A 53,083-nucleotide genomic window follows, 5' to 3' on the forward strand; every position below is an offset into this window, starting at 1 on the left:
AATAGAAAAATAGAGAAAAAATAGTCGGTGAAACAATAAGTTGGTTCTTTGAAAAAACAAAATTAACATTTAGCTAGACAGACTAAGAAAAAGAAAAGACAACGTACCAAAATGAAAGTGGGGACATTACTACCAGTTCTGCAGAAGTAAAGAGGATTGTAGGAGAGTACCATGAGCATTGTATGCAAACAAGTTGGATAACCTCAATGAAGTGGACAAATGCAGCCAGTTGGAACATGAAGCCGTTTTTTGACATGTTTTATTCCAATTTCTACAAATATAACCAGTTAAACCAAGGATTAAAGATTAAGAAAAAGGCTAGTCACCAGCTCATAAGAGAATAAATGCAACTGAATCAGCTTGCTTGGTCTTTGGTCTCAGCTAATTAAATGTCTTTTTTGATTGAGCAGTATACTATTATTTTTGGACTAAAATCCAGGGAATCATGGCTCGGTCTGCTGTTTGTGTTCAAGCAATTGTGGCAGATGATCCTGAGAAGCCTGTTTCCCAAGGCATTCCCTACAGTTTCAAAAGTTCAAGACATTACTATATTCATTGGGGGCTCATTGAGTATTTCCTTCCAGAAGATTCCAACTCTCATCTGTAGTTTGAAACAGAGGCTTTCAGTAGGTGTGAGGGAGAAGCAGAAACTACCTGTTGATGACAATTACTGAGAGTCATTAATTCCTATTACAACCCACAAAGTCAGAAAGGAAGAGGACGGAGTTATTTCTTGACAATAGGATCAATTTAAGCATTTAATCAATGACTATCCCGGGAACGGACATTGGAGGAACTTCCAGATCGTTTTAGCTTATCGCATAAAATACGTTTGATCGCCACCATTGACAGCTGTTTTAGACCTGGAAACTACTTCTTAAAAAGTCAGTTTGGACTTGACTTTGAACAGCAACATGAGTAGCCTTCTATTGAAAGGTACACAATTGCTGAAACATTCTTATCAATATTTTATTTGAATATACAGAACCAAGGGATGTTGACATTTGATTTGCCAGGTTCTCTGGTTGCTGTCATGATAAACAGGGCAGTTCCAATAGTGCTGAGTGAAACTGAAATTAAACCTGGACAATACCAAACAAATCAAGTTACTCATCAGCAGCCTTTGTCTCCTGCAAGGAGAGAATAAATCTTTGATGTAGCCCACTGGCCACCTGGGAAATCCCGGGGAGAGACTGTTGTAAGGACACTGTTTGGATCTCTTTTTACCTTGAATTTGGGACAGGCAAGATCAGAGCAGTGAGAGGAAAGTGGTGCAAGACAACTCTTGAGGGCCTGAAGCCAAGAAATGGTTCTTTTTATTCTCGACAGAGATGAAACAGCAAATAGCTACAAAAACTAAAAGTTTTATTTTTGAAAAGCTAAGGACAATTCAAGAACATAGGAACAAATATCTTCCCTCTTTTGTAAAGAGCAGGCCATTTACTCAAAGATTAACTTGTCATGTGACAGGTACAAAAAGTCAGCGGGGGTTTTCTAACATCTAATGTATTGTATTGCTGTGAGAGATTCTTAAGCCTTTAACATCTTATATATACTGAGCCATCAACACTGAGCCAACTTGGTTAATTTTAACACTATTTTGCTTTTTTCAGGCTTTCCTGTAGGAATTGGAGATCAAGACACTATGATCACTTTCCTTAGATCTTTTGGCTTACTGAACGCCTCAGGTGGGTCCCCTCACCTTCTGTCACCTTCAACCCAGGCTTGAGGACAGTTAGTCTCTCCCTTTATTTGATTTTTATCTTTTGTTTTTTATTGAGTTCATAATAGTTTACATCATTGTGAAATTTCAGCTGCACGTTATTTATTGTCTGTCACCACATGAGTGCTCCCTCTCACCAGCTGTGCCCACTCCTCACCCCCCTTCCCTGGTAACCACTGAATTGTTTTCTTTGTCCATGTGTTTGTTTATATTCCACATGTGAGTGAAATCATCTCATGTTTGTCTTTCTCAGTCTGGCTTATTTCGCTTAGCACAATACCCTCCACGTCCATCCACGTTGTTGCAAATAGGATGATTTTGTCTTTTCTATGGCTGAGCGGTATTCCATTGTATATACACCACATCTTCTTTATCCAGTCATCAGTCGATGGGCACTTGGGTTGTTTCCATGTCTATTGTGAATAGTGCTGCAATGGACATAGGGGTGCATATGTCACTTTGGATTGTTGACTTCAAGTTATTTGGGTAGATACCCAGTAGTGGGATAGCTGGGTCATAGGATATTTCTATTTTTAGTTTTTTGAGGAATCTCCATACTGTTTTCCATAGTGGCTGCACCAGTTTGCATTCCCACCAGCAGTGTATGAGGGTTCCCTTCTCTCCAACATTTGTTATTTTTAGTCTTACTGATTATAGCCTTCTTAACAGGTGTAAGGTGCTATCTTAGTGTAGTTTTGATTTGCATTTCCCTGATGATCAGTGATGTTGAACATCTTTTCATGTGTTTATTGGCCGTCTGTATATCTTCTTTGGAAAAATGTCTGTTCATCTCTGCCCATTTTTTGATTGGACTGTTTGTTTTTTTTGTTATTCAGTTGTGTGAGTTCCTTATATATTATGGAGATTGACCCCTTGTCAGTTACATGATTTGTAAATATTTTCTCCCAGTTGGTGGATTGTCTTTCTGTTTTGATCCTAGTTTCTTGTCCTTTGCAGAAGCTCTTTAGTCTGATGAAGTTCCGCTTGTTTATTTTTCCTTTTGTTTCCCTTGTCTGAGAAGACATGGTATTCAAAAAGATCCTTTTGAGTTCGATGTCAAAGAGTGTACTACCTATATTATCTTCCAGGAGTTTTATGGTTTCAGGACTTATCTTTAAGTCTTTGATCCATTTTGAGTTTATTTTTGTGTATAGCATGAGATAATGATCTACTTTCATTCTCTTGCATGTGGCCGTCCAGTTTTCCCAGCACCATTTATTAAAGAGACTATCTTTTTTCCATTGTATGTTCTTGGCACCTTTGTTGAAGATTAGCTGTCCATAGATGTGTGGTTTTATTTTTCGGCTTTGAGTTCTGTTCCATTGATCTGTGTGTCTTTTTTTGTACCAGTACCGTGCCGTTTTGATTACTATGGCTTTGTAGTACATTTTTTTTTAAGATTTTATTTTTTATTTTTTTTCCCCCAAAGCCCCCTGGTACATAGTTGTATATTCTTTGTTGTGGGTCCTTCTAGTTGTGGCATGTGGGACGCTGCCTCAGCTTGGTTTGATGAGCAGTGCCATGTCCGCACCCAGGATTCGAACCAACAAAACACTGGGCCACCTGCAGCGGAGCGCGCAAACTTTAACCACGCGGCCACAGGGCCAGCCCCTATAGTACATTTTGAAGTCAGGGATTGTGATGCCTCCAGCTCTGTTCTTTTTCTCACGATTGCTTTAGCAATTCAGGGTCTTTTGTTGCCCCGTATGAATTTTAGGATTCTATATCCATGAAGAATGTCATTGGGATTCTGATTGGGATTGCATTGAATCTGTAGATTGCTTTGGGTAGTATGGATATTTTAACTATGTTTGTTCTTGCAATCCATGTGCATGGAATCTCTTTCCATGTCTTTACATGGTTATCTGTTCCTTTCAATAATGTCCTCTACTTTTCATTGTATATGTCCTTCACCTCCTTGGTTAAACTTACTCCCAGATGCTTTATTCTTTTTGTTGTGATTGTAAATGGAGTTGTATTCTTGAGTTTTCTTTCTGTAAGTTTGTTATTAGAGTATAGAAAAGTAACTGATTTTTGTAAGTTGATTTTGTACCCTGAAAATTTACTGTAGTTGTTAATTATTTCTAATAGTTTTCCAATGGATTCTTTAGGGTTTTCTATATATGAGATCATGTCTGCAAACAACAAGAGTTTCAATTCTTCACTCCCTACTTAGATTCCTTTTATTCCTTTCTCTTGCCTAATTGCTCTGGCCAAAACCTCTAGTACTATGTTGAATAAGAGTGGTGAGAGTGGGCACCCTTGACTTGTTCCTGTTCTCAGAGGGATGGGGTTCAATTTTTCCCCATTGAATATGATGTTGGCTGTGGGTTTGTCATATATGGCCTTTATTTTGTTGACGTAACTTCCTTCTATCCCCATTTTGTTAAGAATTTTTATCATAAATGGCTGTTGGATCAAATGCTTTCTCTGCATCTATTGACATGATCATATGGTTTTTATTCCACATTTTGCTAATGTGGTGGATCACATTGATTGATTTGGGGATGTTGAACCATCCCTGTGTCCCTGGTATAAATCCCACTTGATTGTGATGTATGATCTTTTTGATGTATTGCTGTATTCAGGTTGCCAGTATTTTGTTGAGGATTTTTGCATGTATGTTCATCAGTGATATTGGCCTGTAGTTTTCCTTTTGTGTGTTGTCCTTGTCAGGCTTTGGTATCAGAGTGATGTTGGCCTTGTAGAATGTGTTAGGAAGTGTTCCATCTTCCCTAATTTTTTGGAATAGCTTGAGAAGGATAGGTATTAAATCCTCTCTGAAAGTTTGGTAGAATTCTCCAGGGAAGCCATCTGGTCCTGGGCTTTTATTTGGGGGGATGCTTTTGATTGTTGTTTCCATCTCTTTACTTGTGATTGGTCTATTCAGATTATCTATTTCTTCTTGATTCAGCTTTGGGAGGTTGTAAGAGTCTAAGAATCTATCCATTTCTTCTAGATTGTCTATTTTGTTGTTATATAGATTTTCATAGTATTCTCTTATAATCGTTGTATTTCTGTGGTATCTGTTGTTAGTTCTCTTCTTTCATTTCTAATTTTATTTATCTGAGCTTTCTCTCTTTTTTCTGTGTATGTCTGGCTAGGGGTTTGCCAGTTTTATTTATCTTCTCGAAGAACTGGCTCTTTTTTTCATTGATCCTTTCTACTGCCTTTTTTGTTTCAATTGCATTTATTTCTGCTCTGATTTTTATTATTTCTCTCCTTCTGCTGACCTTGGGCTTTGTTTGTTCTCCTTTTTCTAATTCAGTTAGGTGTAGTTTGAGATTGCTTATTTGAGATTTTTCTTGTTTGTTAAGGTGAGCCTGTATTGCGATGGATTTCCATCTTAGGACCACTTTTGCTGTATCCCATATGAGTTGGTATGGTGTGTTTTCATTTCCATTTGTCTCCAGATATTTTTTTATTTCTCCTTTACTTTCTTCAATGATCCATTGCTTGTTCAATATCATGTTGTTTAGTCTCCACATCTTTGTCCCTTTCTCAGCTTTTTTCTTGTAATTAATTTCTAGCTTCATGGCACTGTGTTCAGAAAAGATGCTTGTTATTATTTCAATTTTCTTAAATTTATTGAGGCTTGCCTAGTTTCCCAACATATGGTCTGTCCTTGAGAATGTTCCGTGTGCACTTGAGAAGAATGTGTATTCTGCCATTTTTGGATGGAGTGTTCTATATATATCTGTTAAGTCCAGCTGGTCTAGCTTTTCATTTAACTCCACTGTTTCCTTGTTGATTTTCTGTCTGGATGATCTATCCATTGCTGTGAGTGGAGTATTGAGGTCCCCTACTATTATTGTGTTATCATTAATATCTCCTTTAGGTTTGTTAATAGTTGCTTTATGAACTTTGGTGCTCCTGTGTTGGGTGCATAGATATTTATAAGTGTTATTTCTTCTTGATGGAATGTCCCTTTGATCGGTACACACTGTCCCCTTTGTCTCTCTTTACCTGTCTTATCTTGAAGTCTACTTTGTCTGATATAAGTATCGTGACACCTACTTTCTTTAGTTTGCCGTTAGCTTGGAGTATCATCTTCCATCCCTTCACTCTGAGCCTGTGTTTGTCATTGGAACAGAGATGTGTTTCCTGGAGGCAGCATAGTGCTCGGTCTTGTTCTTTAATCCATCTCGCCACTTTGTCTCTTTTTATTAGAGAACTCAATCGATTTACATTTAGGGTGATTATTGATATATGAGGGCTTAATGCTGCCATTTTGTCACTCGTTTTCTGGTTCTCCTGCATTTCCTTTGTTTGTTATGCCTTGTCTTTTGGTCTACCAGTTGGGTTATGTAGTTTTTTATGTTGTGTTTCTTAGTTTTCTCCTTATTCATTATTTGTGTCTCTGCTCTGCTTTTTTGTTTAGTGGTTACCATGAGGTTTGTATTCAAAATCTCGTAGATAAGATAGTCCATTTTCTGATGGCCTCTTATTTCCTTTGACTAAACCGATTCAGTCCACTTCCTCTTCCACTCCTATGTTATTTTTGTCACATCTTATTCCACCTTGTCTTGTGAGTTTGTGGTTAAAATGACAAGATTATCTTTGTTTTTGGTGTTTTACTTCCCTTTATCTTTAATGTTATACTTGAGTATTTACTAACCTCTTCTGATGTATAGCTACAATTTTCTGATTTTTTTCTACCTATGTATCTCCTTAATCTATGCTTTGTAACCCCTTTCTTCCTTTTTTTTTCAAGTATGATGGCCTTCTTGAGGATTTTTTGTGTGTGGGGGTGGGGGGGAGTCGTGTGGCTACAAACTCCCTTAGCTTTTGTTTATGTGGGAAGGTTTTTATTTCTCCATCAAATCTGAAGGATATTTCTGCTGGATAGAGTATTCTTAGCTGAAAGTGTTTGTCCTTCAAAGATTTGCATATATTATTCGAGTCTCTCCTAGCCTGTAAGTTTCCTGTTGAGAAATCTACTGAAAGCCTGATAGGGGTTTCTTTGTAAGTTATTTTCTTCTGCCTTGCTGCCCTTAGTACTTTTTCTTTGTCATTCACTTTTGCCAGTTTCACTACTATATGCGTTGCAGTAGGTCTTTTTACACTGACATATTTAGGAGATCTGATAGACTATTTCACTTGGATTTCCATCTCCTTCCCCAGGTTTGGGAAGTTCTCTGCTATTATCTCTTTGAACAAGCTTTCTGCTCCATTCTCCTTCTCTTCTCCCTCTTGAATACCTATAATTATTATATTTCATTTCCTAATTGGGTCAGATATTTCTCAGAGACTTTCTTCATTTCTTTTTAGTCTTAGTTCTCTCTCCTCCTCTGTCTGGAGCATTTCAACTTGTCTATCCTCGATTATGCTGATATGCTCTTCTACGATGTCTGCTCTAGCATTCAGGAAATCCATGTTTTGTTCTATCTCATTGATTGTGTCTTTCACCTCCAATATTTCTGATTGGTTCTTCTTTATAGTTTCAATCTCTCTTGTGAAGTAGCTCCTGAACTCATTGCATTGTTTCTGTACATTCTCTTTTAACTTGTTGAGTTTTCTGATGGTAGCAATTTGGAATTCTGTCATTAGATTATATATTTCTGTGTCTTCAGGATTGATTTCTGGGTACTTGTCATTTTCCTTCTGGTATGGATATTTAATATATATATTTTTTAAGATTTTATTTTTCCTTCTTCTCCCAAAGCCTCCCTGTACATAGTTGTATATTTTAGTTTTGGGTCCTTCTAGTTGTGGCATTTGGGACACTGCCTCAGCATGGCTTGATGAGTGGTGCTGGGTCCATGCTCAGGATCCAAACTGGTGAAATGCTGGGCCACTGAAGCAGAGTGCATAAAGTTAACCACTGGGCCATGGGGCTGCACCTATAATTGTTGATACTGCTAAAGGGCACGGCTTTGTTCTTCTGCATTGTGGTATTATTGATTGTCATTACCACCTATTGCCACTGGGTAGGGGTCAAGCGCTGCATATTCTGAGCCCTCTGCGTTCCACAGGGATCCCAGGTACTGGAGCCTGCTGCTGGGCGGGTAGGGGGACAGACATATTCTTCTTCTGCGTGCTCTCAGGGGCTTCTTGCTCTGCCCTATCTGCTTTCTTGAGGTGTTGGCTAGATGAAGTCATTCCCCCAATAGCTAGTCACCTCAGTAAGGGACTTTCCCCTAGGCTGCGAGGAACCTCAGGGATCTATGATTTTCCCATGAAGGGACATCCCCCTCCCCCTTTCCTTCCCTCTCAGAGGCCACACGCAATCCCTGAATCTCAGGCTTTAGGGGTGGGAGTGAAGCTTTCTCTTACCTCTTTCCACCTCCTCCAAGGGAGGGCTCCAGCACCTCCACTTTCTGATGTATGGCTGCATGGGTCTCTCAGACATCTTTTGTGTTGTGTGGATGTCCTATGTTGGAATATGAATGTCCTTTTTGTTGTATCCTGGAAGGGAGAGTTCACCAGGCAAGCACACTCCACCATGATGCTGATGTCAGTCTCCATGCTCTTGGATTAGAAGAATTAACATAGTTAAAATGTCCATACTTCCTAAAGCAATCTACAGATTCAATGCAATCCCTATCAAAGATCCAACAACATTTTTCACAGAAATGGAACAAAGAATACTAAAATTTATACGGAACACAAAAGACCCTGAATAGCCAAAGGAATCCTGAGAAAAAAGAACAAAGCTGGAGGTATCACACTCCCTGATTTTAAAATATACTACAAAGCTAAGGTAACCAAAATAGCATGGTACACAAAACAGGCACACAGATCAATGGAACAGAATTGAAAGCCAAGAAATAAAATCACACATCTATGGACAAATAATTTTCAACAAAGGAGCCAAGAACATACAATAGAGGAAGGAAAGTCTCCAATAAATGGTGTTGGGAAAACTGGACAGCCACATGCAAAAGAATGCAAGTAGACCGTTATCTTACACCATACACAAAAATTAACTCAAAATGGATTAAATACCTGAATGTAAGACCTGAAACCATGAAACTTCTAGAAGAAAACATCAGCAGTACACTCTTTGACATCAGTCTGAGCAGCATATTTTCAAGTACCGTGTCTGATTGGGCAAGGGAAACAAAAGAAAAAATAAACAATGGGACTACATAAAAATAAAAAGCTCTGCACAGCATTGGAGACCATCAACAGCACAAAAAGACAACCTAACAATTGGGAGAAGATATTTGCAAACCATATATCTGATAAGGGGTTAACATCTAAAATATACAAAGAACTCATACGTCTTAACAAAAAAACCCTAACAACCCAATTAAAAAATGATCTGAACAGACATTTCTCCAAAGAAGGTATACAGATAGCCAACAGCCATATGAAAAGATATTCAACATCACTAACTATCAGGGAAATACAAATCAAAACTACAATGAAATATCACCTCACTCCCATCAGAATGGCCATAATTAACAAGGTAGGAAACAATAAGTGTTGGAGAGGATGCGGAAGAGAAGGGACCCTCATACACTGCTGGTGGGAGTGCAAACTGGTGCAGCCACTATGGAAAACAGTATGGAGATTCCTCAAAAAATTATAATAGATCTACCATATCATCCAGCTATTCCACTGCTGGGTATTTGTCCAAAGAATATGAAAACAAGAATACATAAAGATACATGCACCCCTATGTTCATTTCAGTGTTATTCACAATAGCCAAGACTTGGAAGCAACCTAGGTGCCCATCAAGGGAGGAATGGATAAAGAAGACGTGGTAAATATACACAATGGAATGCTGCTTAGCATAAAAAACGATGAAATCTGACCATTTGTGACAACATGGATGGACCTTGAGGGTATTATGCTGAGTGAAATAAGTCAGAGGATGAAAGTCAAATACCATATGATCTCACTCATAAATAGAAGATAAGAACAACAGTAAACAAACACACGGAGACAGATACTGGATTAGTGGTCACCAGAGGGGAAGAGGGGAGAGAGGAGGGCAAAAGAAATGATTAGGCACATGTGTGTGGTAATTGATTGTAATTAGTCTTTGCGTCGTGAACATGATGTAATCTACACAGAAATCGAAATATATAATGATGTACACCTCAAATTTGTAAAATGTTATAAACCAATGTTACTGAAGTTAAAAAATAAAATAAATGTCCTCATCACAAGAAAAAATATTTGTAACTATTTATGGTGATGGATGTTAACTAGAGTTACTGTAGCGATCATTTTGAAATATATACAATATCAAATCATTATGTTGTACACCTGAAACTAACATAATGTTATATGCCAATTATACATCAATTAAAAAAAACACAAAGAAAAAATGAAACAGAAATCCTTGAGATGAAGAACACAATGAATAAGTTAAAATCAGTCTAGAAACTTTAAACAACAGAGCTGACATTATGGAGAACAGAATTAGTAATTTATAGGACAGAAATACAGAAATACTTTAGGTGGAGGAGGAGAAAGCCCTAAGACTTTTTAAAAAATGAAGAAACTCTGAGAAATATTGGACTCTATTAGGAGATGCAACATGAGGATTATAGGTATTCCAGAGAGAGAAGACAGGGAGAAAGGTGCAGAGAACTTGTACAAAGAAACAATAGCTGAGAACTTCCCAAACCTGGAGAAGGAGATGGACTCACAAGTATACAAACCCAATAGAACTCCTTATTACATCAATGCAAAAGTACCTTCTCCAAGGCATATAATAGTAAAACTGGCAAAAGTCAATGACAAGGGAAAAATATTAAGGGTTGCGAGGCAGAAGAGAGTAATCTACAAAGGAACCCCTATCAGGATTTCAGCGGATTTCTCAGCAGAAACCTTATAGGAGAGGAATTATTGGAATGATACATTCAAAACACTGAAAGACTAAAACTTTCAGCCAAGAATACTCTGTCCAATGAAACTATCCTTCAGATTTGATGGAGAAATAAAAGCTTTCCCAGATAAAGAAAAGCTGAGGGAGTTCATTGCCACTAGATCTCCTTATAAGAAATTATCAAAGATGCCCTCATACCTGAAACAAAAAGGTGAAGGTTTACAAAGCCTCGAGCAAGGAGATAAATAGACAGACAAAATCAGAAAATTGCAGTTCTCTATCAGAAGAGGTTAGCAAACACTTAATTATAACCTAAAAGATAAAGGGAAGGAAAGCATCATAAACAACAACGAACACTTCTTTTTTTTAAGGATTGGCACCTGAGCTGTTGCCAATCTTCTTTTTTTTCTGCTTTTTCTCCCCGAATCCCCCAAGTATATAGTTGTATATTTTAGTTGTGGGTCCTTCTAGTTGTGGCATGTGGGACACCACCTCAACGTGGCCTGATGCCATGTCCACACTTAGGATCCAAACCAGTGAAACTCTGGGCCGCTGAAGCAGAGTGCACAAACTTAACCACTCGGCCATGGGGCTGGCCGCCAAACACTTCATTTTAATCACAAACTTACAACACAAGACAGAATAATTTGTGACAACAATAACTTAGAAGGGGAAGATGAAAAAGATGGAACCTGCTTAGGCTAATGGAGACAAGAGGCTATCAGAAAATGGACTATCTCATCTATGAGATCATTTATACAAACCTCATGGTGCCCACCAAACAAAAAATCGTAACAGAGACATAAATCATAAATAAAGGGAAATCTGGGAAAACCATCATAGAAAACCACCAAACTGAAATAGCAGTCAGAAATACAAGGGAAGAGAAACAAGGGAAATATAGAACAACCAGAAAACAAGAGATAAAATAGCAATATTAAGCCCTCATATATCAATAATCACTCTAAGTATAAATGGATTGAATTCTCCAGTCAAAAGACACAGAGTGGCTGGATGGATTAAAAAACAAGACCCAACAATATGCTGCCTCCAGGAAACACATCTCAGCTCTAAAGACAAAAATAGGCTCACAGTGAAGGGATGGAAGATGATACTCCAAACAAATGGCAAGCAAAAGACAGCAGGTGCTGCCATGCTTATATCAGACAAAGCAGACTTCCAGACAAAAAAGACAATGAGAGACAAAGAGGGGCAGTATATAATGATAAAAAGGGACATTCCACCAAGAGGACATAACAGTTATGAATATATATGCACCTAAAACAGGAGCACCAAAGTGTATAAAGCAACTATTAACAGACCTAAAGCGAGAAATTGACAGCCACACAGTAATAGTAGGGGACCTCAACACCCCACTTAACTGACAGATCATCCAGACAGAAAGTCAACAAGGAAATAGTGGATTTAAATGAAACACTTGAGCAGATGGACTTAATAGATATGGAACATTCGACCCAAAAACAGCATGTGGCTGGGAGTTTAGTTTTGGTTCTTGGTGGGAGGCCTCAGAATTTCCCCACAAAGGCTTCTTGTTTCCTCACCATGACTCCCCAGAGAGAACAATCCAGGAAACCAAGGCAGCAACTGCAATGTGGTTTATGACCTGACTTCACATACTTTCACTACCACCACATCCTATCAGTCACACATGCCAGCTCTATTCAGTGCAACAGAGGGAAGCACACAAGCTTACAGATCTCAGGAAGCCAGGGTCACTGGGGCCATGTTCGAGGCTGGCTGCCACATCACCTGTTCTCTTTACTCTCTACTTCTGGAAGTCAACGTGAAAGATGTTGGACCTTCTCCTTCTGTCCTCCACATCTCTTGAACTATGTCATGTGTGCCTTTTTCCATCCTCTATTCTATATCCTAGGTATTGTTAGACCTTTCTTCCAGTGCACATTCCTTTCTGCCATGTCTAATACAATGTTCTACATGTCCAGTAAGGATTTGATATCACTGAGTGCACTTGTTTGTTTCTAGAAGTCATATTTAGTTCTTTCTCATCTGTTTTTTTTCCCCTCGGGAAGACTTTCCCTGAGCTAACATCTGTTGCCAATCTTCCTCTTTGTGTGCGTGTGTGTATGTGTGTGTGTGTGTGTGTGTGCATGTGAACCACCATGCCAGCATGGCCACTGACAGATGAGTGGTGTGGTTCCATGCCCAGGAACCAAACTTGGGCTGCTGAAGTGGAGCGTACCTAACTTAGCCACTAGGCCATGGGGGCTGGCCACAGTACTTTCTCATCTTTATGGTATTTTTTTATATAGAATTTAATAAATGAGAAATATGATACAATATTTTCTTTTTAAGTGTCCATCTTTACATTTATGTAGTCATCCTGTAGTTGGAAGTCCCAGTGGCCTCAGAGCACTGTTTGTCTGAAAACTCTCACTCAGGACACCTGTGTCTGTCTCTGTTCAGCTGCTAGTCTTATGGGATTTCCTTCATGGGTAACTTGTTGCCTTTCTCTTGCAGCTTTTAGGATTCTCTCGTTATCTTTAATCCTTGACACTTTTAATTATAATATGTCTTGGTGTGGGCCTCTTTGGGTTCATCTTGTTTGGTGCTCTCTGTGCTTCCTGCACCTGGATGTCTGTTTGCTTCCTTAGGTTAGGAAAGTTTTCATCTATTATTTCTTTGAATAGATTCTCTGCTCCTTTGTCTCTCTCTTCTCTTTCTAGGACACCTATAATACAGATGTTAGTGTGCTTGATCTTGTCCCAGAGATCCCTTAGACTGTCCTCGTTCTTTTTAATTCTTTTTTTTTTTTCTGTTCAGCTTGGGTGATTTCCTCTAGACTTTTGTCCAGCTCACTGATCCATTCTTCTGTATCATCTCCTCTGCTACTGATTCCCTTTAGTGAATTTTTCATTTCCAGTACTGTACTCTTCATTTCTGATTGGTTCTTTTTTCATATTTTCCAATTCTTTGTTGAAGTTCTCACTGAATTCACCCATTCTTCTCCCAAGATCAGTGAGCATCTGTATAACTACTAGTTTGTACACTTTATCAGGTAGATTATTTATCTCTGTTTCATTTAGTTCTTTTTCTATTTGTCCTGTTCCCTTATTTGGGACATATTCCTTTGAGTCCTTCGTTCTCTTTTGCCTCTTCTCTCTGTTTATATCTATGTATTATGTAGATCAGCTATATCTTCCAATCTTGGAGAAGTGGCCTTATGTAAGGGATGCCTTATAAGGCCCAGCGGTGTGCTTCCCTTTCATCCCCAGTTCCAAATGTTCCAGGAGTATCCCCTGTGCATGTTGTGTGTGTCCTTCTATTGTGGCAAGGTTGCTCTTGCTGCAGGTGCATGGGGAGGCTAGGCTGTCCCCCAGTCCAGCTGGTTGTAATGCTCAGCTGCATGTGGCTGCTACGGTCCCTTCAGTCACATTATTGGGTGTGGGGAGCCCCAGCACAGTTGGCTACAAGGTCCAATAATATATTCCTGCTGCAGTTTTTCTGTTAAGTGAGTAGGCCCCCAGTGTGGCTGGTTGCTAGGCTCAGGTCCTTACAATTGCTGTAGACCCCTGGCCTGCAAGGCTATTGTCAGTTTTCTCAGTAGTGCAGTTGGGTAGGGCTGGCCCCAGGCAAGGCAGTACACAATTGTTTCAGGTGTTGGAAGCTTGGGCCAATCCCCTACGTGGCTGTTTGAGAAGCACAAGTCTGCTGCAGCTGACAAGCGCCCCCGCCACAGACCCACACACCCCATCAATGCAGTCCTGCCCCATATGCATGCCCCAACCCACTGAAACAGACCCACTCATGCTGCTGCAGTGGTCCCATACACCCCGCCTGTGTGGGCCCACAAGTTGCCCAAGGGCTAGCTTTTGGGTGGGGCCAGTCCCTAAGGTGAGCTGCCCCCAGTGGTTGAGCTTGATTAAATCAGTGCTCTAGTGGGTGGGGCAGACCTCTTCACTAACAGGCCAGGGGAAGACCTACAATGGTGTTTGCCAGCCTGTGTGTCAGTTCACCTGCTCTAGGTCACAATAATGGCTGCCACCAATGTCTCAGTCCCTGAGAAGGTGGTCCCAGCTGCCTCCTGCCTCACCAAGATGTGCCCAGAGCCTATCAAGTGAGTCTCTTTTCACCAAAGGATTGTACACCTTTCTTTCTGGTGATTTTAGGTTACTTTCCTAAATGGGTAAATTTGCGGGGGGGGGGGGGGGACCTTTAAGAACAGACTTTCCTTTCTCTTATGTTCAATAGCTTTTCTGGGTGTAGTCCCCATTGTTGCTAATACTCAGGAAAGCCAGATATTATGACACTCATCCTTGTTGTGCTGCATTCAAAAGCTGCTTATTGTGGCAAAGGTCTCCCACTCAGATGCCCCACTCCTCTGGGGAAAACTTCACACCTTAAGATGGCTCCTGGCCATGAAGAGCTGTGGCTAGAATGTGGCTTTTTCCTTTCCAGAAAGGAATTTCTGCCTCTTCCACCTCAGTCAGCACTGTCCTTTGTTGTAGAGGTTCTTTCTATCCAGTTTTCAGTTCTCGCTCAGGAGTAATTGTTCCAAGGATAGTTGTAAGTTTGTTGTCTCCGTGGGAGGAGGTGAGTTCAGAGTCCACCTACGCCATCATCTTCCCAGAAATCCCATAGAAGTTCATTTCTATGTCACCAATTTCTTGTCTTTTTTTTTTTTAAGATTTTATTTTTCATTTTTCTCTCCAAAGCCCCCTGGTATATAATTGTATATTTTTATTTGTGGGTCCTTTTAGTTGTGGCACGTGGGATGCCACCTCAGCATGGCCTGATGAGCAGTGCTGTGTACACGCCCAGGATCTCAACCAGCGAACCCCGGGCCGCTGAAGCAGAGCGTGCAAACTTAACCACTCGGCCACGGGGCCAGCCCCTCTATGTCACCAATTTCTGATCTTACCTCTATGTTTCTTTCTATTTTTCAGTTTAACATACTGTTCTTCTGACTTCTCAAGAGTGATGTTTTTCTAATGCACATATCTCACACTTAACAAGTTAATTCATTCCTGAAAACTCTGATGCTAAATAACAAGCCATTAAAATTTTTAAATATTTCTATCAATTTAATGGAAGAAAATGCTCTATTCTATCCCAATCCAAGATAGTCAAACAATTTTCACATGTAGAAAAACACATTGGTTGAACAATGAAAAACGATTTAAAAAAGTAAGGAACAGCTTCAATAATTTCAAAGTAAATAAATACCACTTGTACATAAAATTTAATGTAATGAAGAATTACTTTGCCCACAAAGGTGGTACAGAAGACTTGATGACAGGTGGTGGCTGATGAAGGCAGGTGCAAGGGAGTTATTCTTCAGAAGACACGTTCTTTCCACACCATTTTCTTTACCAATGTTTCAACCACTGGGAGAGGCTTATCTTTATCTTTCACTGAAGCTATACTTAAAAATAAAGTTATTACTGGGGCTGGCTCCGTGGCCGAATGGTTAAGTTCGCATGCTCCACTGTGGCGGCCCAGGGTTCAGATCCTGGGCGCAGACATGGCACTGCTTGTCAGGCCACGTTGAGGCGGCATCCCACATCCCACAACTAGAAGGACTTGCAACTAAGATATACAACTGTGTGTTGGGGGGGGGGGGGGGAGGTTGGGGAGATAAAGCAGAAAAAAAAAAAAAAGATTGGCAATAGTTGTTAGCCTAGGTGCCAATCTTTAAAAAATAAATAAATAACAAAGTTATTGCACACACACAAAATCGATAAGGCAAAACACAGGAATGCTGTCAAAGACACGGAAAAAAACCTCACCACCCAGCAGATGGGAGAGTGTGGAAGAGGCGCCCACTGTGTCCCCTCACCTGGCAGGTCTATGAGAAGCAGTACATTTGGGGTCTTCCAGACAGGGGCACAGTTCACATTGGCTCCCCACGACTTTCTTTGACTAGAAATTGCTATGATGACCAAATTGATGGGCATGTCTGTGCCCAAATCAAAGCGTCAAAATGTCGCTTTTATGGCAAATTTATCTAGTGTGCTTGGTAGTCACATGAAAAAGGGGGTGCTCACTGAAAGCGGCTTATCTTTTCCAGATGGTTTGGTGGAAAGTCTTCAACCGAAGCCGTGTTCCATCAGAGGAACCTGTGTAGCCCATGCCCGTCCCCTCACACCTTCCCCGACACCAGGTGCTGCCAGCCCTTCATTTCTGTGGGACTGATGGGTGAAGAGCTGTAGCTTAGGGGGGTGGGGCAGGCTGTAAAGATGCTCTACATACTTTTCCTGTTCTGTCTGTTAACACTGGGGCTCCCACTGGGCTGTGTGGTTCCGATCTCAGGTTCAGTATGCAGCCTTGAACAGGACAAGTAGGAAATGAGTGTGAGAAGGGTAGCTCTTCATAGGATGCAGATGAGGGTAAGGGGAGACCACCAGGCTCAGCTTAGCACAGTGCCTGGAACCTAATCAGTGCTCCATTCTAGTGGGTGATAGTGACAACAAGGGGATCTCAGAGGGGCAGCTCCTCACTCTGTGCCCTGGGACCCTGAGCTCCCCCTGCCCCTATCTGCACTCTGTTTCCTCCTGGATCATTGAACACAGAATCTTGGTCTCAACACAAGCTCCATCAGTCATTCAGTCAGGCGACAAGCAGGGGAAGGCAGAGTTGAGGCAGCCTCAGGGCGCAGAGGGAGTGAGATCAGGCTGGGAGGGAGAGCTGGGTGCCTTCCTGCTCTGCACTGGCTGGGACACTGTGGTGGGCTGAACCATGGCCCCCAAAGATACCAAGTCCTCATCCACGGAACCATGCCCATGTCCTTATATGTCAACATCTTTGAAGATTTTAATAAATTAAGGCTCTTGAGATGGGCAGATTATCCTGGATTATCCTGAATTATCTGGGTGGGCCCTAAATGATATCCTATGTGTCCTTACTCAAGGGAGGCAGAGGGAGATTTGACACACACAGAGGAGGAGGCCATGTGAGGACTGAGGCCACCTCGAGTGAAAGGACCGGGGCAGCCACCAGAAGCTGCAAGAGGCCAAAAAGGAGCCTCCCCTGGAGCCTTTGGAGGGAGCACAGCCCTGCCGACACCTCAATTTCAGACTTATAGCCTTCAGGATGGGGAGAGAATAAATTTCTGTTTTTAGAACCACCCAGTTTGTTACAGCAGGAACATGAAGCTAATACAGATACACACTCTTCCTGGTCCCAGGAACGTTCCCTGCCCCTCACCCCCCGCACATGCACACACGCGTGCACACACACACACACACACACCCTGAGGTCCCAACAAAGCCCCTGCCTCAGTCACTGCCCCGTCCATCAGCCTTGATGATTCACAGGCGTTCCTGTCCATTCCAGTGATACGGGTCTCTTAATTTCAGACTTTGCAAGTCTCTCTCCCATCCTCTTATCTCTTTCTAACTTGTCCGTGGTGTCCATTGGCAAGAAGTGCTAGTTTTGATGGAATCAGATTTGTCATTGTTTTTTGCCTTATGGATTATGCTTTGGGATCTTTGTGTAAGAAATTCTTCCTTGCTCAGATGTTACAAAGATTCTCCTACACTTGCTTCTAACTTCAAATTGTTGCCTTTTACATTCGGGTCTTGATTCTCTCTGGAGCCCACCTCTGTGTGCAGCGTTAAGTCAAGGCCATGTTTACTTTCTCCATGTAGTGATCCAGCGCCCAACACCATTTCCCACACAGTTGGCTCTTCACCTCTTGGTGGTAGTGCCCCTGAGTACGAGGTGAGGGTCTCCTACCCCCCAGCCCCACCTCCAGCTCCCTGCCCTCTTGTGCAGTTAGAAGAAACTGTTCTCTGACCATGAATTCGTAGGGTCTTCCCATCAGATATTCTCCATTTTTATGGTGACTTCACTGTTTGGTGACATGGTCCTTCTGTTGTAGCGTAGGTTTACTGAGCTTCTCCAAAGATCTACATGGCATTTTGATAGAGATGACTTTGGATTTGCAGCTTATTTGGGTGATATTGTCATAAAATTATCAAACCACCCAAGAGCAGGATAGCGCTCCAGTCACGCAGTCACCTCAGCGGGGTGAGCCCCATGAGGAATGTGAGTCCGTGGTGGGGGTGGGTGGGGCGCGCTGCCTCTGGGTGAGGACATGCATCTTCTGGATGCTTTTGGCTACAGCTCACCAACTCGGTGGTCCTGGGATTGGTTAATTCCTGGGACCAGGGGAGCCCAGGCTCCAGGTCTCTCCTCCACGATTCTTGCGGCATTGCCCTCATAGTGGAAAGATGCTGAACAACTCCTCCATCGTCCTGCACGGAGAAGCATGGGTCCCTCCTGGGGACCCTTTCAAGTAGCCCCCAGATGTCCCCACCAGCCCCTTGTGACACCCTCATGTCTCTTTCTCTGGCCTGGGTCCTGTCACATCCTGGCCACCCATCTGGAGCTGGGAGAGGCACCAGGAGGGGGCAAGGGGCAGGCTGCTTGGCCTGGCTTCCTGTCCTCCTTGAGATCTTAGGACACTGTGAGGTCACAGTGTGGGCAGCCCCAGGTCACAGGCAGCTCTACATGATCTCCCTGGCTGGCAGGAGGGAGAGATCAGCAGGCTAGTTCCAGGATGGTGGACATGAGACTGCCCTCACGGCAATGTGACCCTGGGGCTGTGGGTGGGGATGACAAGGATTCCTCCTGACCAGCTGCTGCCAGGCAGGGAAACCCTGTCCCAGAGCAGCCCAGATCCCTGCAGAGGCTTGGCCCAGACGCAGGGCTTCAAGTGGCCACACTCCAGAGCCTCTCCAAGATTTTGGAGAGTTTGCCAAATGTTTAGGGACAGTGAAGGGGCTCCTTCTTGGTCACTGCCTGGGGTTCCCACATCCCCCATCCTTTGGCCCAGCCCCAATCCACCCTGTTATCTTGGGATGACAGGGGGCCTGAGAGCACCCTGGACGTGAGGTCTGAGTTCTCTGAAGCCCAGACTGGGGCCAACCTTTGACGGGGGCTAGGGTTGGGGGCCGCCTCTGGGACTCTCAGTCAAGGGGGGGTGGGGAGAAGGCTGCCCCTGAGATGCTGAGTCCGTGGGGGAGGGGGCTGCATCAGGCAATCTTGGTTTTGGCGCCCTCTGGTGGACGCTGGGGCACCCTACAGACCACTCTTCAGGCACAGGAGACAACTGAACACTCAGGAGACTGAGGGGTGGGGCAGTCCTGGGTTTGTCCCAATATCAATGCTGAAAAGCAGGGTGACCCTGAAGTCACTCTGCCCGCTGATCCTCAGTCTTCTCATCTGTCAAAATGGTGACAGATCCATTTCAAAAGGTTGTCAGGGAGGAGACAGAGCAGATGAGACTATGCAAGTGACACAGCAATGACAGTTCCCTCCTCTGTCTCCCAGACAGACAGACAGAGGGGCTGAGTCCCACAAGCAGAGGGTCACGCCATCCTGGCCACTCCCCTCCATCCTCTGCCAGCAGCTGCCAGGGCAACCGTCCCACAACGGGGTCACCCTTGATGGAAGCCCTTCAGTTCCAGCTGCCACAGGACCAGAGTCCAAGTCTCTGGCCTGGACAAGGGCTCATGAGAACTCGTCTGACCACACCATTCCCTGCCCCTCTACCCAGCCTCAGCCACGCCGACCCACCTCTGGCTCCCACCTCCTGGCCTTCACCCCAGCTGATTTCTCCCGTCATTCCCTCCTTACCCTTCCTTCGTCCTCTGGCAAATTCCTACCCTCCTTCCCACCTGACGGGAATGGGGTGTCTGTCCCTCCTTTGAGAAGACTTCCTGGACCCCACTCCTCCAACCCTTGACAAGAGTGCCAAGACAATTCAATGGGGGAGAGAATAGTTGTTCAGCGCACGGTGCTGAGATAACTGGAGAGCCATGTGCAAAAGAATGAAGTTGAGCCCTACCCCATGTCATATCCAAAATTACCCCTGACGGTGTCAAGTAGAGCAGCTAAACCTATAAAACTCTTAGAAGAAAACAGGAGCACATCTTCATAATTTTGGAGTTGGCAATCATATCTTAGATATGACACTAAAAGTGCGAGCAACAAAAGAAAAAGATAAGTTTAAAATTTTTGTGCTTCAAAGGACGCTATCGAGAAAGTGAAAAGACAATCTACCAAACGGGATAAAATTTTTGCAAATCACGTATCTTATAGGGACTTGAATCTAGAATATATGAAGAACTCTTACAACTCAGCAATAAAAAGACAAACAACCAAATTAAAAATGGGCAAAGAGGGGCTGGCCCCGTGGCCCAGTGGTTAAGTTCGCGCACTCCACTGCAGGCGGCCCAGTGTTTCGTTGGTTTGAATCCTGGGCGCGGACATGGCACCGCTCATCAGGCCATGCTGAGGCAGCGTCCCACATGCCACAACTAGAAGGACCCACAACGAAGAATATACAACTATGTACCAGGCAGCTTTGGGGAGAAAAAGGAAAAAAATAAAATCTTTAAAAAAAAAAAAATGGGCAAAGGATCTGAGTAGACAATTCTCAAAGAAGAAACACAAATGGCCCCTCAGGGAACAGGAAAAGATGCTCAACATCATTAGCCATCAGAGAAGTGCAAACCAAAATCACGATGAGATGCCATTTCATACCCACTATGATGGCTATCATGCAAAAGTTAGATAATGAAAAGTGTTGATGAGGATGTAGAGAAATTGAAACCCTCATATATTACTGGTGAGAATGTAAAATGGTGCAACCATTTTGGAAAAATAGTCTAGTTCTCAGAGAGTTAAACATGGAGTTCCATTTGATCCAGCAATTCCATGCCTAAGTAGAACACAGGAGGACTGAAAACACAGGGCCACACGCAAATTTGCACACAAAAGTTCACAGCAGCATTATTCATAATAGCCCCAAAGTGGAAACAACTCAAATGTCTGTCAGTGGATGAATGGATAAACAAAGCATGGACTATCCATATAGTGGAATACTGTTCAGCTCTAAAAAGGAATAAAATACTGATACATGTCACGATATCGACGAACCATGAAACATGATGCTAAGTGAAAGAAGCAAATCACAAAAGACCACATATTACACAATTCAGTTAGAAAAAATGCCCAGAAGAGGCACATCTATACAAACAGAAAGTAGAGTAGCAGTTGCTTAGGGCTGGGGGGAGGGCGGGGAAGAGGGATTGGGGTTAATAGCTGACGGGTACGGGGTCTCTTTCTAGGGTAATGAAAATGTTCTAGAATTTATTGTGGTGTGGCTGCACGAGTCTGCGAATATACCAAAAGCCATCAAATGGTGCATTAAAGTTAAGTGAGTGACTTGCGTGCTATGTAACCTGTATCTCAATAAAGTTGTTACATGCACAAGAAAGGCACACGATGCAGCCAGGATGGGGAGGAACTTCCTTTGGGCTCTAGCTTTCTTCTTAGCCCCTCTCGTCCTCACTCTCCCTCCAGGGTGTCTTCCTTCCCACCACGTTCCAAGCCAGGAGTGTCTTAATCTGTCCTTGGCCATCCCTGTTGCCCTCCCGTTCTTCTGGGTTGATCACTGACTGTGCCGGCCTTTCATCGCCCGGTGTCTGTGATAGCTGCAGTCAGTTCTCAGAGTTCTTTCTGATTGAAGAATCCAGAATTGAGAAGGATCGGCTTCCTTCTAGATATCAGGCTGCCATTTGTGAAGTGGCCATCCAGTGGCCAGGGGCGCCCAGATCCTTAGCTTTAGCTGGGTACCGGGGCCACATAACTCCCACAGCCCCAAGAACAAGCAGATTCCTGAAACTAGAGCTCACATCCACGTCTGCTAGGGCAGCAACGGTGCCAGCAGGCCCTGTGGAGACAAAGACAAACACGGCGGGCCCTCTGCCATCGAGACACTTGCTGAGGAGTAGACAAGCCAGCCCTTGGCTGAAGGAAGACTGTGCTGAGTGTCTCAGAGAAAAGGAAGTGGGCAGTGCAGATGGGGATCTAGGAGCCAGGCCTTGAAGGAGGAGAATTTCAATAGGGAAGGGCATTCCAGGTAGGTGGAACAGAACATGCAATGATGTACAGACAACATGTGTGAACCATATGAATTAATCATTTTTATGGGGAAAAAACTGATCAAATATCAGCAATTTCATATAAGTCAATCTAAGCAGGCACACAGGGAGATGAGCCCAGTGCAGCTAGACCAGTGGTTCTCAAAGTGTGTTCCATGGAATCCTAGGGTCCTGAGATCTTGCAGGGGATCTGTGAGGTCAAAGCTCTTAATACTAAAGCATTACTTGCCCTTTTCACTGGGCTGACATTTATACTGACATGACACTGGTGCAAAGCCATGATGGACAGAGCTGCTGGAACCTCAGCTCAAATCAAGGCAGTGGCACCAAGCTCTACCCGTGGTCATTGTCACTTTACTACCATGAGCGCACGGAAAACCCAGCATACTGAGAAAGCACTAAAAATAGTTAATTCTATTAAATCTCCACCCTTAAGTAAGTACACATCTCTTTAATATTCTGTGTGATGAAATGCAAAGAGGGAAGGAGAGCAGCTGCCCTGAGGAAGAGCGCCCGTGCGGCCAGGTGTCTGAGTTCCCAGCTGAATCAGCCGCCTGTTTGAGGGAGTACCACTTTTACCTAAAAGAACGACTAATGGACAGACTACGCCTATTCAGGCTGCAGTTGTGGACAAGCATCTCCCTGAAAATGAGTGATGTGAGCTGGCCACTTGAAGGTAAACAGCTGACAGCATTTGTTGCCGATGAAAAACTTGAGCTCTCAGCAAAAATGAGGATTTTGGAAAACGTGTGTCTGCCACTGTCAGCCTGAGGTAAAGACATTCCTGATGAGATTGATGGCGATGTTAACAAAGGTGCTTTTTGGATGACATGTAATCAAATATGTCAACATCTAGAAGATATGCATCACCCCATGACCCAGTATTTGCCAGGTGACAAACACCCCATATAAAAAATCTCCCCCGGGTCAAAGAGCCACTCAAAGTATGAGCTGGACCGGTGGGTTTCACTGCAACAGAGGATGCACATTTCATAAAATTCGTCAAGACGGTTTCAGAATCCATATGCTAAGTAATCTTTAATAAACTCCCACCTGTCCAGTTTTGGGGTGGTTTCAAAGGAGAATATCCACAATTACCTTAAAAAGGCATTAAAATACCCTCCCTTTTCCAGCAGTGTGTCTCTGAGAGGCTGGACGTTCCTTACACACTGCAGCCAACACTGCTCGAATGCAGAGGCCGAGATGAGAACCTACCTGTCTACCGTCTCCTAGTCAGCCAGACAAAGAGCTGGCAAAACTGTAAACCGGTGACACTCATTTCACTGAGTTTGTTGTTACTGTTTCAAAAAATTCTCATTTTTCGTTTAAAAATCATTATTAATGTTAACACATTATGAGTTTATCATTATTTTAAAAGAAATATTTCTAAATGAATATTATTTTTATATAAATACTAATTTGTTTTCAAATCTATTCATATATAAATAATATAGATTATCATTTACTTTGTTTATGATTTAATTAACACCAATATTTTTCCTTTAATTGCGATCTTTTTTTTTTAATTGCAGTAACGTTGGATTATAACATTATATAACTTTCAGGTATACACTGTAATATATTTTGCATTCTGTGTAGATTACATCATGTCCACCAGCCAAAATTAATTATAATCCATCACCACACCTGTGTACCTAGTCACCCCTTTTGCCCTCCCCCTCCCCCCTTTCCCTATGGTAACCAACAATCCAAGCTCTGTTGCTATGTGTTTGTCATCGTTTTTATCTTCTACTTATGAGTGAGATCATATGGTATTTTAGTGATTTACTATTATTTTTAATGAATAAATATGGTAAATGAACTAACAAATATTTCTCAGCTTTAATTTCTAATACAGTAATCACCAATAAACATCAGCGCGTAAACTCCAGTTGTATGATTGCTCAGCTTTGCTTCTATAATTGTTGGGAGTAAAGGGGTCCTGAGACCACAGTGTTTGAGAACCACCGGCCTAGAGCATGAGGTGCTGGCCCCAGGCTGGCAATGCAGGGTCCACTTAAAGCAACTGACCCACACTCCTGCTGTGCCCCTTAGCCTGGCTCCCTCTGCATCCCCCAAGATCCTGCCCCGGCCACCCCACCCAGGGCTGGACTCTACCCTACCACCTCCCCTGGAGATGCACCCTGGAGCCTCGCACCCTAGTCACCTTAAGTTCTGGAGAAGTCTGCAGCAGAATGAGGAGCGTCCCCTGATCGCAGTCTCCTCCTCCACAGCCGTGGATCTGCCCTGTCTGCTGGGGAGGGAGGAGAGAGCTTCTGTGCACCTGTGAGCCCCGGGTCTGTGAAGCTGTGAGCACCTAGTGTGTGCACCTGTCAGTCTGGGTTTGCATACCTGTGAGCTCCTGGTCTGTACACCCATGAGCATGTATGAATGAACTCGAGGCAGCGTCTTCCTGGGAGGCTGGAACACTAGGGGGTTCTCCAAGTCCTGACCCACCCTTCCCCCACGAGGACCCCTAGACAGTGCCTACCAGGGAGCCCTGGGAAGTGTGGGAAGGGGTCAGGACAGGAGCACTCTGAGGGTCCTGCTCAGTCACGTTTATCAGCAGGGGGAAGCCCTCCCTTACAACCCCCAGATGGTCCTGCACTGTCCACTACCCTGCTGGGGACTTTGGGTGAGTCCTTGCTCCTCTCTGGCCTCGGTTTCCCTATCTAGGAATGGAAGGCACTGAGCCATGTGACTCCAGCCAATGGTTCCCAGTCCCTGGCAGTGACTGACCCACCATACTTGGGGACCCATACCCTCTAAGCAATGCTGCCCCACCCTGGCTCCTGGCAGGCTCACCCCTCGCCCTTCCTACCCCTTGCCCCCCATTCTGCCTCGTACCTCAGATAACCAGGGAAACTGTCACTGAAGGAGGCCAGCCACTGATCCACAGTCTGTCTGTCTCTGCTCTCACTGAGCTGGAGGATGTACTCCTGTAGATCGTCCAAAGCTGGGCCCTGCAGGGAGCAGGGTGAGAGAAGAGACCTGGAAAGGGAGGTCAGAGGCCCCCACCCCCCACGCCCACCCAAGGGGTCTGTGGCTCACCCTGTGCTCCCTAAAGGTGGTGCCCAGCTTCCAGATGTCCGTTTCCACCTGAGCACGGAGGTGCCCCGAAGTCCTGGGCACCAGCCTCCTGAGATAAGCAGCCAGGGCCTGGACGTACTCCCCAAAGACCACCATATTCAGACTCCTCACAAGGCTCTACGCCCCGAAAAGACAAAAAGATGGGAAGACCCAAGTGAAAGCAGTCCCAGGGCACAGTCCAGCTGGCCTTGGTTGTACACCCTCAGGGACAGGGGGCGGCAGGGTGTTACAAATCCCCCCCATCACGGGTCTGTCCGGGCCTGTCCCCCCCACCCCACAGATCGAACCCCTAACCACTTGGCTTTTCAGAGGTTGCCTGCCTCCGCTTCTTGGGGTGACCTTCAGCAAGTCACATCACCTCCCTGAGCCGGCCTCCACCTTGGGAGACCAAGGGCTGGCCAGGGTGACACGAGGGCCATCCAGCCCAGCCCGTCTTGGGCCCTGGGCCTCCGTGTTGGCAAGGGTTCCCACACCCCTTTGACACCTAGCCCACATTGGGGAGGGTCAGGATCCCAGTGGCCATGCAGAGCTGATCCCCAGGGTGCCCCCCCCCCCACTACCTCGTATGTGGGAGTAGGGTGCATGTTGGGGCAGTGCTCCAGGCTCTGCCACAGGGACCGCAGAGATTGGACCAGATCCTTGTTCTTCTCTCCGAAGTGACAACTCAGCAGACTCTGAGGACAGGAGGGTCGGATGTCACCACAGCCCGAGGCGCCCAGGCTGGCTATAATTTCTCCGGCCCTCATCCTTTCCCCCTCCAGCTCTGTGACACCCACCTTTCTCTGCTGGACCCACAGTCCTGGACCAGAAGGGCCCACACCGAGGGAGCCAGAGGTTTGCCCACTTTCTGCCCCAAAACTCTGTCCACCCTTCTCCTGCCAACTCCTGGGAGGGCCCCAGGTTCAAACAGCAGCCCTGGACTCGAGCTTCTCTCAGAGCCCTCCCGAGTCCTCCCGAGTCCCTCCCCTCTCTCCGTGACCACCGAGGCATGGCGGGAGCCCCCGACGATGCTTGCTCCCCTCAGAGCTAAGCTCCAGAGACATGGGGTGGCGAGAACCACAGCTGCTCCACCCACATGCAGCCCCAGTCTGCTCAGTTCTCAGTGGATGCCAAAGGTGGGTGGGTGGGGGAGGCAAAACCAGCCTGCTGAGTGTCTACTCAGGGGACCTGAACAAGTCCCATTCCCACTATGACCCTCAGGGCCCAATCTGTGTGATGCAGCCTCGTCAGCATCATCTAGGAAATGTGAAGCCAAGTCCATGATTGGCCGTGGCTGCTGGGACCTCTGGGTGGAGAAGGAGCCTGGGCCTCCATCTGGGCCCTGAGAAGAATGTTGGGATTGATGGGCAATGTGTGCCACACCTCAGCGTGAGGCAAGGGCAGTGTGCATGCTGTGCTTTTCTTGTCCCTAGAGGAGATGAACTCTCTAGGTCTCTCCACCTCTGGGTCTTCCCATGCCACCCTGAGCCAGGTGCTCAGATCTCTGTAGAAAATTCAGTGGCAGCTGCCTCAGAAGCTGGTCCCCACAGTGGAAAATGGATCCTTGGACAAAGCTGCAGCAATGCAGACCCACCCTCACCAGCACCTCCCATCTTCCCAGCCAGGAGGTCCCTGTGAAGAGAGGGCCAGTGTGGGCCTTGCCCTCAGCCAGAAGTTGAATGGATCCCGGGAGGCCTCAAACCCTGAATTTGAATGGGAAACTCACCTGTGGTTCCCATATCCTGGGGGACCCCTTGCCCTCTCAGGGCTTCATCTCCAGGGTCAGGCCCCAGGCATCCACGGGGAGCCCTGAATCCTGGGCAAGGCCCTGCCTTGAAGGCAGCCACAGCTCAGGGGAAGGCAAAGATGAACGGGCATGGAGGCCCTGGGAACTCAGTGCAGGGGGCTTCGCCTGCCTAGGGATGCCCGTGGCTCAGAGCTGGGATCAGGGGGAGGGGGAAGGGAGTCGGGCCTGGAGGAGCGAGTGCCAGGCCTCAGCTGGCCTGGCAGAATGAATGATTTCACAGGAAGAGAGAAGAAGGAGCAGGTCTGGCTGAGGTGACAGAGGGACACAAATGTGGACCCTGCCCAGGGAGGTGCCCTCGGTGAGGATGGAGCCAGGCCTCATGAGGGGCTGCAGGCCCACCCCAGCCCTCTCCCCCAGACAGGGCCCCTCCCTCGGGCCAGACAGGAAGCTGACCCTGTCCTTCTCCTGCTCCACACACAGGACTCAGGGCTGGGGAGGGCAGGAGGACTGACAGAGACATCTCCAACCAGGTTCCATCGCTGGCACTTTGCCATGTCCTGTCCCAGTAAAGGCTCTGTTGGGCTGGACGGAAGCCAGGGAGACAGGCCTCCTGCCCAGCTTCTCTGGGAGCAGAAATGACCCCAGGCCAGGGCTGGGGTGCGGGACATCACCTGGCACAGGGCTCTGACTCGAGGCAGGAGGTGGTCCCGGCCATGGTCCTCAATGACTTTGATGGCACCTTGCACAGCTGGGTCCAAGCGTGCCCAGGGAACGTGCGCCCTGCTCAGCCACCACCATGTCTTCCTGTCAGGGGCAATAGAAGGGGCCCATGTGGCCTGGTCAGGAGCACTGTGGGCCCAGCCACAGCCCCAACGCTGCACGCCCTCCCATGCTGGTGCCCCTCCATGTTGCCTCCCAGAGAAAAGACGGGAAACAGATGCTCATTTCTGTTGTTGTTGTCTATTTCATCCCCACTCTTTTTCCTAAATTTTATTTTTTGAGGACGATTAGCCCTGAGCTAATATCTACCTCCAATCCTCTTTTTTGCTGAGGAAGACTGGCCCAGAGCTAACATCCATGCCCATCTTCCTCTATATGTGGGACGCCTGCCACAGCATGGCACAATCATCGGTGCGTAGGTCTACGCCCAGGATCCAAACTGGTGAACCCATGGTCTCCGAAGCGGAGCGCGTGAACTTAACTCCTACAACACCAGGCCAGCCCCACTAAATGTATTTATTTATGGAATAAGCGTGACATCCATGTGGTTAAAATACAAAAGGAAAACTTCCCCTCCCCAGAAGCAGCCAGTGTTATTGGCACCTGGCCTTTCCTGAACCCAATCCTGCAATTCCGTACACACATGTGTGTGTAGGGTAGGTTCTTCCCCCTTTTCTCACAGATGGCAGCAAATCAATGGTCCACATGATTGGCCCACAGGGTCCAAAGCCTGGCTGCCTAGCCCACCAGCTCAGCTGGCCCCCTGCCCAAGCCTGGGACATACCTGAGGATGCAGCAGTTTTCCAGCACATGCAGCTCGGGAAAGGTGTGGTCACTGGTGTTCTGCTGGATGAAGACTTCAGCCTTATCCTTGTAGCTGCGGTGTGAAGAAGATGCTGGCCCCTCCCACCAGGCATAGCCCCCCAGGTCAGCCCCACCCAGCCAGGCCCTCAAAACTCTCCCTTCTCATCTCAACTGCTGCTTCTCTCATAGAATCACAAATGTGGGTGATGATAACCGTGATGGAGACTACGCAGCGAGGATTTACTCGCGCTGGCTCTGTGCCAGGTGCTGCAGCCAGATGCTTCCTGAGGATCTTTTCATTGAACGCTCTCCACGACCTTTTGGGGTAAATGCTTCCAGAAAAGGATGGGAGCAGGGTTTCCCAGTGGTCTGGAATCACAGCTAACCCTGCATTCTAGAGGCCCAGCCTTCCTGGCTGGTGAAGGAAAAGGTCAGGAAGAAGGCAGCGCTCCCAGAGCCGGGCTGGCCCCCTGGGAGAGTCTGAGTAAGGCCTGGGAGTGCACACAAGAAGGAGAGGTAGCCCCATGCCCACCTGGGCCATCACAGCTGGCCTCCCTTCCCCAGGCAGAGAGTGAAGAAAGGTGGCAGAGAGCGTACACACTCCCTGCTCCCTAAAGGCAAGGAAGAAGAGGTGCCCTTGAGCGTCTAGTCCCAAGAATGCGGATCAGGGTCTCAAACTGGCCACTGAGCAGATTTTCTGAAACGTTGAAAACCCGGCTGACTTCACCTAAAAATCCACTTCTCTGGCCTCTCTTGAGTAACCCACCTGGTGTCAGCACCTTTGGAGACCCCATCCCAGGTGAACACAGCCATCTGAAGACCCCAGACACAGGAGCCTCCTGACGCAGCCTCACACAGCACTTTGTCCGAAACTAGCTTCTTAATAATTCCCCACAGCCCCAAGAACTCCACAGCACCTCCTCTCACCCAAGCCCATTAAGACAGAGGCAGAGTCCCCACCTAACCCTTGCGGCTGGGACAGAGCTGGGTGAGCAGCTCAGGGATTTGACAGCAAGTCCTGCTGTGAAAACCAGAGGGAAGAGAGGGGGCGCTGGCCCCGGCTGCTTGTTTAAGGGAGCACCAAGAAGTTGAGTGACTGAGATAAAAAGTAATTTACTGCGATTTATTTTTTTCCCCATGGAGGAAGATTGACCCTGAGCTAACATCTGTGCCAATCTTTCTCTATTTTGTATATGGACTGCCACCACAGCATGGTTGACGAGTGGTATAGGTCTGCGCCCAGGATCCAAACCCGCAAACCTGGGCCACCAAAGCGGAGTGTGCAGAACTTTAACCACTTGGCCACAGGCCGGCCCCTACTGCAATATTTTTAAACCTTGAAATCTGTGCCAAAAAGTCCATGATGAACAAAACACCAAGTTTTAAATCAGGACAGGATCTGACGCAGCACTTTCACGATGCTTCTCCCTGGTTCCCCCAATCCCAGCCCTGCTGTCCAGTACAGGAGCCCCACGCCCCATGTGCTGTTCAAATGTTGAATAATTAAAATTAAATAAAATCTAAACTTCAGTTCTTCCGTGGAACTAGCTCAACAACCACCCAGATCTGGTCCCTCCATGTTGGATGGTGCTGACATGGGACATTTCCATCCCCTGCCTCCAGAGCCAGGGCACGAGGTGGAGCAGGCACGACTTGGGGGACCTGAAGCCAATCCCGCCCCCTTCCCTGCATCGGGAACTGGCCAAGGCGTGGTGGCCAGCGGCTGGTGGGCTTAGTTAGCTCTCTGACTTGAGTTAGGTAGACCCAGCCATGCATGCTCCCCTGCTCTGAGCAGGGGCCACCTTTTCACTTACCTTTCCAGAAACTTTGAAAATGTTTCCAGAACCATGGCTTGAACCCGTCTGGTGACGGATGGCCCAATGTGTCGGACTGCATCTACAGCTTCTTTCAGTAGCTGTCAGTCAAAACAAACAGGCTTTCAGGGGGTCCCAGGGCCGACCACATAGCCAGTGGACGCTGGGAGGATGTGGTCCTCCCCAATTTTGTACCTGTGCCCCACCCCTTGCCCCCCTGCCATGTCTGCCTACTGCAGATGCCACGCCTTCCACCAGGCCCATGACCCAACACATCTCGGCAGGTCTCTCTCCCTCACACCCCTCACTGTGTCCTGCAATCAGCCAACCTGAACAGCATTCTCACCCACGTGCTAGGCTTCACCTGTTTGGCCCGGAGGCTGCCCCAACCCCACCTGAGTGCCAGCTCCCCACCCAACACTCTGCACAGGGCATCTTGGCATAAAGGTATTGAGGATGCCTAAGGTCCCCCCCATCTCCTTTTCTCCCTCCAACCCTGAGCAGTCAAGAGAAGCATCAGAAACCCCCAAACCCAGATCCTCTAAAAAAGGCCACCCCCCACAACACACACACACACACACACATGCTGGTGGCCTGTCTTCCTGCCGGGCCAAATATCCGTCACCCCCATGGGCCACATGACCGTCTCCTTGAGGCTCAGTGCCCACCTTGCTAGAGTCCCGCCCACTGCAGGCACCCATCTCTATGTAGGTCCTAACTGAGGCCCAGCAGTCAGGTTCATAAGCTGAGAGCTTCCAGGAAGAAGCCTCTCCCCAAAAGATACACCTTGCATCCCAGCACTGGGACCCCACCATCACAAGCCAGGTTTCCAAGTTGAGTGCTCTCTGCTCCCCACTTCTCTGCTTGATGCCCTCAGACACCACACATGTACCCCAATGCTGTCATTGCTCTAATGCCCCAGAGCCCCAATCTCCACCCTGCTCTGTCCCCTCCTGGCTGCACCCTGCCCCTGACCACCCATCAGTCACATTGCCCCTCCCCAATGAACCCGGCCCTCAGGAAGGGTCCAGGACCCCTTGTGGTGAGTTTGAAAGGGGCCACCTGGCATTTACCTGGTAGATTTCAAGGAACACTGAGGAGGCAGACTCGGTCCACTTTTTCTGATCACAGATCAGAACATTTTCTAGACACTTTTTCAACTCCTCCTGCCCAGAACACAATAAAAACAACTTTTATCCCAAGAATCTGCCCCAAAGCACAGCCAGATCCTGCCCCTCTACAGCTGTGGCTGATGCTGCCAACTGAGGACAGGAGTGGGGGTAACAACTGGCGACGGCCTGGAGCCCCCACCAACCCACAGCCTGAAATCCGTCCGGGAGGTACTCAGTTTCCTGAGCAGTCCTCTTCTTTCGTGGCCCCCATCCCTCTGTCCCTCAGGGCTGGTCTGTGAAGCACCTTTGAGATACTCCCTCTCTTTCATTCCTGGCAAGACAGCTGCTTCCCACTGTAACCAAGTCACTGGATCGGAGATGATGAACGTCTACCTCTCCTTGGGAACCATGGCCCTCACAGCAGCCGTGAGCTGGCAGAGGTGCCCGGAGACCTACAGTCTGAGGGGTGCACGGGCTGCGGACTGCTAGGACAGGACCTGGGCCAAGCGCCTGGGGTTTACCGAGGGCTGTGGGAACAGGGCTGGGCCAGGGAGGCCAGGGCACTGGAGCCTAGCTTCTGGCCAAAACCCAAAGTGTGACCCCTCGGGCCCACCCACAGGCAACGAAAAAGGCTTTCCCTGGCAGGCTCATGGGAAAGCCACCCTCCCCACATGGGGCCCAGAGCCCAGCTAGTGCACTGCAGTCTCAGAGAGAGCTGCCAGCAAGGACTCGGCTGTGTCTCCCATGCATGTCTCTGTTCCTAACCCAGGCACCTCCATCTGGAGGCCTGCTTATGGGGGCCCCTGGCCAAGCACTCAGTACTTTTCCACTCCTAGCCTTCCCTCCCCCATGCACCTGATCCTCACCAGGCAGCGGTCCTAGGGGGGTGCAACAGGGGAGCGGGTGCCTGCTGGTAGCACCTCAGTAAGACGCGAAAGTCTGCACTGTTACTTCTTTCTGGCTGCTTGTCTGAATTGACCACTTGGACACCCCACAGCTGAGACCAGCTCCTGGTGGTCAGAGTGTGGAAGAACAGAGAGTGATAAGCCCTGTCTCCTTTAACTCAGCCCAGATTATGACTTTGAAGACTCAGGGGGAGCCATGAAGGACCAGGAGGCCACAGACCCAAGTGCTTCAAGGAGACAGAGCCCTGAGTCTGGCCATCCTGTCTTGTTAGCCCCTGAGGAAGAGGCTGGAGGCATTTATATACCAGTTCCTGGACAATTCCAGTTAAATCTACACCTATTCTTTATCTCACTGTCACAAAGCTTAGTTTCTAAGCTAAGAAGGGCAGAGAGCTTCCCCAAACCCGAAAAGCTTTTTCCACTAGTCCCCATGACCATTGACACATCTGTGACCTGAGACCAGAAATCCTTGTTATAGGAAACCACGTTGGTTGAAACTGATCACAGTAGAAAACTGTGATGTCCCCTTAAGTCCTGTGTTTGCCATGGATGAACTGTGTGTGCCCACCTGGGGACAACCAGCTCTCCATCCAAGGCTCACCAGTCTGCCATGTCACTCACTGGTGCATACAGAGCCAGACGCATACTGGTCAGGGCAGCAGCATTGCATGCTGTCCGTGAAAGCCTCGTGCCCCAGCCCACAGCACACTGTTATCTCCCACACATGACAGTGGTCAAAGGCCAGAATCAGCACCCTGCCCCCACTCCTAGGGGTGGACATGGGCTCTGGCTCAAGCCCACCACCCATGGCCCACTCTGGCCCCTCCCCTACCTACTGTCCCCCAGAAGCAGGACAAGGACACCTTGGTGGCAGATGCCCCTGGAATCCATTTACCTGGATCAGCCCCACCAGCTTCTCCTGCATTTGGAACATCCAGGTAATGAACATCATTGAGTCCAAGAGGTTCCCGGCCATGGACTTCTGGGAGGTGGGACCTACTCTCTGAAGCATCTCCCTGCTGAATTTGGAGGAGCCATGAGTGCACAAGGCTGAGCGTGGCTGGGGGGCGGGGGGGTGGGGGTGGTGGTGAGAGGGGCTGGGGTAGAGAGGACAGCTCAGAGCTAAGGACAGTGGACTCCAGGCTGGCAGTGCTGGTCCTGTGACTGGAGAAGGCAGCTGGGGTTGACAAGAGGGAGCAAAAGACTCTACTGGGGTAGACAAGCCTCAGGGGTCACACACAAGCACGGGCCATGAGCTCCCCATACACATGCATGGACACAACCTAACATGCACACTGACACACACTACCACACCCATACACACACTACACAAAGAACACACTGACGCACACACACTACCACACACGAATGTGCACACACTGTCCCCACGGCCGCTGAGTCTGGCCTTCCCTCATGACACTCCCGCCTGGCAATCCTTCCAAAGGCCTCTGTGTTGACCTCAGCCCTGGGCCTGAGGGCCCTCACCACCAGGCACTGGCCTCGTCCAGGACCCCAAGGTCCTCAGGAGGACTCACCCCAGCTGCCCAAACAAGGTCGTCTTGCCCCAGTTGTACAGCTCAAAGTAGGCTTCCCTGTCGTGACCGTAGGAGGAAGGGAGCTCGGAGAGGCGGCTGAGGAGGACCTCCTGGAAACACGTCCTGTAGATTTCCCAGAGGGGGTCCCCCATCCGGCCTGCCCTCTGGGACCCTAGGCTGTGTCCCACAGCTTTGTCCAGCTCCTTCAGGTACGGGCGCAGCTGGGTGCTTGGCTTCATAGTGGGCAATTGGTCCTCAGCATCTGTTCTCAGGAGCCTCTCCAGATGACTTCCCCAGAAAGCAACTCCACCATCCTCGAGGGCGCTGGCCTCCCAGCTCTGGGGGTTGTCCTCCACCCACTCCACAGTGGCCACCACTGCCTGGAGCTTTAGCTCCAGCTTCTGGCTGTACCCAATGCCTCCCAGAGCCTCCTTGATGACCTGCCACATGCTCTCAGCCACAACCTTGTACTGGAGACCACAGTCCTGCCCTTCCTGTGACAACTCCGAGATGCTCTGGCAGGCTTCCAGGAACTGCCCCTTCTGTACCAACTTTTGGAAGTCTGGAAGAAAGGAGCCCAGAAATGATGACTCAGAGAGGCCTTGGAAACACGGAAATCAGGTGAGGTGGGAGAGGGGCACCTGCCCAAGGGGATTCCTCAGTGTAATTCTCACTCGCATAAGGGTGGGTTTGGGCCAAGCTGTATTGAACTCACCCATCAGGGGAACCAGCAAGAGGCCAAGGCGGCCAGTTTGAAGAAGCTTTGGGAACAGGGGTCTATGTAGCCAGTCAGATCGGAAGGCCACAGATTTCTTACTATGGTTGCAGGAGACTGGTAGGCTTTGCACTGTGTCACCTTCAGAGCAGAAAATCACAGCACTCAGAGCTTTCTTCTGGTGAGCCTCTGAGCTCCCAGGCTATTCATGATCTGAGCCTTTATCAGCTGTGGGTTGTTAACCCAACATTCTGAGATAACAAAGCTATGTCCCCCACCAGAGGTCCAGAGAACAGAGGGTTCATTCAAGCCCAGATTGGAATTTGCATTTCTGGCATGTTCCCAGGTGGTGCTGATGGTGCTGGTCCCCGGACCACACTTGGGGAACCACTCCTCTATCTGGGTATCAAAGGGCAATCCATATTCCACCTCCATCCACATTTGGGATCAACTAGATAGACAGGTAGAGAGAAAGAGAGAAAGCAATCTTCCATAGAACCATCCTGGGAGGGGTCTGATCCACAGGAGGGTGGGGTGCAGGTGGGAGTTCAAGGCAATTCTTTCCCCCTCACACGGTGCCTGAGGCTTCCCAGTTTCTGCCCCTTCTGCAGACAAGGAGGCAGCCCAGGCCTGAGCAGTAGCTGGAGGCACAGCCTCCAAGATGGGGTGCCCAGGACTTCTCCCCGGAAGTTCAGAGGAAAAGGGCAACCTCACCCACATCGGTCAGTCCACACAGGGACAAGCGCCTGAGAGGGACCAGGGGACCGAAGGCAGAGGCCCCCTGCCAAGGCTGCTGCCCAGTCAGGGCCTTGGTTCTCCCCTGGACAGGGTGGTGGCCTCCTTGTGGTCCCCGTGTCTCCATTCTCACCTCTTCCCTCTATCCTGCTGCTGCCATGCCCATAAGCAGTGACCAGGCCACCTGTGGAGCTCTGTCCAGGGCCCTGCTTGAGGCCACCATGCCCTCCCCCTCCTGACCTGAACACATCATTTTTCCAGAGCCCCCAGCGCTACCTTGTGACCCTGGCCACCCCTCACTGTTCAGGGCAGGCACGTCACCCAAGCAAGGCCAGTCGAGGCTCCACCAGGACTCCCTGACATGGCCCAGAGGGTGGTGGCGTACTTGCCAGCACAAGAAGGCATCCTGGCCAGGGATGGTGGAAAGGGTCCCCAGGCCACCTGCACCCCTTCCTGCCCCTGTGCTGGGCTGTCCACCATCCTTGTATTTCATCAGTCCCCATTCTTGAAGCAAACATGACAGATGGGGGGCCCTTGTGAATTCTGGAGCTCTGGTGTTATTCTCTGTGCTTTTCCGAATGTTCTTAATTTCTCAGATATTTAAAAAGGAAGAAAGTTCATGTTGGGGGTTGAATAGTGTCTGTCCCCAACCCAGATTCACGTCTTTCCCAAAACTGCAAAATGTGACCTTATTTGGAAATAGGGTTGTTGCCGGTGTGATTAGTTAAGATGAAGTCCCACTGGAGTAAGGGGAGCCCTTTATCCAATAGGACCAGTGTCCTCACAAGAAGAGAAAACAGAGACACAGAGAGGAAATGAGGCCACGTGAGGAGGAGGCAGAGACTGGAGTGTGCATTCATAAGACAAAGGTTGCCAGCAGCAGCAGAAGCTGGAGGAGGCAGGAAGGACCTACCCGTTGAGCCTCCAGAGGGAGCACGGCCCTGCCCACACCTGGATGTCGGACTTGGGCCTCCGGGACTGTGAGCAAACGAATGTCTGTGGTCTTAAGCCCCCTGCTTTGTGGCAATTTGTTACGGCAGCCACAGGACTCACCCAGCCCCTTCGGCTTGAGCTGGGCCAAGTTCAGACTCACCTTACCAAGTGCAGTTCTTCTACTGTCTGAAACGCTTCTCCTGTGCCCCACTCCCCGAGCCAAAGCCCTGGCCTCCTAGCTGGCCCTTTCTGTGCAACCTGTTCACCAGGTGAGTCTCAACACCCGAGACTGGGCCTCCCCGCCACCCTCAGCCCCTGACCCAGGATGTACCCGCAGCACTGGCTTTCCAAACTCGCTGGAGGCCTCACCTGGAGACTGTCCCCTTCCCACCCCACACCACCACACCACAACAGAGACATTCCCAGTTGTCTGTCTTCCTCCCCTAGGGACCTCTCCCCGGACCCTTTAACCCAGCGCAGGGCCTGCACACACACTTCCACCACCCTTAACACCAATCCCTGGGAGAGGGGGAGAGAGGGAAGTCACCTGGGCCTCGAGGGACCTGCTAGTCCTCGCCAGAGGAGTATCCCTGATGGCAGCCCAGGAGAAGGGCTGGAGTGGGGCAGCCCTGATGGGAAGGGACGGTTGGGAACAGGCTGTCAGGACCGGGGAGTAGAGTCACGAGGCGCTAGAGCCGGCATCAGGGTGTGAGTGGGTAGACTGAGAGGGGCCTGTGATGGGGGCACGGGCTGGGAAGCCCTCAGACCTGAGGGGGAACAGCTGCCAGCCTGTGCAGTGTGGACGGGAGGGACCACCCCCTGTCCTGCCAGGGCCCCTCGGGGCTGCACCCTGAATGGGACCCTCGGGAGGGCAGAGGGGCTGAGAGACTGACTGCAGAAGCAGTCACCACCCAAAGGGCAATGGCCCAAGACCAAGGGCTCCATGGGCATCTGGATCTTTCCAGCATCTGGCAGGTTTCAAAAGCCTCAGCTTCTCATATTTAGGATCAGGGGCAGCAGCTCATGAGAGGTGGTGGTGGCCGTGTCGCTAATCAGCTCCCCGTGAGAAGCACAGAGATGCCAGGAACTGGGCTTGCAGCAAAACAAAACGGAGAGGTTTGGAATATGCTGGATGGAAAAGGATGACACCCCAGTTCAGGGAGAAGCGCTCGGGGGCTGGAGACACTCCTCTCCCTAAACGCCGTGGGCGTCAGGCAGAGCGGGGGTGGTCTGAGGATGCCCTAACTCAGCAGGCTGTGCCAGGCAGGGAGGGATCTGAAGGGGAGAGCTATGCTCTGGATCCCAAAGGAGTCTCAGCAAGACAACCCAGCCTGTAGCTGCAGGAGGAAGGCTCTAGAAAGCCTCAGAGCCAAAAGAGGAATTGGGGTTAGGGCGTGGGGTCCAAGGCACTTAGAACACTTAGACATCAGTTCTTATGGACTTTATGAAAAGGCATTTTTGAACTTAAACTTCTCCCTGGAAATTGCAAAATGGAAGGGGAGTTATATTCCAAGTTGTGTCTCAAAGGGCCTTTCCTTTGTCAAGGGCAAAGGCCTGCCCTCCCCTTGTCTATTCCTCCTTCCTGATAGCTGGAATGCATATGTGATGACAGGAGCTGGGCAGCCATCCTGGGCTATGAGGCAGGAGCCCCATGTAGAGGATGGCAGAGAAGTACAATAAAAAGGTCTGGGTCCCTGAGCACTGAGGAGCCCTGGACCACCTACCCAAGTCTTTCACAAGAGAAGCAAATTTAATCTTGCTTAAGCCACTCTTTTTTGGGGTCTGTCAGTGAAAGCAGCTGAATTTATACCATAGTAACACAAAGAATTATATTATTATGTACAAAGAATACTGTACAAAGAATAATATAAAGAATTATATCATAATACTACAAAGAGTGGAATACGGGATGGAAATTATTTTAAACCAAAGCAAGACGGCCTCCAACAGCATTTAACTATTTTGGGGGTGAAGATTCTCTATCCATCTCTAGTAGATAGATCCTTGTTGATAATAATTAATTAGATTAGCCTTGAAAATAGGAACTGTAGCTCCTGGAATCTCTGTGATGTTCCAGGCTCAGGGCCAGCCAGGCATCATTCCCCTTCCTTCTAGAGCTGCGCCATCCAGCACACCACCACGAGCCACATGTTGATATGAAGCACTTGAAATGTCCAGATGGAGCTGTGCTGTCAGTGCGAAACACACCTCAGATTTCAAAGACTTAGTTGGGTTAAAAAGATGGAAAGTAAAATATCTTAATTTTAATATTGATTGAATGTTGAAACTTGTGGAAATGCTATTTTAGCTATCTTGGGCTAAATAAAACACATTACTAAAATTAATTTCTCCTATTTCTTTTTATATGTGTTAGTGTGACTATAAAAACCTTCACATTACCTGTGGCTCCTGCTCTGTTTGCACAGACAGCGCTGTTCTGGAGCACACTTACCCTCTACCTCTGACACTGTTTATCCCATGCCAATCTGGCTCTCTTCTGACTAGGTGTCATGATCCCCCTACCCAAAAATGACTGAGGCCCTTACAAGGTCCCTGAGGGACCCTGAGGGCTCCCAGACTTCGCGCAACCGTGGCTGCATTTCTAGGATTTGTCAGCAAGGACATGTGGGGAGGGGATCAGACATAGGGTATCCACCACTGCTTCCACACACGCCCTGGCAACTGGGTGACGACAGACTGGCCTGCCCAGCACCTACGATGCCCCTGCAGACAGCTGCGGACAGCTGGACTACTCTGGACCAACCGACCATCTTCCCTGTATCACAGGCCAGCGACACGTGGGGCCAGCAACAGCCGCCATGGGTAAGGAAGTGAGATGACCCTGGGAAAGTGATGGTCCTGGCAAGGATGTCCCATTGTCACCAGGCATGGGGCCAGCGAGGGTTTGGGAAACCCCTCAGAGATCGTATCACCTGTGAATCGACTGATAAACACTGTCCCTGTCTCAGTGACAGTGCCAGTCACCGCTCAGATGCCGGAGACATAAAGGCAGCTGATTACCCGCCATCCGCCCGTGACCCTGGGCTCCCACTGCATTCTGCAACTCCCCACTGACCTCATCTACAATCTGAAGTGTTTTCGCTTCAGGGAAACATTCTCCAGATTACAAACGCACCAGCTGCTCCCAGAAAACCCACCGGTTCCCACAACCCGTTAACAGACCAAGCCCTAACCAGCAGGGCAGCCCCGGCCCTGAGGCCCCACTCAAAGCCGTTCAGTGGGCTTCCCTGGACGCAGACCCATGCTGGGCCCTGGGAACACAAATGTGGATCAGACACTGATCCCACACATAGCCCCAAACTCCAACCCAGACTCCTCTTCTCTCACTCCTGTGGCCCCAGAGCCTGGGGCACAACCTAGCACCCTGCTCTGGTTGCCAAAATTTGAACCTTGACTCCCTCGCTTGCTATGTGTCCCTGGGCAAGTGACTCAACCTCTCTGAGCCTCTGTTTCATCAGCTTTGACAGGAGTTCGCATGGTAATCCAGGGTGAGATGCATCTGACAAGCATGATGACTCTGGGCGGGTTCACTCCCTGCTGGTACTCTTCTTACTCCCCGCGTTGTGTCTCTGGGCCCCCATGGGCTCAGCCCCCCAACCCCCACCCCAGCCCCATCACAGCCCATAGCATGGGGAGTTGTCAACATGCCAGCCTCCCTCACCACGTGGGGTCCTCAGGCTTGGGAAAGAAGGGTCTTATCACTCCACCTGGTCCCCTCCAGGCCCTCTTAGATCGACACCCACAAGGTGGCATGCAATAAATAATGAATTAATGACGGGATGAAAAAGTGATCACGGGAATGAATAAACAAAACCACAAATGGGGCAGAGACTTCCTGCAGACACAGAAGGGGAGGCTCGTACCTTTGGGAGTTTCTTTCTGATGAATAGCAGTGTCTGGTTTTCTTTTCCTGGGGACTTTCATAAGCCACCCACTGAATTTTGAAAAACGGTCTTTGGGCTGTTGAGGCTCACTGGGCAGAATTTCTTGGAGTTCATTTTCTTCTTCCTTCTGCCTTGATTTCTTCTTTCCCCAGCACACTGTCGTTTTGGGTCGATCCATCTCACTGCCTCTGTGCCTTGCGGTGGCCAGGCCCCCAGTCACCCTCTCAAAGGCTTCTGAGTCACTGCACTTTGTGTTCGGTCTCCACCAACAGAGACAAGTAGAGGGAGCAGGCTGACTGCCAGAGAAACTTCCTCTGCAACTGAAAGTATGGAAATTAATGTTGTTGGAATTACCCAAATTTCACTAACCAGGGCTGCCCCTCCAAGCAAAGATGGGAGTGGCAGTTCTGTTATCCAGCCCACGAATGTTTCCCTGATGCCTTGGGTCAACCCCAGGACAGAGCAAAGGCCATGCAGTTGGGCATACCACGTGAAGCCGGTGATCACAGTGGACCACCACCACATTCCTACCCCACCACTGCTGTCAAAATGTGAGAATGCGCTCTTGTACAGGTTTTTAAAAATCTGTCACTAAAGAAGAAATTACTCATAGCTGTAATTGCTTTCTTTTTTAAAAAAATTGTGATAAATTTTACACAACATAAAATTTACTGTTTTAACCATTTTTAAGTGTATAATTCATTAGCACTAAGTAACACACATTGTTGTGCAATCACCACCACCGTCAACCCCAGAGCTCTTTCCATCTGGCAGAACTGAAACTGTACCCATCAACACTGACTCCCCACCCCCGAACCCCAGCCCCGGGCACCCACCATTCCTCTTCCTGTTTCTATGAACTGGAATACTCCCAGTGCCTCATACAAGTGGAATCATGCAGTATTTGTCCTTTTGTGTCTGGCTTATTTCATTTGGCAAATGTTCTTGTATAGTGACAAAAACCTACAGTTTTTTCCTCCCTGTGTAGGAAAAACCCAGCTCTTCCTCCAGTGTTCCTCCTCTGTGAGTCTCCTTTACTCTCACACAGAACACTTCACTTCTGACACTTCTAGTCACCAAATGTGGGGGAGGGGGGTTCCCCACATCAAGCAAGTCTCTGTAGCAACAGCTGGGTGTCCTACGATTTAACTCAATTCTGACACTATCTGCCCGGACACAGCATCAGATCCCACAGGTCAGGGCTCAGTTCCACAAGTCTGCCCCCACCACCCTCACTTTAGACACCAGTCACAAATCCAGGCTGTCACCTGTACCTCTTGTCAACTGGCTATAGATCGGAGGTCCCAACAACTCCCTCCTCAGGTTCAATTAACTTGCTAGTGTGACACGGAATTCATGGCAACACTTGCTTATATTTGCCGGTTTACTGACAGATGTGATAGAGGATACAGATGAACAGCCAGATGAGGGGATACGGAGGGCGAGGTATGAGGGAAGGGGCGTGGAGCTTCCATGCCCTCATGGGCGCAGCGCTCTCCCAGCACCTCCACCTGTTCACCAACCCAGAAGCTCTCAGAACCCTTTACTATTGGGACTTTGGGGAGGCTTCCTCAGGCAGGACGACCAATGGTTAACTCCACTTCCAGCCGCTCTCCCCTCTCTAGACAAGTTGCGGGGGTGGGAGGCCGGGTGCTGAAAATTCCAAGCTTCTAATCACCGCTTGGTCTTCCTGGTGACCAGCCCCCATCCAGGCGCCCACGCAGAGTCGCCTCATTACAACCAGTGGTGCTCCTAGCATTCTTGTCACTTAGGAATCTGCAACGGTTTCAGGAGCTCTCTGCTGGGAACCGGGAGCAGAGATCAATATATATATTTTCTTCTCTCTCATAGTCCTCAAGATTCATCCATGTTGTAGCACGTGGCAGAATATCTTTCCTTTTTTTAAAATATGAAAGAATGAGTTGACTTTTTTACCAATTCGTTTTTTCAAATTATCTCATTGTGGTAAAAAACACATAACACAAAATTTACCATCGTAACCACTTTCAAGTGTACAGTTCAGTGGCATCAAATACATTCACGTTGTTGTGCAATCACCACCCCCATCATCTCCAGAACTTTTTTCCTCTTCCCAAAGTGAAACTCTGTCCCCATAAACAATAACTCCCCATTCCTCCCTCCCCACAATCTGCCAACCACCTTCCTACTTTCTGTCTCTAGGAATTTGAGTATTCTATGGACGCCATATGAGTGGAATCCTACAGTCTTTCAGGTTTTGTGACTGGCTTATTTCACTCGGCATAATGTCCTCAAGGTTCACCCATGTTGTATCACGAATCAGGATTTGCTTCCTTTTCAAGGCTGAATAATATTCCATTACATGGATTTACCACACTTTATTTATTCATTCACCCGTCGATGGACACTGGGGTCGCTGCCACACTTTGGCCACTGTGAATAAAGTTGCTATGAACCTGGGTGTGTGCACATCTCTTGAAGTTCTGCTTTCTGTTCTTAGCTGTGGCTCCTTCACTGACAATGCTGTTATCACTGCTGTGGCTTTCACAGCTTCCCTCAGCTTGGAAGCTCTCCCTGGCCCATGCCCGGGGGCTGGCATCCTCATGTTAGACAGGAGAAACTGAAGCACGATGTTGACACCAGCACAGACTTCCTGGGAGGCCTCAGGGATAGGGTGCCACCAGTAGCACTGCCCAAACTCTGGAGCAGATTCTGTTTGATGTGGTATGAGCAGGGATCCAGCATCATCTTTTTCCATATGGACAAAGTGTGTTCGAGCTGGAGTTACGGAACAGCTCCTCCTCTGCGCTCTGACCTGACACGCCACCTCTTGTGCATGTGTCCAGCATTTAAACTTAGACCTGCCTCAACCCAGGCTCAGTCCTTAACCACTAACCCACACTGCCCCTGAGACACACTCAGGGCTCTCCTCCCTGGACCCCACGCCTCCTATGTGAGTTTCCGGCTGCTGTAACAAATTCCCACAAACTTAGAGGCCTAAACCACACAAATTTATTATCCTATGGTTCCAGAGCTCAGAGGTCTGACACGGGTCTCTCTGGGCTAAAGTCAAGGTGTCAGCGGGGCTGTGCTCCTTCTGGCAGGTCTGGGAGAGAACCCATTTCTTCTTTCCCATCTTCTAGATGCCTTCTGCACCCCTGCTCATGGCCCCCTTTCCAGTCGTCACATCCAGCAACAGCAGGCCTCGAAACACCTCCCTCTGACCTCCACTCTGCCTCCCTCATCCCTTGTTAAGGACCCTGTGCTGACATCAGGCCCACCGGGGAATCCAGGCTCAGCCCCCTATGTTAAGGTCGGATGGTCAGCAATCTTAATTCCGTCTGCGACCTTAACTCCCCTATTCCTGGAACCTAGCGTAGTCATGGGTTCATGGCTTAGGACAAGGCTATTTTTAGGGGGACATTAGTCTGCCTATTGCATACCCCTTTACTACAGCCTTCTCTCTCTCTCCTCAACTCCACAGGATGACCTCTGGAACATTCGCCGTCTCCACACTCTCATTCATCCCTCCTCAACCGCTCCCCAGCCCAGTCTGAAAGGTCTGGGTCTTCTTCGTCCCGGGCCCCATAGCACAATCCCATAGGCCTCATCCTTAGGCACTCAGGCCAACTCAGCATTCTAGAACATCCCTCTCTTTCTAGAACAGTGCCGAGGTTTCTCAGGACTGCTTGGGCTTATCTGTTTGTCCCTGTGTCCATTACTTTCTGCTCATGGAGACAGATACACGCACGTGTCTGCATGTCACTAAGAGACACACAGCTTAGAGAACACAACAAGTTCCCAGGGATTTTGGCATTGTCCTAAACATGTACAACGATATTCCTCCACATGTTGCAAAGTAGGGTTTCTGGTGAGTGCTGAGTGTTTTTCATGGATGATCTCCTTTCCTCTTCACGACAGCCCTATGAGGTAGGCACTAATTTACAGATGCAGAAACTGAGGCTGGGCGATGAGACAAGATGACTCGAGGTCCCACAGCTAGAAGGTGCTGGAACCAGGACACAAATCCCTACAGGCAGCCTCTGGTGCTGCTACTCCTAGGTAGAATGCTGGTGAGGGGCTCATTGACCCCATGTATCCTTTTTTCCTGATCCAAAGGCTTTTGGGCTATGGATACTAAAGCTTGCTGTATCCAGAATCCGGAGCCAACAAGATGCTCAGGCAGCCTGAAGGACGTCCATGCAGGAGGAAGCTGGGCATACCTCGACTCCAGAGTTCCCCCAGCCACAGCACAGACAAGCAGGTGACCTCGAAAGCCGGAGAGCCTCAAGAGTCCCCCGTCTGGGCTGGGCTACACACAAGCATCGGCAGTGTTGATGAGGCCCTTGGGGGGGGGGGGGTAGGGGAGTGGACGCACAACAAAAGCCCACCAGCTGGGCTGGGGCAACAAGAGAAGCCACCGTCCTTGACTGTCCCTGTCACAGCATGAGACCTGGTTCCCGCAAACACATAAACTCTGGGCTTAGGACACTCTGGGGGACAATGCCGACACAGGGCCCAGCAGGTGTGTCCGCCAGGCTAAAGAGAAGCCAGCTCACGGGGAATCCCCTGAGTGGTCTCATTTTCCCCAGGAAGGAAGGGGCTTAACTTTCAGTTTTGCTCGCTGACAGTAATTCTAGAGTTTCTCTGAAACCACGTGGGTGATCTGTTATTTGGCTTCTGCACAAACACAGCTGTGGCAACCCGAGACAACACACACCCGTGTCCTCGCAGGGTTTGCAGCCTCTTAAAAAACTGTTCAGGGTCCTGGACACGCTGGACAGCTGCCCTCTGAGTGAACTGACCTCCTCTAGTTAAGAGCTGGGAGGTGGGTTACGAAGGCCCCTTTGTGACTCAAGCCCACCCTCAGACTCCCTGGGAGGAAAGGCAGGCTTCTTCCTGTGGCCTCTTTCACTTCCCTGCTGCTGGGCACCACCCCTTGCGGGGGGCAGGGGGTCTCTGGAGAGCCAGAGCCAAGCCACCTGCCTAGAGCATCAGAACTTCAACACGAGTGAACCCAACTAGTAGTCACTGCAAAAAATCCAGCTTGGCACTGACCACATGACTCCAGGGACTCCTACCCGAGCCCTCCCAGTTCTCTCCCTCAGCCCCTCATCCTGGAGGCTGCTAAGTCCTTTCCAATGAGGTTCACCAGATCAGATCAAAGTAATCCCTCTTTTTCCCACATCAGGTGGGTGGAACATAGAACACTCCTGACGTCCATCCAGTGGTTCCCATGCATGGGAAAATAGCCCCTGCCACACTAGGGGAGAGGGCCAAGGGCCAATGTGGCAAAATCCATCAACATTTTAAATGGACGTACCCTCGAACCCAGCAATTCCACTATGAAAACTTACCCTTCCAATATCCTGACAAAAGGATGCAGATTTGCTCCAAGAAAAGGAGGATTACAGTGTCTTTATAAAAGCTGGATCCACATGCACTCTGAAATGCACCCAGAGGAAGCAATCTAATAAGTTCTTTACAGCAGCCAGTACAGCTGGAACTCCTACGGACACTGACAGCAATGAGATTTATCTCTGAGAAACACAACTCAGTGGAAACAGCCGACAACAGTGAGAGTGGCTTCTAGAGGCCACCTTTGTTCCTTGGCTCATGACCCACCTTCATCACCTTCAAAGCCAGCAGCGTCACATCTCATGACCCTGCTCTGTCGTTACCTCTCTCCCTCTGACCACACCTGGGAAAGCTTCTCTGCTTTTAAGGACTCGTGATCCGATTGGGCCACCTGTAACCACGTCTGCACTGTCCCTCCCACCACGTCAGGGAACATATTCACAGGTTCCAGGGACTACGGAGGGAATATTTCTGGGGTGCCATTATTGCGCCGACCACCATAACACTCTCTGAGGATTGCTCGTGACAGTGCATAGAGAGAGTCCCCATTCCTTTTTAGAGTCACACGGTCCTCCATTTTGAGGTGGACGATGGTTGACTCCACCATTCCCTCCAGTTGGAAAATAAATGGAACTTTGTCTTGAGTCCACTTTAAGGTAAGCTCAGTGGAATCCCAAACACATACTTGATATTTACCAGTTACTGATTGTATAGTTGGAATAAATATTTTTAGCAAATCGTAAATTATTCCATACCCACAGGGTAAGGGTTTTTAGGATAGAAAAGGCCTAAGTAGAGGCCAATCAAAAACAAGACCACATGCCCAAGGGAATCCTAGAGATCAGGGCTGCCATCAAAGACTGGAATCGACATCAATCTAACTCTGGACAGAGCTAACCCCGCCAGCCAGCCCCCAACCCCGCCACTCCTACCTCTTGATACAAAATCCTTCCTCCTACAAGCATATCAAAATCTGACCACTTTTCTCCATCCCACTGCCAGCCCCATCCAAGCGCCTTAACCACAGAGCTGGACCATGACAAGGGTACCCCAAGGGCATCACCGGGCTCACTCTTGCTCCCTTCCTGGAGCAGACTGTTGTGTTCCAAGGCAAATCTGTGAGGTGTGGAGGCAGGGACCCCAGACTCAGGAGATGAGGAAGGGGAGATGAGATGGCCTCTTCCCATGGCAAAACACGCACAAATATCTCAAGCGAGATCCCCTTCCAGCAACATTGACTAGTGTGGGCCACTAGTTATTCTAATAGAGAAATAGATAAGTAAAACACAATATTGACAAGCTTGGTTATTTGGTCACCTAAATTAGAAGGAAATCAAATAAGGAAAGGATTTTAACAGAAAATTAGTAAAGATTCAACTCATGAGATTTTTAAATTAAGACTAAAAACAACTTTATGCAACTCAACAATGAGTGAAACACACACACACGCACCCAGGCACATTCACACACACACGGAGGATTTATTAAACCAAGTAAATGACAAAACGAGAAATGACAATCTGATGTCAAAAGAAGTAGAAAATCTAAACATCAGACTTATTACCAGGTAACTCAGTACCCAGTGTTCATGATGATGCTCCGGGATAATCAACAACAACAAGGTAAACTACATTTAGCAAGCTCCATTTTAAGTAGACCAAAGTTTCAGTAATTTAGAAGGATTTTCATCCAGCCTGGTGCTTTGATATTCCTGTCACCTGGGAAGAGCTCAGTTTCCGTTGGAAGGGCACTCCTCTGGCTCCTGTTCCTGGTTGTGATCAGTGAAGGGAAAGAAGAGAATAATACAAACACAGCAGGGAAAGGAGTGGGTGGGTGGAAAGGAAGCAGCACTCACAGAGGCACCTGAAGGACTGAGAAGGGAACACGATGAGATGAGGGGAGACTAGATTCAGAAAGGGGAGAAACAGAGTGGGGAGCGAGTAGCTGCCCACAGGAGGATCCTCCAGGCCCCAAGCACCAGAGAACACTGGGACATCCTCCCAGCTATTTGCCACTGCCCACAGCCCTTTGGCTCTGATGTAACCCTACTTACCTTTGACGAGTGTGGCCTCAGCTGCTCTCCCCTAGGGTTGATTGTCCTGGAGCCACACCTAGAGGCCGGAGCTGTTCTGGCTTGGCCAGGCCTGGAGTCCCCGGCAGGAATGGCACGCTCATCCCACACTCAACAGCCACACTTCACTGGACAGGTTCTAGAACACCTCACAGCTTCTTTACTCCCAGCCACAGAATGGGGCTGACAGGAGCACATGACCTGGGGTTGCTGCCAGAAGTACGGGAAGTGATCAAAGTGAACCACATTCTTTGAGCCTGGTAGATCACCCCATTAGCTCTAACAGGGTCACTCCGTGATCACAGCCGCGTGTCCCCACCTAGTGGCCATGGGTGGAAGTGTCTCTTGGTGTTTGGCACATTGCCCACCTGGTGGCACCTTTCCCCAGGTGAGGCCCAGAGAGTGCATCCGAGGTCTTCTTCTCAGAAAGGACGTGAGAGTCTGATCAACAGGGGAAATTTTCTGAGTGATGTTTCAATAAACATTTTGAAGGCTCAGAGTTCCTTCAAGAAAAATCCTTTCCAAAAAAAACGTAACACAGAGTGAGGCAGAGAGTGGAATGACAATGATTATTATAGCACCCAGGGTACCCCTTATTCACGCCAGGAATAGTTAAACTCCTTTGTGGTTGTCTGACATTCAACACCTAGGACAGTGATTCACATTGTGTGCTCCAATCTGCAGTAAGAAACGCATTTCAGGTGTGACCCAATACATGCTCACAAATATATATGAAATAACATTTACTCCTGCAATGTGTCCCCCCTTTTGGTATTTTCTATTCTCTGCTACTTAGGTTTACCAAATTTAGCGATGGAAATACAGGACTCCCAGTTAAATTTGAATTTCAGATAAGTAACGAAGACTTTTAGTATGTGTACATCCCATCTAATATTCGGGATATATTTATACTGAAAAGATTATTTGTTCTTTATCTGAAATTGTCTTTAACCGGGTATCCTGTATTGTAACTGGCAACCCTAATTCTATTCCATGTTTTTGAATGTTGGTCACAGTCTCCTAACCCAACGTTACAGCTGAGCAGTAAGGTGCAGGTCCCAGTTTGAAGACAGTCCCTTAGGTGACAGGACCATGAGCATCTCCTCCCAAAGCCAGAGCAGGAATTCAGATTCCAGTGGAGCAGTCGCCACCTCTCCCTCTGAGACCTGCCCGCCCTTCCACTGCAGACGTGTCGCTCACCCCCAACGGTCCGTGCATGCCGCTGCAGTAAAAAGGTCTGGGGGTTTTTGAAAGATGACTTTTGTGCACATAAACGACCAGTGGCAGGTACTTTGTTTTTTAAATAACTACCCGATTTATTAAAGTACTATATTTAAAAACCTAGTTTTTCCTTAAACTTGAAGTCCAACTTAAAAATCTTATTAAGCTGTTTATGGATCCAGTCAAGTTTAACAATCATTTAGAGGAGGGTTTGACTGATGTTCGGTCTCAGTTACAAACTAGTTTAAGTAAAAACTCTTAAATCTTTAAAATGATATATTTAATTGCTTCAAATACTTCAACTGAGTAACTAGCAAAAGAAACATTCCCTAGTAATATGATGGGTCTTCAGTAGTGGCACAGAAGAGATGCTTCCTCTTCGACCACTGGCTGACCATGAAGATGCACGTCGTGGAGAGAGAAGACAGGCGTGCACACACATGCACACGCACTCACACACGCATGCACACACGCACAGGCGGACCAAACAGTGCTAGAGGGGCGCAGTGCTACCCTCTTTGGGAACCTGTCTATAATGACCCCTAGTCCCCCTCTTGGCTCTCAGGAGAAAATAATTCTTTCTGGACACAGTTACGTGTCATTTAACGATGGGAATATGTTCTGAGAAACACGTCGTCAGGTGATTCCGTTGTTGCGTGAACATTATAGAGTGCACTTATACAAACCTAGATGGTACAGCCTGATACACCCCTAGGCTCCACAGTACTAATCTTATGGGACCACTGTCGTGCGTGTGGTCCAACATTGACCAAAATGCCCTTATGCAGCACATGACTGTAAAGCATTTTTTGTTCCCTTTGGAGGAAGATGAGCCCTTTGGTGAGGGGTGGGGCTGAAAAGAAGGATGGGGGGAGCACATTTACAACTGGAGATGTGGGAGGAACCTATCTCCTGGGAGCACAGGTCAACTACATTTATAGTGAAGATCATCAGCCTTTAAAACGCCTCAGGAAACTCAGGATAGTGGTTACCCTTTGGGGTGACAGGCCAGGGCCTGAGGGAGGCTTCTAAGTTTGGGTGTAAGGTTCTGCTTCCTGATGTGGGTGCTGGTTCCCCACAAGGGGTCAGTTCGTGAATATTCTTTGGGCTGCATTCTCATATGTGTGCTTCTGTGCATGTTTATCATACTTCAATAAAACGTTCCAAAAATTGCTTTGCTAGTCAGTTAAGCTTCTCTTCCTCCAGATGCCAGACTCATAAGCCAAAAGTTCATTTCACTGCAGGCCCAAATGGAGCAGGCTTTTATACCAGAGGGTTCCAAGAGTTTTACCCCGAAGCATGAATTTATCCCAGCAACAAGCATCCCCGATGTTAACTCGTCACAACCAGCAGTTCTGCAGCCGGGTATCATCCCAGGCCCTGGACTCTCCATGGGTCCCTCAACAGTACGCAGGGTGCAAGGCCGAGTTCAGCGCTGGACAGAGCCCATGCACAGTGTGCCCAGGAGTGGGAGGGAGTGGGCAGCAGGGCAAGATGCAGGAGGTGAGCCAGCCGCCCAGGAGGGTGCGGAGGGGGCTGGGGAGGCCTGAACCATAGGCAGCAGGGAGATAATCGTCATCCTAAATGGCACTTTATAGCTTCCAAAGCTCTCTCAAGTCAGTTTTCTCTCTGGATTCCTACAGGAACTCTGAGAGGGAAACAGAGCAAGTGACATTATTCCCAGCCCATAGATAAGGCCACCAGAGCCGAGACAAACCAGTAAGGAGTCCAGGACTGGAATCCAGAGCTCCTGACTCTCTGACCACAGAATTGGCGACGGCAGTGATCAGGTAGAATGCCACTCACGAGTCAGACAAAAACCTGTGCTCAAACCAATCAGTGTTTGATGGAAAGGCGGGAATGAGGCAACCTTGTGCCCCCGACCACCACGGTGCAATCTAAACTACCAGCACCGCCAAAGAAAGGCAGAGCCCGAGCCTGGGCCCAAGCTGGTCTTCAGGAAAAATGAGGCAAGTCCGGGACAGCTGAGGAAGTACACGCTGTAGGACAACTGACAGCTTCTTGAATGAGTCAACAGCATACAACTAAGGGGTGTGGTGACAGTTCTAGAATCAGAGACCTTAATGACGTAAGCACACAATCCATGGATCTCGTTTAGATCCTGATCTAAATAAATTAACTGTAAAAAGGCATGTTTTGGACAGAGCAATTTAGGTGTAGATGCATATAAATGACATTCACCATCAGGGTCCAATGGATCCAGTTTTCATTTTTCTAGTTTACTTTTTGAGCAATTCCAACAATTTGTAGGGAATGATATTTCATGACTGTTATTCTGTCTTAGACACCTTCCAAAGAACAGAGGGAAAAAAAGTGTTACTTATTGTTTTAAAAAATAGAACTAAACCCATTCTGTCCTGCCTTTACTGTATGGGTTCATTCAAGCCTTTTATAAATTGAAGATATATTTATGGGATCTTAAGAACCTTACTTTTCCTGTGTCTTGAAATATTTGACTATTTCATCATCCTGAAAATTATTTCATCATTACTCATCAAGTATTTCAAAATATGCTAAAAGGGGCTAAAAAACAAGAAAAAGAAGAAACTATGGAATTTTCTAGAAAGACAATACAAAAGTGAAATGAGGGGCCGGCCCACTGGCGTAGCGGTTAAGTTTGCATGCCCTACTTCAGTGACCTGGGGTTCACTGGTTCAGATTCCGGGCACGGACCTAAGCACTGCTTATCAAGCCACACTGTGGCAGGTGTCTCACATATAAAGTAGAGAAAGATGGGCACAGCTGTTAGCTCAGAGCCAAAACTCTTCAGCAAAAAGAGGAGGATTGGCTGCAGATGTTGGCTCAGGGCTAATATTCCCTAAAAGAAAAAGTGAAATGAATTGTCACTGCCCATCGTCCTTCCATTGTATTAGGACATTGCCCAAGGTATCATGTCAACTTTCAAGAAGATATCAAAGAATTCTAGAGATAGATGTTTCTTTCTTCCGCTTTTGCTGAACACAGTTGAGAATTCAGAATTTCTCATTTTCCACCCAGAACAGTAAGGAGAAGAAAACTGACATTTTGCCATTACCAGGCAATCAGAAGTGGGTGCAGAGGGACCGAGAGTTGGTGCCCTGTCCAGATACTAACAATGATGTTGAAATCAACCTAATGAGAGAAATCTCAGTGAGTCTTAGATGACCACGTCCTACATGAACTTTTCCAAATTCATATTTCTAAGGATAAAAAGGAAATATATTTACATCCAGTCAGTCAACAGGAAAGACTTCACTCAATATTTTGTAATAAGAACTTGGATCATTGCATTTTTCTCGAAAGACATATGACAGTATTCTTTCACATTTTTTGATATTTATGAACAAAATTTGATGCAGCTCCTAAGTGAATAATGCTGAAGGCAGATGTGTTCTAAGATATTGGAAGGAAATAGTGATGCAGAATTTTTTAAATTAATTAAATTGATCATTCTAATGGATATTTTTAAACCAAAAAAGGAAAATATTTTGCAATTATGGAGCAAAGAAAATGGCATGCTCTCTTCAACAGAATTATGGGTGTCAAAGATTTCAAAAGTTTTTCCGAATAGTGCATTTTGATGATGCCAGTGTGAGAAAAAGAACCAAAAGTAATAGTGCGCTAGAACCTGGTCATGGTGTACTGGAAACCTGGAGTCAGCTTTTGCAAGGTGGACATGTTACAGGTTCACACACAAGTGACAAGTAGCTGGCTGCAGTCAAAGGATGCTATCCCTCTATTCTTACAGAATTCTGTTATTTGTAACATGACTAAATGTAAAAAATGTAAAAGGCCCATTGGACCGAGACGGCCCATGGTGATGTTGAGGGGCAGGAATTAACTTGACCCTGTAAGGTGTAATGATGGCAGTACGGTTATTTAAGACAACCTTCTTCTTTTTTGAGATGTGCAGGGATAAGATGTCTGGCCAGCTTATACTCCAAGGTAAAAGGGGGTCAGGTTGGGGGACTCGATGACACAGTGAGGCAAAGTGAGGACGGCTCGTGAAGCTAAACGG

At 47.8% G+C, this 53,083-nt stretch overlaps 1 protein-coding gene across 12 annotated transcripts; it reads right to left on the reverse strand.

Annotated features, from left to right (window-relative positions):
* Window positions 1-251: 251 nt before the first annotated feature.
* LOC106839623 (uncharacterized) lies at window positions 252-48,145 on the reverse strand. Of its 12 annotated transcripts, XR_011504826.1 has the most exons (15): window positions 47,827-48,134; window positions 40,416-40,756; window positions 34,149-34,710; window positions 33,509-33,632; window positions 31,670-31,762; window positions 30,597-30,697; window positions 28,763-28,855; window positions 27,930-28,062; window positions 26,093-26,206; window positions 25,494-25,649; window positions 25,290-25,405; window positions 24,610-24,693; window positions 8,672-8,768; window positions 8,000-8,194; window positions 252-654 (listed from the first exon to the last, which is right to left on the reverse strand). XR_011504826.1 is itself a non-coding variant. In XM_070514380.1 (13 exons), exons 2-13 carry the CDS (start codon window positions 40,612-40,614, stop codon window positions 8,146-8,148), a joined length of 1,827 nt encoding a protein of 608 aa, XP_070370481.1. In that variant the 5' UTR covers window positions 40,615-40,756; window positions 47,827-48,134; the 3' UTR covers window positions 8,009-8,145. The 12 variants fall into 12 exon arrangements, 8 of the variants coding, with proteins under 8 accessions (XP_070370481.1, XP_070370484.1, XP_014709988.2 ...); XR_011504825.1 differs by lacking the exon at window positions 252-654 and having other exon boundaries at window positions 8,057-8,194; window positions 24,610-24,696; XM_070514380.1 differs by lacking the exons at window positions 252-654; window positions 8,672-8,768 and having other exon boundaries at window positions 8,009-8,194; window positions 24,610-24,696.
* Between the last annotated feature and the right edge of the window lie 4,938 nt (window positions 48,146-53,083).

Source organism: Equus asinus, chromosome 7 (assembly GCF_041296235.1).
Source record: "Equus asinus isolate D_3611 breed Donkey chromosome 7, EquAss-T2T_v2, whole genome shotgun sequence".
Taxonomy (NCBI): domain Eukaryota; kingdom Metazoa; phylum Chordata; class Mammalia; order Perissodactyla; family Equidae; genus Equus; species Equus asinus.

What these genes read in the sequence shown, in the direction of transcription:
- LOC106839623 (XM_070514380.1), bottom strand. Translation starts at nt 40,614, where the DNA reads ATGGATCGACCCAAAACGACAGTGTGCTGGGGAAAGAAGAAATCAAGG. An exon ending in TCAGAAAGAAACTCCCAAAG is followed by an intron (nt 34,711 to 40,415) that starts GTACGAGCCTCC and finishes CCTTTCTTCCAG; the next exon opens with ACTTCCAAAAGTTGGTACAG. An exon ending in GAAAACTGCTGCATCCTCAG is followed by an intron (nt 28,063 to 28,762) that starts GTATGTCCCAGG and finishes TGCCCCTGACAG; the next exon opens with GAAGACATGGTGGTGGCTGA.